Source organism: Suricata suricatta, chromosome 10 (genome assembly GCF_006229205.1).
Source record: "Suricata suricatta isolate VVHF042 chromosome 10, meerkat_22Aug2017_6uvM2_HiC, whole genome shotgun sequence".
In the NCBI taxonomy this organism is placed as follows: domain Eukaryota; kingdom Metazoa; phylum Chordata; class Mammalia; order Carnivora; family Herpestidae; genus Suricata; species Suricata suricatta.
This window is the reverse complement of record NC_043709.1, coordinates 16,036,113-16,108,201: the sequence shown is the minus strand read 5'-3', so window position 1 is coordinate 16,108,201 and position 72,089 is coordinate 16,036,113. Positions and strand designations below refer to the sequence as shown.

Here is a 72,089-nt window from a genome sequence, read left to right as displayed (position 1 = left end):
CTAATAATAACAACTTAGTGAGCTATTTTTATGTACCCAGACTTGGTACTAAGTGTTGACATGCATCTTTAAAAGAAATCTCAGGGCGCCTGTTTGGTTCAGTTGGGTAAGCATTCAACTTCGACTCAAGTCATTATTTCATGGTTCGTGGGTTCAAGCCCTGCATTGGGCTCTCTGCTGACAACTAAGAGCCTGGAGCCTGCTTCAGATTCTGTGTCTCCCTCTCTGCTCCTCCCCTGCTGGCACTCTGTGTCTCTCTCTCTCAAAAATAAACAAACATTTAAAAACTTAAAAAATATCTTCACAGTAGTGTCAGATAACACAAGGCGAAACTAAAGCCGCAAAATGAAATATGGGCATTTATTTGCATTTATTTGGGGTCTTAGGGATTGCAGTCAGGAGATAGGGATTTGATCAAAGTTGAACACATGCTCTGGAAAGACAAAGGAATTAGAGATTTTAGAGGAAAGAGAATATGTCCATAAATTGTTTTGAAGAAAAGGTGTTTGGGGCTGGTTTAAGTAGAGTTAAAGTAATCTGTGTGTGATTGGTTGCTAGTGTTAGAAAGTCCATTTGGTCCATTATAACAGAGTAGACGCCTTAGCGTTTAGGTGAATTCAGCAAAAGAACTCTGAGAATTTGGGACAGAATATGTGCCTGAACCGGGCCCGCCTCCTCAATATCCTCCCTGATCCATTTCTTAAAACTTTTATTCATTTATTTTGAGAGAGAGAGCGAATCCCAAGCAGGCTCTATGTTGTCAGCTCAGAGCCCATCGTGAGGCTCGATCTCACGAAAGTGAGGTCACGACCTGAGCCAAAATCAAGAGTCAGATGCTCACTCATCCGACTGAGCCACCTGGTACCCCCACCCCATTCCGTTTTAAATGACACTCTTCGATGTGGTCATTACACTTTATTCTCTGTTTTACATTAACTTTTGAGAAAGACACTGTATTACCCGTGTTAACGTTTTGACACAAGGGAAGAAAGGGAGGTCTTAAGAGGTTAGAAGACACTTAATGCCATGTACCTAGTAAAGTTGCAACCAAGTTCTGTGTCTCCAATGAGGACAGTGAGAGGAGGCAGTGTGTAGATGCGGCTGGCCGTGTTGGGGAGAGATTCTGTGCTGAATGACAGGAATGGGGTCCAGCAGATATGGGCTGTTTTTGGCATGTGGGCGGGAAGCCAAGATGGGACATGGGTCAGTAGCAAATAGGAGCAGAATTAGAAACGCACGCCAGGCTGGCATCCTGGAGACTTGTAATTAACTGAGGACACCCCTCCAATGTGTCTTGTGACTTTGCTTTACTTTGTGACTGCTTGCATGATGTGACTTAAAACAAGGCCATGTGGACACCAACTTAGAAGGTGTGTGACTTAGAAATGCAAATATTTCTCAAATCTGTCAGTTTACCTGGAAAATGAAGGGATTGGATTAGGTTATCTGTAAAGTCCCGTCTAGAATCTGACACCTTAGAGTTTATAGAAATCGTTAAAAACAGGCAAAAAAAATTCAAAATTTCAGATTTGCATTTAGTGATTTCCTTGCTCTCTTTTTCCTTTTTGACCTTTAAAAAAACATATTTTCAACTTGTCTCTTCTAGAACATCATTTTGGATGGGTATTGGGATCAATATTTTTGTAGCAATTCTGTCATAATAATGCAATCCTTTCTTTCCCCCCAGGCCCTGCAGGAGCAGCTAAAGATGCGTAAGTAGTTAATATTATGGTTTTCTAAACTCTTTTTGAGGAAGACCCTTCCCCCCCCATTATTATGACCTTTTGATGTATGTAGGTGTGCCTGAAAAGACATGGGAATATTGGCTGTATTGTGTTAGAATCAAGAATATCATCTGGCTTATAACTAAAGCGGTATTTGAAGAATGTTAGTGTGTTATTATTTATTCCGTTTTAGCCTTTCAGTTGCCCTCGCACTGTAACTCAGAGCTTCAGGGAAGGGAAACGTTTAATTGTGCTTCCTTCCCAACTTATGCCAAGATTTCTTCTAATTGAAAGCAAGTGGTTAGGGGAGAATTAATTAAGCACGTAGCTCCTATGACTATGCCCTCAAGGTAGCTGGGGCGAAGGGCTGGAGCGAGCAGTTATCAAATGCATACTGAATCGTTTGAAAATTGAAAATTAGATTTATTTTCTTACAGTTTATTCATTTTGAGAGGGAGAGAGAGAGCAGAGAGAGAGAGAGAGAGAGAGCATGAGCAGGAAGAGGGGCAGAGAGAGGAGAGAATCCCAAGCAGGCTCTGCACCATCAGCCTGGAGCCTGATGTGGGGCTTGAGCTCATGAACTGTGAGATCATGACCTGAGCTGAAATCAAGAGTTGGATGCTTAACACTGAGCCACCCAGGTGGCCCTGATAACTAGATATTGGAGTGAATGTATGTGACCATTCAACATAGTCGATATTGAGTTGATCCTTTACACCGCAGGGCATCTGATAAAGGGGCATCTGTCTCCCTCGGAGAGGTTTCTGTAGCTCAGGAACCTTCCCGTGTTTCCATCATGTCCCTTCTCTGCATCTCTACCTCTAATCTAGGACAGTAAGGACATGTCCGTAGGGAGTGTTTGTGGTTACCCCGGAGAGGGTGGGATGGACCCCACCCCCAGCCGGTTTGATGTTAATACTGATAGAACCACACACACGCACACACACACACACCCACACACACCCACCAAGGATGGTACAAAGATTGCTTACTCTACACACACAATGAGGTTTTCTAGGGGGGCAGAGTAGGCACCCAACTGGCCCATTCAGCTTGAGTGAAGGAAGGGGGTGGCAGTGAGTAACTTTGGTTTTTATCCGGGTTGGGAGTGGGGCTGGTTGAGGGCTCCCGTGCAGGGGAGAGGCCTGCATGGTTTTGTTGTCCTCACAGCACCGGGGAGGGAATGCCCGGCTTTCTTACCCACCTGCGCTGGTGTGAGGCGGAATGGGGAGCGGTCGGATTTGAAAGCTGTCAGTGGTCAAACTTCAAAAATAGAATCAGTTTTATCTGTTTATTTATGTTTATTACAGAGAAGATTCAGAGAAGATTAGACTGGGATTATGAAGTTTTCCAAGAGTTAAATATGTATCTCATGTGAGACTTTGGGTGCCCAAGCAGCATACGTTGCTTCAAGCCCCTGGCGGCAGCATTTGAGTTTGTTACCAGAACATTTAGCAACAACAGCTTCAGCATCCTGACCTTATTCCTGTCATTGCCGTATCTCAGCCTCCCCAGCCTCTCTGTTCCATTTCCATACCACGTTGCCAGATTCGTTTCCTCAAGCACTCCCTTGCCCTTGATTTCTGCTCAAAAACTTGCAGTTATTATTCTCCGTCAGCTCCTGGATTGAACCCAGAATCCTTTGCGAACAGGATGGCCATTTATGTTTTAGCCTTTATGTGACGGATTCTGCATGAGGTGGAAGGAAGCGCTGCAGTTGGGGTGAGCAAGGCCAAGAGTGAGAAGTGACCAAGTCCTGCTCTGTGAGGCCTCTCTTGGGGGTCTGTGCTCTGTCTCAGATCCTTGTGTTTCGCTGTTTCCGCTGCCTGGAATGGCATTTTTCTCAATTCTGTTGTAAACGATGCTATCTATTCTTCAGGGCTTGTAACTTGTTTGAGGGAAGAATTTCTTGGCTCTCTCAACTGGATAGAGTGTCTTTTTCTTCTGAAATTTTACAGCATTTTGAACCTTTCTAATGACATATCATATTGGGCTTATGTTGGAGCTATTTATCTTGTCCTCCTTGGGCAGTGAGGGAAGTGAAACGCCTTACCCGTCTGAACGTCTCCCAGAATTATTAGCATTGTGTTTTGGATGTGGTGTTCAGGGGCATCTAGGTGGCTCAGTCGGTTGAGCATCTGACTTTGGCTCAAGTCATGATCTCACAGTTCGTGGGTTTGAGCCCCACGTTGGATTCTGTGCTGACAGCTCAGAGCCTGGAACCTGCTTCGGATTCTGTGTCTCCCTCTCTCTCTGACCCTCCCCCGCTCACACTCTGTGTCTTTCTCTCTCAAAAATAAATAAACATTAAAAGAAATTTAAAAAAAGGAATGTGGTGTTCAACAAAGAGTTGCTGAATGAATCCTGTCACTTCTGTTTGAGGAGAGAGATTGACATCTTGACTTCTTTCTCTTAGAGGCATGGAACTTTCTAATAAAATTGAGCGATGCCTTTGTCAACAGAATGAACTATTCTAGGATATGAGATGAGTAATTTAATTACTTTTTGAATCCTGAATTCTCCACATTTAAATTTTCTTTGACTATATATATATATGTTTCATTGTATGTCCCAGGAAGATATAATTCTATTTAATAATCGACTGTTCTAGAAATTAATGTAGTAAACTGGAAAATATTAAAGAATATTATAGTTTTACTTTTCCTTGTACAAAAGGTATCTTTAAAAGTGTTCTTTTGCTTTTCCTTAAGTAGAAGGTATATATTTATAAATCTTGACTATGAATGAACAGGGAGCTATGAAATAAAGAGATTTTAAATGTTTTTTTTTTTTTTTTAAGCAGGCTTCATGCTTGGCATGGAATTTAGCATGGGGCATGAACTCATGACCCTGAGATCAAGACCTGAACTGAGATTAAGAGTCACACCCCTAACTGACTAAGCCACCCAACAATTTAAACTTTATAATATGAAGATTTAATTTTTTTAAGTTTCTTTATTCATTTTGAGATTGAGAGCTTGAGTGAGGGACGGGCAGAGAGAGAGAAAGAGAGAGAGAGAGAGAGAGAGAGAGAGAGAGAGAGAGAGAGAAAATATCCCAAGTAGGCTCCACGCTGTCAGTGCAGAGCCTGAAGTGGGGCTTGAACTCATGAACCATGAGGTCGTGACCTGAGCCAAAATCAAGAGCCGATGCTTAACTGACTGAGCCACCCAGGTGACCCATGAAGATTTAATTTTCTAATCTAGAGAGACTGGTCCCAAACCAAGAGAAGTGGCCAAAATTGTGTAATGGGTGCTAAGAATACAGAACTTCACACAGGCAGCCATCCTGTTAGTGTACAGAGAACACAGAAGTCTTTTGGGGGAATTATGGTTTATTTTTAGAAGTGAGAAATACTATGATTACTCCCAATACAACAAAACAACCCATTTTCTAGGGGAGATTGTGATTATTACTATATCTCTCCTCTTTCCTGCAGACAAGAAGCCAGGATATAATAAATAAAATGATACTTCTGCCCTTTAGTAGGTTATTGTCTTTTGGGGACCAAACTAGAATGTGATAAGTGCTAATTATTAAAATAGGCAGAATTTAATGTTGCTCTGGGTCTTGAGGGACGAGTAGGAGTTCGTGCAGAGAAGAGAAGAATGGCAGCCCAGGGCACAGGAGCCTGACGGGAGCACATGGGTGCGGGAGAGCCTCAGCCCTGCTGCGAGGAGCCCGTCAGTTTGCTCTGGAGCCCATGGGGCATGCCCGGCAGGGGTGCAGGATGAGGCCCGTGGCCTGGAGCTGGCTTGTGCAGGGCCTTTGGTGCCAGGCCAGTAGCTGCACTTGATATTTTATTCACTCAGGAGCCATCAGAATTTTAAGATGGGAATTCAAAGATGATGTTTGAGCTTTCAGGTGATAACTGCCCAGGCAGGGCAGTTTGTGAGCTGGGGACGGGGTGGACGCACAGGGAGTTAAGGGGGTGAGGCCACGAGAGGGGTGGACCGGGCAGCAGCCCTGGGAAAGAGAAGAGCTGCTCCGAGTCCAGAGTACTCTTGGAATAGGATTAAGGTTTGTTGAATGAGCATGGAGAAGTGAAGGGAAGGCAAACCTGAGGGTCATGCTGTGGTTTCAGACTTCAGCCAAGGGCAGGGATAGCTAACAATCCAAGTAGGTCAGACGGGTGAAAAGGGGAAGAGAAGACACTGGATGTGGCGTGGTGGCCACATGGGTCACTTGGGGACTGTAGTTTCCCTTGAGATGTGAGTAGTAATCAAGCCAAAGTGGAAATGGGTGAGGAGTGGGGAAGTGGTGCGGGGTCTTTCATTTTACGGTGTTGCCGATAAGGGAGGGAAGGCTGGTGTTAGGTCAGAGAGGGTGATGCGTGGAGGCGTTGAGTCACTGTACTGTACACCTGAAACTACTGCTGCACTGAGTGTTAGCTCACTGGAATTTAAATAAGAACTTTTAAAAAAGCAAAAAAAAAAAAATCAGAGGAAGCATATCCTTAAAAAGTGTATTTCCTTTTTTTATAATTGTTTTTTTAAACATTTATTTATTTATTTATTTTGAGATACAGAGAGAGACAGTGTGAGCAGACAAGGGCAGAGAGAGAGGCAGACACAGAATTGGAAGCAGGCTCCAGGCTCTGATCTAGCTGTCAGCACAGAGCCTGATGCGGGGCTCGAACCCACAAACTGTGAGATCATGACCTGAGCTGAACTGACTGAGCCACCCGAGCACTCCAAAAGTGTATTTCTATTATAAAAGGAACCCCTAGAAAGTTTGGAACATGCAGACAAATGTTTTTTTTTTTTTTTAAAGAAAAAAAAATCAGCTCTTATCCTACCCCCAAAGACGGCTAGCATGAACACTTGACATAATTTTCTTCGGTTTTTTCATTTCTTCTGTTTCTGCTTGGTTGTGTGTGTGTGGATGATTCTGTCTATGGAAGTTTGTTTTGCTTTTTCTGCTTAATTTCTACGTGCCCCTGGATGAAAGGGTAGAAACCAGTGGAGTGAGATTTGGGGGTGGGCATCGGTGGTAAGGGGGACCATCTGATGGAAGTAAATCCGAGAAGAGGCGGGAGGCTGAACAACTTAGAAAGTTAACCTTAGCAGCACGAGAGGAGCAGGGGAGCCTGGGTGAGGATATACAGACATAGCTTACTTTTATAGCGTGTTTGCTTTACTGTGCTTTGCAGATACTGCATTTTTACAAATTGAAGGTTGTGTCATCCCTGCATCAAGCAAGTCTTTTTTTTTTTTTTTTTTTTTGCAACAGCATTTGCAACGTGTGTGTGTCATGTTTGGTAATTCTCACAATATTTCAACCTTTTTCAGTGTCATATTTGTTATGGTGGTCTGTGATCCGTGATTATGACTTGCTGAAAGCCAAAATGACTGTTAACATTTTCTAGTAATAACGAATTTTTTAATTAAGATCTATACCTTGTTTTTGCAGACATAATGTTATTGTACACTTAATAAACTACAGTATAGTGCATACTTAACTTCTGTATGCACCCGGAAACCAAAGAATTCATTCGACCCGCTTTATTGTGATGTTTGTTTCATGGCCGTGGTCTGGAACCGAGCCTACGATATCTCTGAAGTATGCTTGTAGAGAAATGTAATCACCGTAACACAGACTCATGCGTACCAGGGAGTGAGCCTTTCGTTTTCTCTCTCCCTCTGTCTCTTCAAAATGAAACCACGGTGCTGTAACATGCAAACCAAAATAGACATGAATTCGATGTGATGACAGCTGGCTCCTTTCACAAACCTGCAAAACCCAGCCCTGCTTTTGTCTTATTTCAGTGAATTATCTTAGCGATTTGGCGCAAACAGGTCATGTTGGGATATTTTTGGTTGGAAATGGCAGAAGCCCAGCTTAAACTGGCCTAAACAAACAAACAAAAAGGAATTTATTGGCCCGGGTAATGGAAAAGCTCCAGGGGTCTGGCCCCAGGCACAGCTGGGTCCAGGTGATCAGATGACCGGAAGAAACCCGGCTCAGCTTTCCTGTTTGGGGCTCCATTCTTAGGAAGCTTTCCCAAGTGGTGATGGAGATGGCCAGCTTTGTATCTTATCAGCTTAGTGATTCCTGTGGAGGGACGCCTGGGTGCCTCAGTCAGTTGAGCGTCTGACTCTTGATCTCAGCTCAAGGCATGATCTCAAGGTCATGAGTTAAGCCCTGTGTTGGCTCTCCACTGAGCAGTGAGCATACTTAAAATTATACTAATAATGATAATGGCAATACTAATAATAATTCCTGTGGAAAAAGAGCTTTTCTTTCCTAGTAGTGTAATCAAAAATTCTAGGGCTAGGACTCTCCCTGCCAGCACATGGGGTCATGTTCCTCTCTCAGAATCACCAGTGAGCCAGGGGAATGTTGGCTTCTCATTGGCCAGGCCTGGGTCATGTGCCCACCACTGGAGCCAATCAGCATCATTAGCTCCCCTTGACCATATATGGTCAGAGTGGGAGAGTGGTGGGGCGCCTGGGTGGCTCAGTGGGTTAAGCATCGGACTTCAGCTCAGGTCATGATCTCATAGTTTGTGAGTTCAAGCCCTGTGTCTGGCTTTGTGCTGACAGCTCAGAGCCTGGAGCTTGCTTCAGAATCTGTGTCTCCCCCACTCTCTGCCCCTCCCCTGCTCATTCTGTGTTTCTCTGTTTCTCAATAATAAATAAATGTTTAAAAAAGTTTAAAAAAAAGTGGGAGAGTGGTGGTCCTCACACTGTAGACAAATTGGGATGCTGTTACCCAAATGGAACAAACATACACAAAGTACATTCTGCAGTAAGTCAGTTTCCATCTCTTTAAATTTTAAGCAATATTTATAAGAATATTACAAACATGTTTTAGTAAAAAACAGTATTAAAGAAGTTGACACTAATTTAATGTTTGCTACTGAAAAGAAAAGATCGCAGCCACTCAGTTTAAACAGGGTAATTCAAGTACTTCTTTCACTTAGAACTTGGATGGTGACCTTTCACGAGGATTCTGTTCTTGACAAAGCAATTTTATTGCTCTGGAAGGTAGCAGCCATAGAGAGGAATATCTCGGAATGAGTTAACAGAAGACACATTGAAGCGCTGCCTTTTAAATTAAAATGAGATTATGAATCTTTCATCTTGAGTGTCCTTGGAATCCTTTATGAATTCCTCACATCTAGTGCACCTGTGTCAGCTGAGCCCTCTCTTCTCCCAGTACAAACCCAAGGGTATCTGACGTGCCTACCCCTCTGTGAAGAAACAGGAGGTTGAGGAGGGTGGCCTGGAAGTGCCAATGAAAAAGCATGCGTTTTGGAAGCAGAGAGACCTGCATTTATTTATTTTTATTTTTTATTTTTAACTTTATTTATTTTGAGAGAGAGAGTGGGAAAGAGAGAATCCCAAGCAGGCAGCATGCTTTCAGCGCAGAGCCCAACGTGAGGCTTGATCCCACAAACCATGGGAGATCTTGACTTTAGCCAATGTCAAGAGGCAGACGCTTAACTGATGGAACTACCGGGGCGCCCTGCATGTAAACTTCCTACCACCATTTCTACTAGCGATGTGATACTGTGTCCTCCATAGTTGTAGCTCTAACGGTGGGATGATGGTGAGTGTGCGGGCAGCCATCTTCCTTGTTCTCATCGTCGTTCTCGGTTCCTAGAGCTCATCGTTACCGAGGACTGTATGCCATGGAGCGATTTCCAGCCTCTACATTATCCCGTTCAGTACCCATGACAGTCTGCTGGCGACAGGAATGCTGCTTCATTTTACAAATGAGGAGATGGGGCACGAGGAGGTTATGTAACTGCTCGAGGATTGTGATGGTTATTGGTACAGTAAATTTAGTATCCCAGGATGATACGTGGCATTATGCTTCGCTGCTGCCCATAAATGGGAGTTAGAATTATTTGATGTTTTAAGTGTCATTGAAAAGACTTGGCAGAGGCTCTGTCACAAATACCAGACAGTAGAAGACCCAGCACAGAGCTGCTGTTCGGACCGCGCAGTCCCGCTGCCTGCCCGTCACTGCACGGTTGGATTCTCCTTAGGTAGGGCAGTGCAGTTGGAACAGGAAGAGAGAAAACAGATGCTTCATCCTGGGACACAGGGAGCCTGCTGGTGACCAGTGAGGGTTGCTGAAATGCTTGGCTGCAAGGCACATGCTAGAGAGAGGGACCCTAAGGGGCTGATGAATTCGCGAAATGGACTGGTGGCTTCTTGGGAATGAGGGGGAGGGGAAGATTGGAATAACTATTGTTTCTCCCTCTAGGGAGTGAGATTGTCTACTGTAAAATGTCAGAGGTGAAGTAATTCCAGGAACTAAGCTCTTGAGAGCAGTCATGGGACTGAGTTATTAGAGTAGCAACAAAAGTTGTTGGAATAAAGGAAGCCAGCAAATTATGAAGCAAAGGTCGATTGGGTGATTTTCATGGAATTTAAAATACCAAGATAATGATGGTTCAGAGGAAAATCTTTGGTCAGAGCCAAAATCTTTAGTGTATTTGGGGCTTGCTGTAGCAGGGTACCCGTGCCTGGAGGAGAGTGTTTGAATGAAGGTGACATTGGTCCTGTCTGAAAGAGCTTGCGGGGCGGTTGGGAGCCTGCTGGCTTCATCTCCTACTTGGAGACACTAGGAGATTTTGGGAAAAGTGATCCCATCAGGCAAAAGCCAAGTTTTCTTAAAGTAAGGAGGTGGAGAGAACATTCCCGTCTTTAGCAAGTGATGCCTCTACAGCCAATGCCAGAATAAGCCCGAGCACCGTGCGCTTCTTAGAAGGAGAGCAGAAGGAGGGGAGGGAAATGGTAGTTAGGCTCTCAGTCCATTGCCCACATACAGAGGGTGAATGTTATGCATGTTTTCCGGTGATACATTCTGGAAGAAAGAAAAGGACCAATATTGGCCAAGGGGGTCATACAAGAGGAGAGGTTTAAAGATAACTCTCCAAAGAAGTTTAAAATTTTTTTTATGTCTTTATTTTGAGAGAGAGAGAGGCAGCAAGCAAGTGGGGGAGGGGCAGAGAGAGAGGGAGACACACAATCTGAAGCAGGCTCCAGCTCTGAGCTGTCAGCATACAGCCCGACATGGGGCTCGAACCCACGGACTGTGAGATCATGACCTGAGCTGAAGCTGGACACTCAATCGACTGAGCCATCCAGGCGCCCCTCCAAGGAAGTTTTGAAATGTTGAAGAGATGAATGAGATTACATATATTCCGAAATATGTAATTAAGTGTTCGGTAGAATTGATTGGAAGCACACTTAAAAAGCAGGAGCCATCATAACGTATTATAAGGAAAATTAAATGATGAGACTTTGTCCCGTGAGCTGTAGTGTCAGCAGAAGTCAGCACTGTCAATTAATAAATCTGTTCCAAAATATTATCATGAATGGCAACTAAAAATAGATAATTAGAGCTACGCACATGGTCTCCAGAGGTTTCCGTGTTAATCTTAACGTTTACAAATCAAAATAAGTTTGGCCTCTTTAGTGACACCACGAATAGGAAAAAGAAGAGACTGCAGGCTGTTTTTCTACCTGTTAGATTATTGCCAATAAACTCTATATTTCGAACATTTTTCTCCATAAATAAGTAAAAATTAAATCATTTTCTTGGCACACAACTGTGTTCGTTCTGGAAGGCTAGGGAAATGAGAACTTTGTGAATTTTAAGGCAAGCTGTGGCCAGGCTGAAACAGGAGATGCTAATTTGAGAGGCTGGCTCGCTGGCTAGTATTTATCATCTGTATTTGTTCTTGAAAGTGCACATAATGTATCCATGTCATGTTCCATTTATTTTATCTTCAGAGCCTTTTTTTTAGGTCACTCGGGATAGCTATTCTACACAACCCAGAAACCAAGCAAATAATAGTGACGAAAATATTTTGACTACCAGGTATTACTGAAGAAGAAAAAGTCGTGGTTTATATTCCATAGAGTGACTCTGAATGAGGTTTCTCTTAATTAAAGTGCTAGTTATTGACAAGATGGAGATCAGCAATAGAACAAACTAAAAGATTTAAGTGTTCTGTGCAGATACTCGGGTTTAAAGAGGCGTCCTCAAATATGTTCATGCAAAAAAGGACAGGCAGAAGGGAGCCAGCCTGCCCCAAACAGCGACCACAGACGTGGTGGTTTTGAGGCAGCTCAATTTCTGGAACCTTGACTTTAAAAAAAGTCAGAGCTTATTTATGTTTAGGGAGAAATCCAGTCTCTCTGGTTCATTTAGGAAAGGTCCTCAAAGCTCATATGAAGCAGACGGGGTCCCATTACCTAGAGAAAGTGGATTCATATAGACATTGCATCGGAGAAGGGTACGAAGGGCACTGTGTGGCTTCAGCAGGTCCACAGGAAGTAGGCTAGAAGTTTTCAATGGAAATGCTGAGACAGAAGAGAGCAGTTTTGAAACCCGAAGTTATCCGACTGTGAGCTCAGTTGTGGTGGTTGTCGTTGGTCGGTTGGGTGTTTTTTTTCCTTCTTCTTTTTCTGACATGCCTGTGGGAGGGTCCTGGGCTGGGTCAGTTTTGGTGAGCTAGAAATCAGTAACCAGTGTATGAGTCTGCAACGGTGTGTCATTTTTAAACTCTCAGTGGAGGAGTTGTCTTGTCAACAGTCCCCAAAGTGGGGGAAATGTGTTCCCTTGTGGGCCAGCCTCTGTAACAGGTTGCTGATGCTGTGACTGAGAATCTGAGTCAGAGCCCATGAGCCCGAGTCCCAAGGGGTGGCCTCACCCTCGACACATTCTTTGCCCATGGACATATGTCTAGTCTTTGATAAAGGAAGCTGAATCTTTGCTAACAGACAGGAGACCCAGTTTTAATTAAATGCCCAACGTATTTCTTAAACCTGGTCCAAAATTGTTATGTTCCACATGTTTGTAAGAAATGTTCTTGTGGTTTAAAAGGTTTTCCTCGTAAGATGGGTTATGAGGTTACGATGAAAAGCGATTTCACTATTACATTTTTTCAAATATGACATCACTTTGCGCACATTTTTGGAAATGTCTGTGATCAAAAACAAAGCGCTGTCCTGATCCTAGAGGAAGCTGGGTAGCAGCAGGCTCTGGGTCACACCCCCTCTGGAGAAAACGGCATGTCCCGCAGGTGCACTCTGTATAGTAGTGGCTCACACGTACCCAGAAAACAGAGTGCCTTCTTGTTAAAATTAGTGAAAGGGTGTTCGGACTACTTTGCTCCTTTGCTCTTCGCACGGCATAAATACGTCTTCCTTGTAAAGCCGGTCGTGGGCACGACTGCAAAATGGACCATGTCTGTACCCTACTCCCTTCCCTCGGGCCCGCGTTCTTCAATGTCTCCTGTGCCTCTTCCTTCACTGACACTGAGTGGGGCGCACCTGCCTGCTAACAGAGAAGTTGAAGTTGTAACTTTAGCCGTAAATTAAACTGCATTTAAATTTTGGCCGTTCCAGACCCTTAAATGTATTCAGATAGGTGTTTGCCTACACCGCTCAGTAAGAAAAAGCCAGCCCGTGTGCCTCTTCACACTTTTTCCTTCCCTCCCTTTATTCTTGACTGAGCTGGGAAAACCAGGAATCAAGAGGGCTCTGATTTTCTTGCCTTGTTGCGTTAGGGCATTCAAACTGTGTCAGATGGGGGGGTGCCTGGGTGGCTCAGTCGTTTGAGCATCTGACTCTTGATTTGAGCTCAGGTCACGATCTCATAGTCATCGGATTGAGGCCTATGTTGGGCTCCACACTGAGCATGGAGCCTGCTTGAGATTCTCCTTCTGTCTCTGCCCTTCTCTCCAACTTGAATTCTCTCTCTCTCTCTCGAAATAAATAAACAAACATTAAAAAAAAGTCTACCTGCCTCTTCACACTTTTCCTTCTCTTCTGCTCTTTATTGAGTTGAGGAAACAAGAAATGAAGAAAGCTATGACCTTCTTGCTTTGTGTTAGGCCATTGAAATGGTGTCGGATGGAAGGAAGGGCTTTTTCTGTTGGCTGTTCTGGATTCAGTTCCATACCGAAGGAGTACTTCGTAGCTTTGCAGTCTCCAGTTCTAGTAGAGACCGCGGTTTTGGCCTCTTCTGTTTCTTACTCCTTTGGTCAGTGCACTAGATTGGCCTAAATTAGAAATGATGTGAAACAAAGCTGACTTTTCTTTCCCCATTTTTGCCAGACAGAAGCTTCTGGTTTTCCTGGCAGTGCCTTTGGGAAAGGGGTAGGCTGGCTGGGTGGGGAGGTGTGGGGTAGGGTCTTCTCACCTGTGGAGGTGGTCTGATTAGGTGACGCTTGTCCTCAAGACCTACTCCGTCCACCCCTTCCTGCCTTCACACAGATAGATTCAGAGCTTCATGTGCTCCCAAGGGACAGACACAAAGTCTGACCCAAGAGGAAAGAGCTTATACTACAAAGTAATTGTAGGATTTTGTTCTTTATATTACCAGAAACTGAAGGAATGTGTGCGGCAGTGAATGTGAAGGGTGTGAGACCAAGGCGGAAAGAATATATATAGGGCTGGTATTGTATTTAACAGAGACTTTGTACTGAATAATGTAGGTGAATGATGGGGACTCAAACAGTTTATTAACCTGGTTGGCGAGACTCTGCATCAATGAGCTTATACTCTATCCAGGGGCAGAGTAGGTCACAACTTCCCTGGGATCCTGGAGAGGAAGGAATCCAAAGGCTTAAGGAAATAGGGATGTTGGTATGAATTTCTCAAGTATGACCTGCTCCCCACCACAGAGGACACCTCCACTAAGTCTTTGAGTAAACTGGGGAACGCATAGTGAGAGGGTATCCCCAGTAAGCTCTAAGGGGGTGGCCCTCTGCAAGGTGGCTGGGCTCCTGAGATGGGCTTTTTTTTTTTTAATCTTTAACTTTTATTTATATTTGAGAGGCAGAGAGAAACAAAGCATGAATGGAGAAGGAGCAGAGAGAGAGAGGGAGACACAGAATCTGAAGCAGGCTCCAGGCTGTGAACTGGCAGCACAGAGCCTGATGTGGGGCTCGAACCCACAGACTGGGAGATCATGACCTGAGCTGAAGTCGGATGTTTAAGCAACTGAGCCACCCAGGCACCCCAAGAGATGGACTTTTTATCTCACGTGGTATGACGGAATCCCAGAGGACAGGATCGCACGTCTACCAAGTGGTGGTGAAACTTAACCACTTGTGACAAGGTGGACACACACCATAAGAAATTGCATGGTTGGGATGATGGGGCATAGGGGCTCATCCTGAAGGGAACTCTGATGATAGTGGGTTGGTTACAGCTGCCTAGGGATAAGTTAGAAGGATCGCCTTCTAAAGTTCATGTTCTCTTTCTCCTTATTTCTATAAGAGGAAACTTCTGGTCTGGGAGCCAGAAACCTAATTTGAGTCTTTGCAGTGGAAAGGCATAGCCACTTAACCCAGTTTCCGAACCCAAGTCAGACTTCATAGTGATTGAGGCCATGTTTCCTTGAGGGAACTTTCAACACTGCCACGTATATAGACTGTAGATATTTTTCCACATCTTCCTTGAAGGGACTTGTGTCTGTTTACTAAGGTAGCTGTGTTCAGAGCAAAAGGAAATACCTGGACCTTTTAGAGCTTTCTAGATACCGATTCTGAATTGATGTTAATTCCCAAGAACCCAAAAATGCCACTGTTGCCCACAAGTCCATGTGTGGGTTTATGATAGGAAATTTGGCTAATGTTCAAATTATAGTGTGGCCAGTAGTCTGGAGACCCATGCTCTTGTTTTTCCCTTAGTTCTTGAATTCATAATCAGAGGAAACATATTTGGCAACTGAGAGAAGCCACCCATTGGCCCCTTGACCTGCGAAGTAATGACGGTCATGGTAGGAAAGGCCAAGTGGAAGCCCATGGAATTTCCCTTCTCTACTAGAATAATAAACAAAAAGGGATACAGCATTTCCAGGGGGAATTGCAGAAATTAGCACCAGCACCAAAGGCTTGAAAAAATGATGGCAAAGATACTTCTCACACCCCCCATTTAACTCGCCTGTTTGGTCTGTGTAGAAGGGAGGATTATTTTAGAGAGTGACTTTGATGATTATAAACTTTGCGAAGGGGTGATTTCAGCTGCTGTTCAAGGCACAGTGTCCTTGTGGAAAACGGCCAATGTAGCCTCAAGCTCCTGTTATGCGGCTCCTGGTCTGGCAAATCCTTTCTGTCTGAACCAGTTTGCAAGGATCACAGAAGCAGTTTGCTTTTCCCTGGCAAGGCCAGCAGTATACATCACGGTCTTGCTTCTGTTTCATAGATTCCCTTGCTTCCCCTCATCCTGTGTTCGCAACTTCTTGATCTTCCTGGTATCCTTCAGCACATCCCACTGGTCCCGTGCGTTAACCTTGATAAACAGCAAGTAACAAGTGCTTTCGATGCTTCAAGAAGACGTTTCAATTCAGGAGGAGCGAGATAAACCCCCTTTTTGTTTCCAAGTAATGTATGGGTTAGCGTCCACACAGAGAAAAGGTACCACATTAACTATTTTAACAAAGAGAATTCACTCTGAGGAGCTGGTTAAGCGGGTCTTGGAGGCTTGAGGATGTAGGGAAGGAAGACTGACTGATCAGAGTGGTAATAGCAGGAAGTCATTCCTCGGGCTGGAGTGGCAAAGGAAAGAGGTTGGGGCCATCACAATCTGGGAGTTGGAGGAGGAGGAGTCTGTGGGTTGGGACCCAGACTTCTGAGGCGGTCAGAGGGGTGGGGGGAAGGGCACACTGCCAGGTCGGTGCTGTCACATCTGAATGTTGTAATCCAGGGCCTGCTCTGGAGCCTGGGGCCAGCTGCTGGGCTCATGCAGGCAGGGCAGCAAGCGCAGCTGGAAAGAGCAGCCCTCTTTCCCTCCTTTGCATTTATGTCTCTTTATGATGTCCCTCTAGCATCCCCTTTGGTGGAACCTAATAGAGAGGCTGGTGGCAGAGGAGAGCATTTTCAGAGTCCCAGCCCCACAGCCCAGGGTGTGGGGAGGGACAGGATTTGGAGGCGAGAGGTCACAGCTAACAGGAGACACTGAGTCCTGCACAGGTCCCCTAGCAGGAGCAGAATTTGTCCTGAAATGCCACATAATTGTCTCCAGACCACTCTTGACCTCTTGGTAATTTGTGCTGGTTTTCCTTCCCCCTCCTTGACCCCAGCCTCTGGCTCCATGGTGGTGAAAGTGGGGCCAGGGCAGGGGAGGGAAAAGGAACCAGTAAAAATTACCTTTCACTCTCTGTTTGCAGGTGATTTGGTTATAATAGCTGGTCCCTTACCTCCTGGAACTCTGTGTCTGGGTCCCCAGGCAGATACCTCATCCTCAAGCTTTCTTCCCCATTTCGGGTACATTTTCCTGTTTTCAGTGCCTCTGCTTGTCGCTGTCTGGGCCTGGACTCCTGAACTGTGTTTCAGAACTATTCTTTGGGAATGGATTACTGTGATGGGGGCTTTAGCCTCTGTAATGTATGTGCACTTACTCCTTTTCTAAGGGGGCAAGATTATGGGTAGGCTGAGTTTGTAGAGATATTTGGACCAATTAGCACCTGAGGGGGGCGGGGTTTAAGTGCAGCAAAGCAGTTTGATCTCTTTTCCATTTTATCTGCCATGAATTGGCTTCAGTTTCACTCTGTTGATGTTTTCTAGCATGGAACAATTCAGTCTTCAGGCTCTTCTCTCTAAGGTTCGAGGGTGGAGCCATCTTTGCCCTTTACCTCTGCTTTAGTGCTGGCAGCTTGTAGGGCAGTGCTGAGGACCTTCCAGACCATCTGTCCGTGGCTGCTGTTCATACAACGCTGGGGGAGGTGTGGCTCCCTCCACTTCCTTCACTGCTTTGGGGACCAGATTTAGGACTTGGGCCACATTCACAGCTGCAGGCCTCACAATAGCCACTGCCTTCCCACTTAAGCTGTACTGACCAGAAAAGAAAAATAGGTCCTCAGTGGAAAATAGAAGTTTCTCCATGCTCCAGTTTCTGGCCTGAGCACGGTTCCCAGCCTGGGGTTCTGGACCAGCGGGGCTGATGGAGGACCACAGTCTATTTTCACGACTTCAGAAACCTAAGAGAAATCTGCACGTGCACGAAAGGAGGCATTACAGACTTACCACAATGTAAAGCTGATTTGCCTTTGATTCAAGGGACACAGGCTCCCCCTTGGTCATCTCATGCACATCAGAATCTCCCTTAGGCAAATGTACATCTAAGAAAATATCCACTCATGAATTATTAAGGTGGGTGGATAACAAAATGCTTCCAAATTTTGTTTTATAAGTAGATAAAAACAGTGATTCTTTAAAATGGCTTACGGGGTCGGGGGGGGGCAGCCTAGATATTCAGGCAGCAAGGGCATTCTTCAAAACTTAAGAATTTCCCCAAGGATTAGAATTCTGAAGGCTTGGTAAGTGCTTAGCAGTATGAAAAGTTCAAACCCCCATTTTGAACTGCCCCAAGATAATGTCCCCTTCTCTTATCAGTACGAAATGACCTTTATTGGTCAGGAATCTTTACTGCTTCTTAATGGATCATTTCTTCTACTAATGCAGTTGGGGCAGGACCACATTACGCCAGCTGGTAGGATGCTGTCCACTTGGCCACGGGCAGGGCTGCATTTGGCGTCTGATCCCACTGGCTTGGACCTGTCTGTTCACTCACTGTTTTCCGATGTAACCTCAGTCTCGACCTTGCTGTCCAGATGAATAGATTCTAACATAATCGTCCATCAGGACAGTTTTTGAACTTGGATAAAAATGAGTTGTATAGCAATTCAGTGAGTTCTGTGAAGATTGATTGTCCCTGGAGCAGTTAGAGGTTTCTCCTAATGCTAACAAAACGTTGACTAAGACTCTTTCACTGTCTTACTTTCCTCCTTCCTTGAGTGGGATCATAAAAATTGGAGAGATCCGGCTTGGTAGATGGGGGTGTTTCTCTGATATACCCGAGTATGGGCTCACAGTTTCCGAAGCAGGAGTCGGAATCACACAAATAGGGATTTGAATTCTGGCTCTATTACCCGGCTCTATAACCTTGGTCATGCTACTCAACCTTTCAGAGCCTCAGTTTCTCATGTTTAAAATGTGGCTAATACCCACCACGTGATGAGGAAGCCATGCAATAGCACTAGCAAAGTGCCCACACGGTTACACGGGAGGCAGTGAGAGCGAGGCGATGCTCAAAGCTTTTGCACGAGTGCTGTGAGGCAGGCCCGGGTCGGGAGTGGCCACCCCGCTGCTTTCTCACTGGCAGTGTTCTGACTTCTCCAACTTTCTGTGTGAGAGATGAGTGATATATTAGAACGTGGGGTGCAGTTTTTGGTGTCAGGTGGGGTCTAAATGTCAGCCTTACTTGTTGGCCTTGCATATTTATTAATGACATGGCTCCGTGAACCTACTTCCCCAGGTCCAGACTCTCAGAGCTGTTGTGAGGAAGAGCACCGATGCCTGTGAAGTGCTCTGCCCTGCATCTGACACATAGGAGAGACTCCGCGATGCCGCCATTTTTACCCATGTGGTCTTCGTATTGTAGAATAATTGTTTGTGGAAGGAACAGATGAAGCTGTGGCCTCATGCATGGGGGCATTTTTACAAAGGCAGGCATTGTAGCGTATTTGAAGGCTTAAAAGAGTGGGTATTCAGTGTGTCTTAAAAACAGATTTTTAATGACTTAGTAATTTGTCTGAAGCTTAATTTATCACCTAATACCTATGGCGACTGTATTATCATTTCCTGTAAGTTAGATGTACAAGGCTGTTGATTAATTTTATAATGGAGACCACAGAGTAGGTTTCAGGATATTGAATGCTTTATAAGAGATAATAGTTTAAAAATAATTTACTATTTTCTTATATTTGGAGGGAGTTAAAATATAGTTTAAAACTTTTAGTAATATCCTTAAGCAGAATCGGGCAAGGAGAGAAAGGATTAAAATAAACAGAAATGAAAAGAACAGCTGTGCTAGAAAGTGAGACATTGTATTTGTCCAGCCCTACCAGTAGCTTCAGAAACGTCATGATGGCGTTAGCCATTTGGGACCAAGATAAACATTTTTAATGATCTCCAACCAGTTAGTCACCATCATTTTTCTATTACCTATACTAACGGGTCATAAATCCATTTTAATTAAAAGTGGCGAACATCACCTTGTTTACCACTTCACTAAAGCTTAGCACCATTTCTAATACAGCATGACTTCGACACCTTTGAATTAAAAAACGATCCAGCTTTAGCAAGAAATGAAGGAAGTTGACAGTTATCTGGCAGAATTAGCTTACGTGCTCCATCCATCTGGATAAATTAGATCTCAAGGTGGACTCTGCACTCCGTCAGAGCAGTAGCTGTGGGCACGGCCCGTGTTCAGCAGATGATTTCCAAATCTGCACCTTCCTTCTGCAGAGGCTGGAGACTCACTGGCGGTTGCAATGAAGCAAAACTTCATATACATATTCATTTGAAGCATTCACAACTTTTAAATGGGTGAAACCATGATTAGACAATCCCTAAAATTAGAAGATTGAATGAAGCTGTTCAGATGTTTTCATTCTTCTTGAAATCCTAAACCCCTTTTAGGATTACATGTTGGATTCAGCCAGATACATTTGATTCTTGGGTTGTTTTCCTTTAAGAAAAGTAATTTATGTATGCTAACTAGTGCTTGAGGGAAAGCTTCCTGATCCTCTTAGAAATATGCCAAGGAATAGCAGTAGAATATGGATTCCTGTCATGCAAAGAAGGAGGCTGTGCATTTTAAAATCATGATCCCTTCTAAAAATTTCCTTTTAAACATCTCTTCCTTCTCTGTGCAGTAGATCATATATAAAATGGCCTGTTTATATAGAAGGAAGTCAAATTGACATGAACTCTTCTGCACTAAAGAAATCTTTTGTACCTAGAATTGTACCACTGAGTGGCATGAGAATCACAGAATCATAGGACGCTAGGACTGGAGGGCGGGCACCTTGGACATCATCTGCTTGACCACTTAACTTACAGATGAGATGCAGGCTGGCAACTCCCCCACAGCCTGTCTGCGCTGGTGTCACACCCGTGACAAGAAGCCAGGCTTCCTGAGGCCGGATTAATGTGCTCTTTCCAATCTTGGTTGCCGTCCATTTGTCCTTTTTGTTAGCAGTTGGGCTTTTTGGTGTTTGCCGGATTTGCACATTTTGTTAAGTAGAAAATGACTGATTTTTTTAGTGCATGAGTGATTGAGGTGGAAACAACAGCGTGTTATAGAAATAATTGATTGAAGAACTTGAATAAGCAAAATTAACTTTAAGTCGTTAGTCTTCTTTTTCTCATAACCAAAAAATGAAGTCTCTGACGATGTGACCAAATGGCTCATAGCAAATATTTTTGACCTTTCAGAACAGAAGAATCGATAACAGAAGATGACAAGAGGAGGTATGTTTAATATTGATGCTCGCTTTAATTAAGTGAATAATTGTGTCTCATGGATTAATGTAACTCATGGATGTAATTTAACACTATGGTACATTACCAATAGCACAGGTTATACCCAGGAGACTTCTGACACAGAGAATACAGGTGGGAGCATGTGATCTGAAAAAGAACTTGCCCAGGGTTCATAAGCCTTGCTTTCTTTTTTTTAAATTTCTTTTTTAATGTTTATTTGTTTTTGAGAGAGAGAGAGAGAGAGACAGAGCATGAGTGGGAAGGGTGGATGTAGAGGGAGACACAGAATCTGTAGCAGGCTCCAGGCTCTGAGCTGTCAGCACAGAGCGCAACATGGGGCTAGAACTCAGACAAGGTCATGACCTGAGCCAGTCGGATGCTTAACTGACTGAGCCACCCAGGTGCCCCATAAGCCTTGTTTTCAAGCTAGCTTGGTTTTTGTCTTGTGCACATGGTCTGTGCTGGCTTCCATCCCGTGGCCTTTAGGTGTGCTATTTCTCCTGAACAGATGACTTCCTTCATTGTCACAGCAATGAAGGAGGTGTCCACCTCCACCCCCCCTCTCCTCCTCTGGTTGACTGCACTCTACTCTCATTACTCCTTAGCTCTCTCTCCCCTCCTTTTATGTTTATATCTACCTATAGGGAAATGTTTCTGCGTGTCCATAGCAACGACTACCACGCTGACCACCAAATTCTTGATGACTGTTGACTCATTAACTAATGTGTCACCCTACAGATATGTATTACTGTACTAAATTATAAAAATCCCAACTTCTTTTTTTCTTTTCCATTCCAAGTTAAATATCAAAAAATTCTATGAACTCAGCATATCTTTCTTGTTTCATATAGAGCTTCTTTTTAACATAGAACAAAATTATACTTCCATCGGCAATAATATTCCAAATTCTACTTTTGAAAAGTCAGGAGTTATTTTAATAGTTCTATAATTGTTGGCAGTACCCCATGCTTCTATCACTTGCTGCAAAAATAGAGTACCATTGATATTGGTCTGATTTTTCTTTATCTGCTTCTTGTCACTAAGAAACTATGGAGGGGTCTATGTAGGTCTGCCCTCCGAAGCGGTCAATATGGTATCCAATCAAACAAAGACTGTACGAAAAAGTAAGTACAATTGTGATATTTACTCCCTCTATTTATCTGCTGATTTCGTGGGAAGATATGAAAAACAATGAAACTTATATTGCAGCCTGCCCGACTCGACCTACATATTACTTACCTGCAGTTAACCGTGTAGAAAACCCACTATCTGTTCATTGTAATCATTGAATCATTGTAATCATTGCCACCCACATGGTGAGAGTCATTCCAGGGCAAAATTTAGCTTCTATTTGTGGTTCTGCTCCATGGATTGAACAAATTTTTTCCACGGATAGTTTAAATTTATTGTTAATTTCAGTGACGATGGGTGTGACAATGAAAGCAAATGACTGAGTAAGTTTACGGAGTTTTTGTAGAACATAAAGGTAAATATTTGTAATACATTCCTCAAATATGTTGATAGCAGCCTGATGAGTAGAGGAAAAAACAACTGCCTATTGTATAAGTAAATGAAGTTAGGCCCTGTTTCCTGTTTCAATAAATAGTCATTGTGTGATGATGTCTTTTTGATGATAGCGTGCATCACGGCGCCTCAGCACACTTCTCACGTATGTGGCTCGCGGTGAAGGGTGCTCGTTTATCAGCCACCGAGCTGCTGTCTGGGACATAGTTTGAAAGGACTGTTAATATGTTTAATTTGCACACAGGCCATATTACCTCATTTGTAACATGCTACAGTTATTTGTTGCTCATTGCTATTTCTCTGCTTGATGATCTGAACTAGCACATCCATATATGTCACTAGTAGTCATCATTTTATAGGAAACTAGAGTATGACCTTTATAATCTGATCATTTAACTTTTCTTAATTTTCTTTTTAAGATTAGAAGAAAATATCATGACTCCATGATCAAGAGGTACTGTATGTTTTTTAAATAATTGCACATATTTAGCCTTGATGAGGAATGGTATTATGGCTATGTATATATACATGAATAGATATTCTTGCTATGCATTTCTAAGAAATCTTGAACTTCAAGAGGGGTCACATCTTATGGCTAACTGTATGAAATGGAGTGGGAGATATTGTAGAGGGGTCTTTGATAGATCAATTTTATTTGCAGTTAATTTTTCATTTCATTTTGTTTCAAATGCAACTTTATTTATTTAATGGGAACAAGCTAAGTGCTTACCTAAAACATGAAAGTTTTATTCTTCGTTGCCAAAAACTAAGGAGGAGCTAAGACTTTGGAAACGACAGGTAGGGAGTGACCAGAGAGGCTGGGACTGGGAATTAGATCAGGCTCAATATTAAGTGTTTGGCAGTAGCCAGGGATCCATTGATAGAGCGGAGATGAATCTGTACCGAAACGCCAGTAGAAATGGGCGGTCCTCGTGTGTACAGATGCCTTATGTAAGCAGGAATCATAAAACCATAGGCTGAGCTTACAGGTTAGGAATTATCACCCTCCACATGTACAGAAGCAACCAGGTGCACTGTGCACCTGCTATCCTGGTGAAGAGCTTGGAGTTAGAATCTCCGTAAGACAAGCAAGAACACGGACAGGAAAAAGCCAGCTGTCCTCTTTAACTGCCCTCCGCGTGCCGTTCTCTGAAAGGTCCCCAGCGGCGTCTCCACAGGGACAGAAAGTCTCAGTTCTCCTGTCCACCGACACATACGATGCTTGGACCCCCGCTGCCTCTCAGTCCTGCTGAATGACATCCAGCCTCCTGGACGTCCTGTGGCCAGGATCAATATTGTCCTGAGACAACCCATTCTCTTTTGGGAGTGAGACAACCTTGGATTCGAATTCAGGCTCTCACTTATTAGCCGGGCAAGTTACTTTCCCCGTGTAGCCTCCGTTGTATAATCTGTAAAATGGCACTAATGCTTAGCTTGAAGGGTGTTGTTAGGATTCAATATGAAGTAAACGGTAGTGTCTGCGATTGTCGTCATCATCATCATCATCATCATCATCATCATCCTATTCCTTTTCGTAACCAGAATCCAGCCTTCTGCAGACTCAGAGCAAAACTGATTTGATACTGACCCAACTTCTTGCTCAGGGGCAGTTCCTGGAGTTGGTGTTTGGGGTGGGGAGGGATGGCAGAATCACTGAATAAGCTTACAGATGCAGACAAATGAGCTTTCCCCCTGGGGGGTAGGGACACAGAAACCGCAGCCAGTTCCCCCCCAGCAAGAAATACAATTGTGGGTAGACACTTCTTCAAAGACTTTCTCCTCAAGGCAACAGCATTGCGGAGCTTTCTTCCCTAGTGCCTGTGACCACATTATAGAGCACTGAGTTTCTTTTTGGGAATTTGCTGGAGATTTCCTATTTTTAGTATTTTTTTTTTAGTATTTATTTTTGAAGGTGAGAGAGAAAGGGAGAGAATAAAAGGGGCAGGGGGAAGAGAGAGGGAGACACAGAATCCAAACAGGCTCTAAGGTCTGAGCTCCAAGCTGTCAGCCCAGAGTCCAATGTAGGCTTGAACTCATGAACTGCGAGATCATGACCTGAGCTGAAGTCCGATGCTTGACCAACTGAGCCCCCCAGGTACCCCTATTTGTAGTAATTCTAATAGAGTTCGAACATTCTAGATTCCCTGCCAGTTTCCCCCTGTGCAGAAATATTTTTGTTATTTGCATCAAATAGAAGAGACAATCTAGTTGAAAGCAAGCATATGTTACTCTCCTGAAAATGGGTTATGTTCAGAACGCATGGGATTAGAGTGAAAAGAGCGTCACGAGCTGGGTAGCAGGAGACTCGGGAGGTCTATCACTGACACAGGACCTTAGAGGAATCTCTTACCTTGTCTCAGGTTTTCTCAACATCTGTTTCCTCATGGGCCAACTGGACAAAACGGTGGTTCAACTTTGTGTGTGTATCTAAAATTCCGTGATAACAATTTAGCAAACCTGCTGGTAAACCAGCCCATGATTTTAGACTGCTAGCTAAAATACTCATTTCCTGCCCGTGACTATAAACACATATTATTTTATTGCCATCCCTTTCTCTTCAAGGTGCCTGAGTTTCCTAAGTTGAAAGGCTGTGCCTTTCCCACAGTTGCTAAGCATCACTTAACCTGTGATATGTTTGAGCTCATGGTTCTCTGGGCTTAAATGATTGCTCAGAAACCCCGAGAAGACTGTGCTTTACAGAGAAAGATACTTTATGGAAAGGCTCAGAGACTTTTTTCGACCTAGCATGTACAAAATCTCTCAATATTATGCCACTGAACTCCCTCAGTGACCAGAGTTCAAAGTTAACTTGGTTACTTTTTGAAACAAATTGGGGAATAATTTCAGAATCTCCTACAAGACTTCTATCTTGCTACAAAAGTGTAGTTTCTTCTACGGATGACTCTCGGGTGAAAGTTATGCACATCTAGATGTGTGGAGTATTCCCAGCCTAGATGAGCTTGCGTGATGCTCTCAGATGACCATGGAGGGCCTGGCCGGAGCAGATTCCCCGGGAAAGCTGGAGACAGTGTGGATGGGGACACCTCTCCCTGCAGGGTCCGGCCAAGTAGGAAAGGGAAGGTGTTGTGGCTGAGCAGTCTGTGTCTTTACTTTGGGTGATGTTGATGTGCAGCAGGTCTGGGCATTATCATGTCATATATATATATGTGTGTGTCACATATGTTGGTATCATGTCATATATATATATGTCATATATGATATATATTTATGTGTATATATACATTTATTTTTGAGAGAGACAGAATGTGCGTGGGGGAGGGTTAGAGAGAGGGAGACACAGAATCTGAAGCAGGCTCCAGGCTCCGAGCTGTCAGCACGGAGCCCACCGCGGGGCTCGAAGTAATAAACCGAACTGCAAGATCATGACCTGAGCTAAAGTTGGACACTTAACCGACCAAGCCACCCAGGCTCCCCATATCATGTCGTATTTTAATTCTAAGTTTAGGAGTCTCTTTCCCCACTGCTCTTTGTCTCTTTATATAAATGTCATTAGTGCTTTGCACTGTGCTGACCACATATGAAGTCTTAAATAAGTACCGAGTGAATCTTGAATGTGTGTTTTACCGACAAGAAAAATAAATAATTTAGCTGAAATTCTCAGCTAAAAAATCAGCTTAAAGCTGATACCCACCCCCAAGTTGTACTTTTTTTTAAGCTTGATAACTCTTTTCCCTTTTGCTGTTTGTTGTCTTCACAGCTTGCTCATTAAGATTTGGAAGGGATTGCACTCCATGGGACGTCATAACGTGCACAGAAATTTCCAAGGAAATTCTAAACAGTCACCTGCTTTGCCTCCCCTCCCCACCCAAATTTCTTAAGTCTGTAGTTGAAACCGTGGGTACAAGTCTAATGTTGTGGTGCTAGACAGGAAGTGGGCACACAGTACGCGGGCATGCAGGGCTTCCTGGGTCCACCTGCGGAAGACAAGTGACACAGGCTGGTGCCGGAGCCGGGCTGCCCATCCAGCAACGTCGTCACCCTGGCCACCCAGCACGGCTCATGAAGATCATGTCTTTTCACTGATCTTTTTTGATAGCTTTTATATAACAAAAATCCTTATTCTATTTATAACTTCAGATACTAAGGCACTATACATGAACTCCCTAAAGGAATATACTTGTGTGTTAGCTTTCCCCGTTTCTAGTCACATTAATTTTTAGCTATAAAAATAGTTAAATTGATTCCTGCTGTTCTCTTATCCCCTTTTTTTACTCTTTGGTTTTCAGCTTTATTTAAGTGTCAGAAAATTCCTTCTGTTAGGAACAATGTATTACGTTGCAACATTTAAAAATAAGCCACTGAAATTTGCATGCCCCATGTGCGTTTCTATTGACTTTCTATTTTCTGTAGCCAAAGGCGGATGTCACCCCGGACCCTTCGCAGCCATCGATTCTCCCATCTCCTTGTGTTAATTCTATACTGTCTTCAAGGATTTGTGACTGATGGTTCGTGGGGTGTTCGGAAAGTTCTTAATTTGAGGATGTGTGGCCACTTAGTACTGCAATGTAGATTACTCCATTTACCAATGTATTTCAACAATTAAAACATTTGTATCCCTCTTCACCTGGATTTCTTAATTGTTTCTTAAAAGATCACTTTCAAAGAACTCACACATGGCACTGTGATACATAGATACTGTATCAGTGTATAAAGATACTAATGTATAACTAGGTTGCCATGGAAAATCAAAATTTGTCATAAGAAGGAAAACATCTTCTTATGCACTTGGTCCATGTGATGGTCCATGTGACAGCCACAGAGGTGCTCTTCTGAGCAGGTGGCCAGAGCGGACTCTTGGATCTTGCTGGCTGCACGTGGAATGTCACGAGCCCTGGGACCTGGCTCTGAGGAGAGAGTAAATCAGACCTAGGAGATCTGCTTGGATCTAATAGCTGTTGTCAATGTAATGCCCAAGATTTCAATATCACCCCAAAACCAGAAACCGCCAGGGAGACCGAGGCACGCATGCAAAGGCAAAGGGCTTTATTACGGGCTCGGGCTCACAGATTTCACCAACGCAGTGGATCCATGCTGAGAGCCCCGAACAAGGGCTGAGTAGGGTTTTTATGGGGTTTGGGAAGGGGGAGTTACAAGAAACTGTGACATAGGTACAGTGACCCAATCATAATGGTACAACAGTATTGGCAGCAACTTTAACCATACACATTGTTCAGAGCGTTCGTTACTTTTGGCAGGACCCAATTACAACATTTAGAGTACCTTTAAAATCAACCAATCACAAAGCGAGCCTAGGGTCTTGTTCAGCGACTATCGGGTAAACTTTAACATTAGGTAACAGGGTCCTATCTACAATTTCCATCTGCAGGCCTTACCCTTAGGAATGTGGGGAGAGGTAGCTGGCCTTTCCTGATTGGATACTGCAAAGTGGTCTCTTCTGCCCTGGGTAATGTATAACTGCCTAATGGTTCCGGAGAGACTGACCCTTAGACCTTCTAGTTTAGAGGGGGACCTCTGTCATGGAGTCTGTTAGGTCAGACTTTGTCCTTACAGTCAACTTATCAAGACAGTTTATCGGGAGGAGGTTCAAGATGGCAACATAGAAGGATCCTAAGGTGCTCAACAAATCTACAGTTCCGTAGGAGAGACAGTTCCCTCTGAAAAGGACCTGAAAACTAGCACCTCCACAACAAAGGATAAAAGGGCCACCCTGGGATGGGGAGGAGGGGCAAAGACCTGGTCTTGCAAGAAAGCCCACCCTAGGCACAGAGCCCGGCAACGGGGAGGGGTCTCATTAACACCGAGCTCGTCCCTGAGGAGTGAGGGGGTTTTCCTCCACATCAGGTGCACCAGCCCTTCAGAACTGCATCACAGAGACGAGCCCTATAAGAGCCCGGCCTTGAAAACTAACAGGGACTTCCAGGAGAGCCAGAAGGCTTAAGGGAATGAAAGCCTCCCTCTTAAAGGGCTTACACACAGACCTACTCATCCCAGGACCCAGCACAGAAGTAAGTTTGAAAGATGCTTAGATTGTATGCTTAGGAGACTCACTTGTTAATCCTACAGCATCTGCCAGAGAGACATGAGCCTGTGGGGACTCTCTGGGGACAGAAGTGCTGGTAGACACCCATTTTTGCATTCTCCTTCTGCCTTGTTGTGACTCGTGCTGGCGGTCGCCATTTTTGTACACCCCCCTGCTAGCTCTGGTAGAAATGCCCTGCCCCCGCCTCCATGCACCACAGCCAGAAGCCACCATGCTCCAGCTGAATGCCCTGCCTGCAGGGTCCACCCTGAGGCCACAGGGCATGTGCAGGCCACACAAGGGTCACCCCTGGAGCACCTGGCTTCAGTGGGAAGGGGCGATTGTGTTTCTGGACTGTTGGACCTAAGGCAATCAGTCCTTGATGGGTCACCACCCACCGGGGCACTGCCCAATCAGAGGACTGAAACATACCTCCAGGATTCATGTGAAAAAGGCATATTTTCTTGTCTTGGAGCTTCAGCCCAAGGAGCAGCTTCCAGTGTGCCACGTATTTCTAGGTTACAGAGGTGCCCCCAGGGAAGGTGGGCAGGGAGACAACCACCTGTGGGCTCTCCCGGGGCCGGCATGGCCTGCTAACAGCCAGCTAAGCCACGGGTTTTGCCGTTGTCCCCCTGGAGACACTTCCAGATTTCCAGGGCTGGAAGTTCACAGGGTTTAGGATTGCAGACCCACAAGACTGTATATATTATCTACCATGAAAGCTGCTGTCTGTGGACCTGACTTACTCTTACCTAAAAGAACTAGGAGAAGAACAAATGAAGTCCAAAGTTAGTAGAAGAAAGGAAATAGTAAAGTGGAAATAAATGAAATAGAGACTAAAAGGATAGTAGGAAAGATCAGTGAAATGAAGAGTTTGTTCTTTGAAATTATAGATAAGCAACACTGATGAACTTTTAGGTTAGGCTCTCCTGTTAAAAAAGGGCTCAAATATATAAAATCAAAAATGAAAGAGAAGTTACAACTGATACCTTGGAAATACAAGGATCGTAACAGACGACTGCAAATAACTACATGCCTGCAAACTGGACAATCTGGAAGAAATGGATAAATTTCCAGAAATATACAATCTTCTAAGACTGAATCTTGATGAAATAGAAAAATCTGAATAAGCCAATTGCCAGTAAGGAGATTGGATCAGTAATTGAAAACCTCCCAACAAACAAAAGTCCAGGACCAAATCGCTTCACTGGTAAATTCTTCCAAACACTCAAAGATGTAATACCTGTTCTTCTCAGACAAGGGCCCCACAGAACAGAACATTACAGGCCAAGCACAATAACCCTGATGAACATAGACTCCAGAAATGTCCTTTTCCTCCTTAAAGATTTGCCCACCAATTTTAGCATTCACCCTCAGATGTTGCCTGTCGCATTTGTTACTAAGGTATTCCAGTCCTGATTTTCTACTTCCCTCATTCCTTCACGTGTATCGTTTGGAATTCTTCTCTAAGTAATATTTGTTTCCTCTCTTCTGTTTACTTATTTATGCAATCACTTATTTATATCAGTATTGACTCATGGATACTTATTTCATTCTTCAGGTTATAATCTGATACTGTCACTATTTTATTGCCCTGATTTTTTGAGCTTTGACCATTGGTAGTTTTTTTTCCAGGTAGGTTTTCTTGTTTTAATGTTTATTCTGAGGAGGGAGTGAGGGCAGAGAGAGGGAGAGGGTGGGAGATAATCCCAAGCAGGCTCTGCACTGTCAGGGCAGACCCCATCACAGGGCTTGATCTTGTGATCCCAGCACGGAGCTCAGTCTCACAACTTGTGAGATCACAGCCTGAACCGAAATCAAGGGTCAGTAGTTTGACTGAGCCACCCAGGCGCCCCCAGATTCGTTCTTGACATGGCTCATTTTTCTGCCAACCCCTGAGCCACCCAGCTGCCCCTAGATTGGTTCTTGCATGGCTTATTTTCCCCCCAACCCCCTGCCTTAGTAGCAAACTGGCCTACAAAATAAAAATCCAAGTCAAAAGTTAAAGGGTACTCCTAAAACTTTGTCAATTTTATTATAAATGATAGTGTCTTCCATATTATGACAGGTCTTAACATTTTCCTTCAACTAGACATTATTTAAATTTAGAACCTTTTGATTCTTACATGCTAATAATACTTTCCACCCACTTACCTCTGTCTTAAGGCTAATGATTATAATCTTTATTAAGTACTGCAAGAATCTTGAGTGAAAGACTTAAAAACAATCTATTAACATTAAGATCTTTCAAAAGAAAAGTGAGGGATTAGTGAAGGCTTAAAAATGCCTGAAATTTAAGAGGTAATAACATCTTTTCAAACAATATATCCTGGTTCTTTGCAAGATTATTATTAAAAAATATCAACAGAGATGCCAGGTTCAGAAATTTCTGATCAATAGATGAGAAAAGGCTTTCTTAAGAAACTTCCTGAGCTTGGACACATTTACTCCTAGACTTAGTTAAGAAAGACCACTAGAGTTTAGCGTTGGAAGGAACTGTTTGAATCTGGGATGTAGAAGTCTGGTTTGGGCAAGTACAACCAACTTGTGAGGTGTTACTGAAGAATGGCTGGCCTGATAAATTGAGCTCTCAAAAGTGATCTGGAGTAAAGCTTGGGGGAAGAGAGGCAGAATGATAGAAGATACTAAGTTTGTGCTGTCTCTGCATATTTGAATAGGTAGAAGCTTGAAGCGGAAGAGAAAACAGGTTCAGTTTTGCAAATGGGAGCTTCATGTAGTCATATGGTATCCATGTCCAGCGTTGTGAGGAATTTCAGGGGTGATAAGTTATGTAAGAGTCTCATTCCCAGGAAGATATTTGCTGATTTGCTTATTTTTACATACTGCATGTGAGATGTTCAAGCAGTACAAAGTGATGTGCTTTTCCATAGGTTGTGTTCTAGCACTCAGTTCTGATTTTTAGTTGCTCATCAACCATCACCAGTCAAGTTCTTGCTGTGCCCCGGGTGGGTATTAGTTACTAAGGGTTTGGCTGAAAGTCCCCCCATGCTAGGCTCTTTGGACTAGTGAGGATGTATATACCAGGTAACCTGCAATGTACATACAGAGTCATGCCCAAGATTGGCATGGATTATTTTGGGAGCACAGAACAGAGGCAGCCAAGTCAGACTGGCAGGTTAGAAAAGACCCCCAGAGGGCAGTCCGCTGGAGAACCACATGGGAGAGGGTGAGCTGGCCAGCCAGAGGTGGGAGAAGAAAGAGGCTTCAGAGGCAGGACCTCCGGTACAAAGAAGGCACTGAGAGCCCTCAGCATATCCTGGAAACTGGAGTTTATCTTGGCTGGGTGGGAGCTGATGGTAATGGGGTGAGAGGGGTGACAAGGGGAGTTTGTGAGGCGCTTCACGAGCCACACTAGAACTTCTAAAAGCTGTGGGAAGGCACTGCTTAGAGAAGCAGTGGTGGAGCCTGTGTTCTGCATCCTTCCATTTACCCATCGCGTGGGGGCTGGCGGAAGATTGGCTCCCGCTGCCCGTTCTAGCTCCTGGTCGTGGGTTTCTCTGTGGGAGGCATGAATGATACTATTGGTTCTAGATGGTGAAGATAGGACTTTCCTACTTAATCTATAATACAAAACACTTGGAGTTTTCAGACACAGTGCAATTTGTGGAAAGCTGTGAGGCAACCAAGAGTTTGATAAGGTTCATCCCTTACATTAGACCATGCCTTCAAGGCTGGGAGAGGTGACTGTTTAATGCATAGAAACCAACATAGAGAGTCAAGGAAAATGAAGAAACATAGGAATATGTTCAAATAAAAGGTTCCATCAAGAATATCAGAAACATTGCAGTAAGGTGGGGTCATGCCCTTCACAGCACCAAGTACGACCAGGCGCTTATAATTAAGTGAGAATGTTGAGGTTATCCTGTTGTTTCACTTATTTCTTCCATTTCTTTTTCCACAAAACCATTCCATTAAATGAAAACAAGCTTCTTTCTCCAGTGGAGACTTTACACTTAGATAACTTAGCACTGGATTACATATTTTGCTTATTCTCTAAATATTTAATATCAAAGTACTGCAGGCTCCTTAGAAGACAGGTATATTCTTGTCCATTTGTGTACAATTTGTATATTCTTTTTCATTCTTCTTAGAACTGGGTCCCATAGACCCGCTGTGAAGAAATGGCCTTATGTTGGTAAGGAAAGAAAGTAATTTGTGGCTTTCTCCCAGACAAGAGGCAACTATGATGTTTTCTCCAGAGTAGTCATACCTGTGAAACAATGCTAAGGTCCTTGGCAAGTCATTTGGTTTTTCTTGCACCTTGGCAAATTTCAAGGAATGGAACAAAATCTATTCTAATTCTCTTAAAGATTGTTTGCAGAATCCATTCATTGATTGATTCATTTATCCAACAATTATTTCCTGAGTGTCTAGTCTCATTATTTTGGGCACTAGAGATGCAGTGGTGAACAAATCCCATGACATCACTTATGTTTTACCAAGGAGAGATACACTAAAATTGTGTGTGTGTGTGTGTGTGTGTGTGGGTGTGTAGTTTGTGAGAGTAATAAGTTCAATGGGGGAGACTAAACCAGAGAAGCGGGAATAAAGAGTTCATTGGGAAGGTGGAAATTGTAACTTTAATGTTTACTTATTTTTGAGAGAAAGGGAGAGAGAATGAGTGGGGGAGGAGTAGAGAGAGAGAGGGACAGAGGCTCAGAAGCGGGCTCTGCTCTGACAGCACCAAGCTCGATGTGGGGCTCGAACTCATGAACCATGAGATCATGACCTGAGCCGACGTGAGACACTCAACTGACTGAGCCAACCAGGTGCCTCATGGGAATTGTAACTTTAATCTTAAATAGAATGATCATGGAATTTTTCACTGTAAATATGACGCTTGAAGACTGAAGAAGCAGCTACTACCCATGTGGGTATCCAGAGAATGGACATTCTAAAGAGAAGGAGGGACAAGTTAAGATACCTCATGCAGACACTTGTGTGGCATATTCGAAAAGAGCGAAGAATTCAGTGTGGCTGGGCAAAGATCACAAATGGGAGAGAAAGAGGAGAGGCTCGAGGGCTGCTAGGGAGGAGATTTTGGAGGAAGATTAAGTCTGCGGTTGACCAGTGGCTTTGTAAGTTATTCGTATATTTTAGAATAAAAGTTGTATATATTTAAGGTATACAACAAAATTTGATATGGATACAGGCCAGCTAATTAACGTATCATTTCCTCCTGTAGTTCCTCATATAGTTGTGTGTGATGAGATTACTTGAGGTCTCTCTTGGCCTGTTTCCAGTACTTAATATAACATTATTAATTCGTTATTATGCTGTACGTTAGATCTCTACACTTGTTCATTCCACATAACTAACTCTACACCCTTGACCGACATCTCCCCATCTCCTCACTCTCCCAGCCCCTGGCAGCCATCATTCCGCCTCTGCTTCTATGAGTTCAACGTTTTGTTTTAGATTACACACATAAGTGAGATCATATAGTCTATGCCTTTCTCTGTCTGTATTATTTTACTTAGTGAAATGCCTTCCAGGTTCATTTATGTAGGTATCAATGGCAGGATTTCCTTTTTCATGGTTGAATAATATTCTGTTTTATTTATATATAACATATATGATATAAAATATAAAATATGTAATGTTAGCATAATATATGGAATAATGGAATGTTATATAAACTATATATTATTTTATATCTCCTTTATGCTTTCATCTGTTGATGGACACTTGGATTGTTTCTGTGTCTTGGCTACTGTAAATAATGCTGCAATGAACATCTCATTGAGACACTGATGCCATTTCCTTTGGATATATAGCTGGAAGTGGGAATTACTGGTAGTTCTGTTTTTAGTTTTTTGAGGGATCCCCATATTTTCCCATAATGTCTATGCTAATTTACATTCCCATCCACAGTATAAAAAGGTTCCCTTTTCTCCACACCCTCACCAACACTTGTTATCTTTTGTCTTTCTGATAATAGCCATTCTAACAGGCGTGAGGTGATATTTCATTGTGGTTTTGATTTATAATTCTTTGATGATGTTGAGCATCTTTTCATGGATCTGTTCAGAGATCTGTTGGCTATTTGTATGTCTTCTTTTGAGCCATTTTTATTTGGGGTTTCTGCCCAGTTTTAAATTGGGTTATTTGCTAGTGAGTTGTTTGAGTTCCTTATGTATTTTAGATATTAACCCTCTATCAGATATATGGCTTGCAAATATTTTTCCCATTCTGTAGTTTCTTGCTTCACAATGTTGATCATCTGCTGTGCAGAATCTTTTTAGTTTGATGCATTCTGATTTGTCTATTTTTGCTTTTCTGTGTGTAGACTGGTGGCTTTCCTTCTGCAAGGTGGGAAGCCCCTGGATGGTTTGGGATAGAGGTGGTCCACGTTTTCACTGGATTGCATGTTGATATATTATGTGTGGTGAGGATGGAAGCAGGGACATCAGTTGGGAGGTGGTTGGAATAATCTAGGAGAGAGAAGAAGATAGTTTGGAAGAGGGTGATAGCATTGGAAGTAGTCAGATTCTAGATGTATTTTGAAGGTAGAGCAGATAGAATTTGCTGCTACATCAGATGGGGGATATAAGAGTAAAAGAAGAATTAAGGAGTGCTCCGAGGATATTGGCTGAACAACCAGGAAAATGGGGCTGCCATTTGCTGAGATGCGGAAGACCGTGCGAGGACCTGGTTGGAGGGATAATCAGGTGGTTGGGCACACTAGTTTTGGGATGCTCCTTCAGTTTCTTTTTTTAAATTTTTTAAATGTCCACTTATTTTTGAGAGAGAGAGAGAGAGAGAGTGCAAGAGGGGGAGGAACAGAGAGGGAGACAGAATCTGAAGCAGGCTCCAGGCTCCGAGCTGCCAGCACAGAGCCCAATGCAGGGCTCGAACCCACAAACCGCGAGATCATGACCTGAGCTGAAGCTGGACACTCAACCAACTGAGCCACCCAGGTGCCCCAGAGATGCTTCTTCAGTTTCAAAGTGGGGGCATAGGAAAGGAAGGTCAGACGGCACACACATACATACAAGGCACAGATGGAAGTTACAGGCACAGGGTGACGGGGTTGCCAGCAGGGTGAGTAGATGGAGAAGAGACTGAAAGGCTGGGTCCTGGCCACGCAGTGTTTGGTCTTGGAGGATGAGGAAGGACCAGCAAAGGAGAGTGAAAAGGAGGAGAGAGAGAGAGAGAGGGAGGGAGGAAGGAAATCTGGGAAAGTTTGGTGTCCTGGAGATCACACGCAGAGAGCACTGAATGGGGTGCCCTATTAGAAGGGCTGCACAGTGGTTAACAGTTAAGACTAACATACTCTCAAAAACACAGATTTCCATCAAAACAAAGCCAGTGGGAACAGAGAAGAGAGTCTGGAGATACTGGTTTTGTTTTAGGCAAATGGTCTGTTAAAAACCAGCCCTCTTCAGGTCTGTTATAATTGTTGGCTTAGGTATATTTTCCACGGATTTGGTTCTGTTTGGAGCTAATGAATGGAGTCTCTAGCCCAGAATTTCCTCATTCTCTACACAAAGGTGGCATATTGAGAGGGAATGATCGAAGGAAGTTGTGTCTTCTACGGGCGAGCTACTGTCTTTCTGTAATTGCTTGAAGCTTTCGAGCAGTTACAATCATAAAAACATGTAAACCAGGAAAGCGCTGAGTGGAAAGGGGACATCTCCTCCCAGATCTCGGAGCACTAATAAAGCCACAATAGGGCTGGTACAGGGATAGATAGACTGATGGAACAGAAGTGAAGATACAAATTTAAATAGATAAATATATGTTTTGCATATGATGATATCATTATAAATTAGAATGTAAAGGATGATTTATCTTTTAAAAATTATCTTTTTATTTTTTATTAAAAATTTTTTTGTCTTTATTTTTTTTGAGAGAGACAGAGAGTGAGTGGGGGAGGGGCAGAGAGAGAGGGAGATGCAGAATCAGAAGCAGGCTCCAGGCTCTGAGCTGTCAGCACAGAGCCCGATGTGGGGCTTGAACCCACGGACTGCGAGATCATACCCTGAGCTGAAGTCAGACACTTAACCAACTGAGACACCCAGGCGCCCCAAAATTTATCTTTTTAAAATGGTGCTGGAAATAATTTGCAAGGTGGGTAGACAAATGGCAAGAGTCACCAAACAGCTTATAAATGTATTTGAGTGGATGAGAGCATACTGTAAATGATAAAACCATAAAAAGGAAAATGCTGTTGACTATCTGACATGGACTGGAAAAGAGATTTATATGAATGACGCATAATGACTGAATCCGTAAAGAAAGGTATTGTTAGATCTATGTAAAAAACGAAAGCATATGTATGTTAGAAAAAAAGCCCGGAAACATTTAAAAAGCAAATAATGGAAGAAACAAGCAACATCTGTCACGGAAGGTTAAAATGCTCTGCATAGCGCTCTTAGATGAAGGGCCAAAGAGAATTACGGACAAAGGAACCAAAAAGGTAATTCATAAAAGGAATACAATTGGCCAGTGAATCATTGTGGGAAAAGTTCAGCCTCATTAAAGTCAAATGTTGCAAATAAAGTAACAATTTTCACCTGGCAGACAGTGCTCATCAGTGCCTGCGAACACCTGCTGCTCTAGCGGGCGGGCCCCTCTCGGTCACGTGACTCCAGCATGATTACTCTTTGCTTTCAACATCCATTTGTGGGAACCTTTCAATTCTGTGGCCTCAAAACTCCTTGACCTTATCTTCCCCAATTGACTTGTTCTCTACCTAGCCTCTGAACTCACTCTCACTGCACGCTGCAGCTCATGTTATTTATATATTTTTGAAATGTTTATTTATTTGAGAGAGAGAGAGAGAGAGAGAGAATCCCAGGTAGGCTCCGTGCTGTCAGCACGTGACCGTAAGTTCATGACCTGAGCTGAAGTCCGGTCGAATGCTTAACCCATCGAGCCACCCAGGCGCCCCAGCTCTGGTTATTTATGTAACTGCGACTTTTTATAGTGACACTTCCTAACAACCCACATGTTACAGGAGACAACTGTGACCCTGGCTGAAGCCATTCCTCTGCCTGTGCACGTGCAGCTGCATAGAGCTGCATGAACATAGACGATCAGCGAACAGAGACTTCCAGTGCGTCCACCGTGCTGCCCGGCGGTTACCTTCTGTTTCCCTAGTCCATACTTCCATTTGCTTGGATGGCTATTTCATACTTTCTCGCTCCTCAGACCTTTCTACATCCTCGCCCATCCTCACTCTAAGCTGACACGGTTGCCTCCTATGTCACCAAACAGACATAAAAACACGGAAACAATCAACCTCTGCCAACCTTGGGTATCCCATCTCTCGTTTCCATGACAACTTCAAATATCACAACTGGAGAGCATTGCATCCTGTCCTTTTTCATCCACCCAGGGCATTTGCTCCCCCAAGTCTCTCCAGTTCTCCAACAATTCCCATATCAGTTCTCTACTGTATTCTTTACAGGATAATTTCCATCATCATAAAAATGTGCTTTTATTTCTCCTGCTTTAAAAAAACCCTCTCTATTGACCTAATACTCCTTTCTTTCCTTCCCTTTGCAGCAAACCTCCTTGCAATATTTATTGGTCTATACTCACTGTTGCCAGTTTCTCTCTTCCTCTTCTTGAACCTACTCCATTCAGGTTTTCGCTCCTCTATTTCCACTACAATCATTGTTCTCAAGGTCACCAATGACCTCTTGTTGCTAAATCTCATGGTCTGTTCTTGGTCTTCATCTTGCTCTTGATGTCTCCAGCCTCTTTGAAACACTTCTGCACTTGGTCTCCAGGTCACCGCATTCTCCTGATTGTCTTTCCAGCCCTCTAGCTGCTCATTCTCAGTATCCTTTGCCGATTCCCTCTAATGATCCAAACCTCTAAACCTACGTGTGCCCACCAGCTTGGTCTTTGAGTTGTGCCTCTTTTCTATTTATTCTACATGCTGTCAATTCTTAAGTGTTTGTCCTCAGCCTTGACCTCTCTTGAAACTTGGGTTCTGGATGCAATTGCCTGGTCTATATTTCCATTTGGAGGTCTTAAACCATATCTCAGACTTAACAAGTCCAAATCTGTGTTCTTTATCTTTCTTCCCAGTTTTGCTCCTTTTGTGGAATTCTCCAGCTCGGTAAAAGGCCACTTCATTCTTCAAAAAGCTGGGCATCATCTTTGATGCTTCCTTTTTCTCCTCTATCTTCCACCTGCTGCATCAGCATATCTGGTAGGCACGGGTACCATCTTCATGATGTGCCGACGTTTCTATTTCTTCTCTCCATTGGCATGACTGCTTCCCCAGTCTGTGCCATCACCTCTCTCCTGGATTACTGCAACAGCCTCCTGGGTCCTGACACATCTCGCGCTTCCTGCCTCAGTCTACTCTAGCCTATTGTGAGCACAACATCCAGAAGGTTCTTGTTAAATGCCAAGTCAAAACCCTCCAGTGCTCCCCTTCAATTCCAGTGAAAGAGCCCAAGTTCATACAGTCCTGCACAACAGGCTTTTTATGCCTCTCCTAATTCCAGTCACCCTTCTGACCTCTCCCTTTTTGCTCTAGCTTCGCTGATTCTGCATTTGAACTTGACAACCAGGCTCTTGTCTTCCATTTTCTTTCTTTTCTTTCTTTTTTAAGTTTTTTACTGTTTTTTTTCAAGAGAGAGAGAGAGTGTGTGTGTGAGAGAGAGAGCAAGCAGGGGAGGGGAGAGAGGGAGACAGATTATGTGTCTGAAGCAGGTTCAGCTCAGGTTCTGAGCTGTCAGCACAGAGCTCGATAAGAGGCTTGAACCCATGAACTGTGAGATCATGTCCTGAGCTGAGGCCAGACGCTTAAACTACTGAGCCCCTCAGGTGCCCCGCTGTCTCCCATTTTCATACTCGCCGGCATACCCGTGCCTGCACCCCGCTTGCTCCCTCCTTCAGGGCTTGACTCAAAGGCCCCCCATTAAAGGCCTTCCTTGCCCGCCTCATCTAAAGCCCACCTCTTTCGAACCCATGCTTTGAGTCCTACTTCCGGGTTTATTTTTTCTATTTTTATTTTTAATTTTTCTCCTTAGCATTTATAATGAACACATTGTGCACTTTCTGTGTTTTCCTTATGTATCGGTGGCCTCCCTCCTGGGATGGAAGCTCCAGGAGGCAGGGACCCTCGTCCTCCATGCTCACTGCCTTATCACGGCACCTGGCACAGTGCCTGGCACATAGTAGATGCCTAATTAATCCTTGTTTGAGTGACAGAGATATTAAATGCAGGAGTGCTCAGCCTTGGCATGAGTGTGCTGAAGTGCATGCTCTCATCTTTGCTTCAATTAATAAAGCCTTTCTGAGGCCAGTTTGGCAGCTTGAATCAAGATCATTTAAAAATGCCCGTATCTGGGGCGCCTGGATGGCTCAGTTGGGTTAAGCGTCCGCTCTTGATTTTGGCTCAGGTTATAATCTCATGGTTTGTGAGTTCAAGCCCTGTGTCAGGCTCTGAGCTGACAGTGCAGAGCCTGTTTGGGGGTTTTTCTCTTTCTCTCTCTCTCTGCCCCTTCCCTGCTCACACGGTGCACACCCATGCTCTCTCTGTCTCTCAAAATAAATAAATAAACTTAAAAAAATTAAAAAATGCCTATATCCTGGACTCTGAGGTTTAACTTCAGGGATTTATTTTAAGGAAATAATAAGGGATGGAGAGACTTACATGAAAGGAATATACATCAGTTTTTATAGTAAAGAGAAATTGGAAGCAATATAATTTTCAACAATATGGGAATGCTTAAACATGCTATACAGGAATATTACATAGTTGTAAAATCCATTTGAAGAATATGTAATTTAACGGGAATATGTGCACACTATACTTCAGAAAGCAAAGATACAAAATTATATACAGAATTATCCCATATATATATTATATATATACACACACACCCACACACACACGTTTCCCTGCCTATCTAAAAGTAGAGCACGCTTATGAAAACTTTTGTAAACCAAAATGGCATAAAACAAAGAAGCAATTACCATTAATTAAATGGGAAGATCTTTGAGTGTTCCCAAACCCAAAAAGTAACCTCTCTTAGACTTTTCTGATACCTTCGGACACACCTTGCTGATGGATGCACAAAATAAATTGACATAGAGCACAGATGCTCACAGATACAGTTCACAGCTATGGCGGCTTGATGCTGGTCTAGATGCTAAGTGCTGACTGAGGTTCCCAGGAGATGGGTCCTGACGGGGCCCCTCTCCTGGCTCAGGGCGCATGCTGCCTCTTAATGGCTCAGCTCGCTGCATAACAAAGGCTGAATGCTGTTTTCTCTTTCTACCTCTTTTCTTTCTTTCTTCCTTTTTTTAAAAAACATTTTTTTATTTATTTTTGAGAGATAGAGTGTGAGCGGTGCAGGGGCAGAGAGAGAGAGAGAGAGAGAGAGAGAGAGATAATCCAAAGCAGGCTCAGAGCTGTTAGTGCAGACTCCGACCTGGGGCTAGAACTCATGAACTGTGAGATCATGACCTGAACTACAGTTTGACGCTCAACTGACAGAGCCACCCAGGTGCCCCTCTGCCTCTTTTCATAAAAGGAAACATCCTCTTTGGATTTCTTTCAGTTAGCAAAAACAAGAACTACTGTAGATCTTCTGTAAAAGTGAAGTGGCATAAGGTAAGCTTTCAAAAAGCAGGGGATACCTGTATAGATATAATAATGTTATATATTATAACGTTATACATTATAATAATATAAATGAGAATAAAGATATATTGCTTTTCTGTGAGTGATTAAATATATATTCTTTATTCATTTCCCAAAAGTATTTGTGAGACTTTTGTAATCAGAAATACATTGACTTTATTTATTTAGTAAATAAATTTTATTTTTAAAGGTAGAATATTATTCTTCCACGTGTCTTGGGTGTGTAATATTCTGAGTTGGGGGCGGGGTGATGGATATCTCTCCTTCCCTCCAGCTTGTCCCGCAGGCCTTGCTGAGGATCCTCTAATGACACAAGGACCTTCCGTGCTCTGTAGCCTTTATTCAGAGTATTTCTTCTTCTTGGAATACTTCTCCATTGCCCTCCATCTGACTTGTAAGCCCTTTTTTTTTTGTTTTTGTTTTATTTTTGTTTTTGTGTTTTTATTTATTTTTGAGAGACAGAGAGAGACAGCACGAGCAAGGAAGAGTCAGAGAGAGAGGGAGACACAGAATGCAAAGCAGGCTCCAGGCTCTGAGCTAGCGGTCAGCATAGAGCCTGATGTGGGGCTCGAACCCATGAATCGTGAGATCATGACCTGAGCCGAAGCCGGAGGCTCAACCGACTGAGCCACCCAGGCGCCCCTGTAAGCCCTTTTTTGATCTTAATACTGAGTTCTAGCGTCATCTCCAAGCAGAACTGGTCACTCCCTGTCTTGCATTCCTGGATCCCTTGGCATTTGGGCTCTAAGACAGCATCTTCCACAGTCATTTCCAAATTCAGTTTTGTCCATTTGCTCCAAATATGTACCGAGGCCGTGGACTCCCTTCTCTGGCACCCCCGCTGCGGACCAAACCACCACTGTCATGTGCCTGCACCACTGCTATGCTCTTTTCACCCAGGACAAGGGAGGGTGGGGAGTGGGACAGTGGTGTGGCCGGTCCTTGTCTCCCCTTGATCAATGACCGTCACGCCTGGGACACCCTGACCCCCAGCAGCAGGGCAGTGCCAGGCTCATCCTAGAAAATAACAATGGTTTATTGAATGTTGATGGAAGGAGTTCTTTCATTTGCTTGACAGTTTACCAGACACATTGTTTTTAATCCTTACAGAAGTATTCTACACTTTAAGATAATAGGGAAATAATTTGGATCAATTCCTTCCTTAAAATCTGTGATAACATTTTCAATGTTTAAGGTCTTAAAAACACCCACAAAATCCTTCCGGCAAGCATCATGTCTGTGTAATGCGTGTGTCTACTGCCCCCTAGTGGACCTAGCTTATAATAGCCTCTTTATTCTCTATCACCAGCGGAAGTAATCAGTATCTTAATATTTTCATGGATTCCGGAACACAGCAGTTTCTTCATATCAGCAGGGAGTTTATATCCTGACTTTGCCAACTATTAGCTGTGTATCTTGGGCAATTTACTTAACTTCTCTGTGTCTCAATTTCCTAATTTATAAGATGGAGCCAGTGACAATGATGTCATTAAACACTAATATGTACTGAGGTGCTGGACACAACTCACTGAATTCCTGCAACAATCATATTAAAGAAGAGCAATAATTTATTTCAAGTTTTTAAGAAAATTCTACTTAGTTAACATATTTGGTAAAATTGGTTTCAGGAGTGGAATTTAGTGATTCATCACTTACATATAAACACCCAGTGCTAATCATAACAACTGCCTTCCTTCATACCCATCACCCCTCCAAACCAGCTCCCTGCCCGCTTCCCCTTCCAGCAACCCTCACTTTGTTCTCTATAGGTAAGAATCTCTTGTGGTTTGCCTCTTTCCCTGCCTTCCCACCCCCCACCCCCTTCCTGTGTTCATCTGTTTTGTTTTGTTAATTCCACATATGAGTGAAATCATCTGGTATTTGTCTTTCTCTGATTTATTTCCCTTAGCATAATCCACTCTAGCTCCAGCCACAGGAACACATATTATTTCCACTTTACAGACAGGGAAAGCAAGGGCCCAGAGAGAAATAGTTCCTACCTCTCAGACAGAGGTGAGAATTAAAGTGGTTAATACGTGTAAAGTGATTACAAGAGGGCTGGGTGCAGAGTAAGAGCTCAGTCACGTCATCGTTAGTCTCACAAGATTGTATCTGTGACAAGGACACTGCTGGGGGCCACATGGCCCCTTATTTGCACGTGGGGTGCTCTCGTAATACCTGGCAGTTACTTGCATAATGAGACATGCACTCACTGTACCACACGGCAAGCTATGGTCTTTATACATATTTTTCTAGACATTTTTCTTAAGCAAAGACATAATTCCTTTTCATTTCTGATATAAGGTCAGCCTATTTCATTCTCGACTGCACAGAAGAAATAGTGGGAGAAGGGAAGGAAGAAGGAAAGGGCGGATTTAGTATCTGTTAGTTTGCAGTTGTCTGGAGGTAAGCGGGATCCACACATATTTCCGCAGGGGCGTGGGGATGAGAGGGAAAAGATGGCGCCCAAGGCGTTCACGTAGCCCCTTGGGTCACCCACTTCTTCATCGACTCAAAACACAGGTGCCCAGCTTCTGTGTGTTCTACCGAATTCTACACCGTGCTAAGCACCAGCCCTCTCTCACTTCTGCCTTTTGACATCATGCTTGTGGCTCCAACAGAAATGAAAGAACCAGAAACACAGATTAAGATTAAGTTGGGAATACAGACCATATATGGATTTTCTCGTAGATTTTTTTACATTGCATTTCAGAAAGAAAAAAAACAGGTATTGTGTGAAGTGATTCAATAGTATAAACAGTTTGAATCCTCAAGGGCTGATAATAAATTTGATTCTTGATCAGGGGGCTCATCATGCAAAACTAAATATTGAACTTCTAATGAATTAAATTTGAATAATTAAGTCCAATATGGATGGAAGCAGAGTATTGGGCGTGGGAGGGAGTCCATGTTGGAAGTTGGTCTAAAAAAATAGAGCACTAGATCTTAAAAAATAAAAAAGATCTAAAAAAAACCAAAAGAGGGCATGGGAAGCTGAGGGAGTACTAGATAATGCTGTAGGGGATGTCCAGGACACAGGGTGTTCCATGGAAATATGGGCGTGGTGCCACTTTCAATGCCAAGATTAGTGGCGTGCTGAGAACACTGGCCGCTGCCCCATGACGCCCTTGACCGGAGAGCGCCTGTCTTCACCGCTGGTGCCGTGAACAAGCACGTGGAGTGCAGTGGGGGCAGGTGGTCCCATCCAGCATCCTCCCCGGCACAGGGTATAATTTCATCTTAACTCATTTACCTGCGTGTTTCAGAACCTAGGTCTCAGATACGATTCGTGTTTTCTAAGGTATCTTGAGAGCAATGTGCAAACAGGATCGTCAGCTTGTTTGAGGGGCTGCAACGTGAAATGTCAACAGGAAAATATGGGAAATTGCTGCTCAGTTTCTCCTCCACGACATGAGAAAGAACAGTGGGTCCTTTCATGCAAGAGTGTGATGAAAGTCCAGCCAAGCTTTACTGAGCACTTACTATGGGGGTCAGGCCTTTGTTAGATACTTCCATGTACTATCTCATTTAACCCTTAAAGCCGCAGACTTCTCAAAGTTGTAGGGGTTGTGAGAAGGCAGCGCAGTAAGGGGTGAGGAAGAGCAAGATGTCACCCCTGGTATTGAGCTGATTTTAGAGATTGTGGTGTTTATCTGGGGGCTAGTAGTTTTCTTAATTCTGACCCCCACCTGGGATTAGAGATGCCTGTTTGCCCAGCCACAGGCAGTGCCGGACCACTAGGGCCCCCCTCACGCAGGCCCCCCAGAGCCTCCAGTGTGGAGAGGGGACCAGAAGGTGGATTTCCTGTGGGCAGTCACATCCCAGCAAGAACGGGCCGCAGGGTCGGTGTTCCTGCTCTCACGGTGTGCTGGAGGTGGCCGGCTCTGGCCTGTGTACATCTCTTCCTGAATTCATGCTGGTGGCTCGGAACCGGCCACCGTGAGATGGGAATCATCAACTGTGACCAGGGCTTCGGCCCCACAGAGCCATTTGTTAAATAGTCACCACACCACTGCCTGCTTCCCAGTTTCTTCTTCAGCGACGGGACAAGTGAGGAGGCTAGAGACAGGCGGGGGTGTCACACTGGGGGGTGCCTCCACATGGAAGGAACATCAGGAGATTCAGTGGAGTTTGGTTGACCTCAGGGGTTCCGAACTGCAGTGGACTTGACAATGACAACTCCAGCTGGTGCTGCTTTGCCACTCCCCTTCATGGCAAAACTCTTCAGAGGTGCCTACACTCTGTGTCTTCTGGAACTTTCCTTCAGGCCAACCTGTCAATGAGGTGCAAGTGATTAGGTTGCTTACCCTAGGGGAAGGCACTAGGCACTATGAACTTACAAATGGTGGATGTGTAATCCTTTTTCTGTTTAAATTGCTGTGAGAATGCTTAATCCTTTTAAGGGGGAATGAAGAAGTGGAGACCAGGATCCATTCTCTCACTCACAGGGCTTGAATTCATGGTCCGTCATGCTGTTCAACATGGTGGCCATGTGTCTATCCTCCCCCCAGCTTTATTTCCAAGGACATTTTGTTTTGTGAGATAACAGGTAGTAATTTAATTTTTGGTTTTACCCACAAAATGCCCTGTTCTGCCAGAATCCCATCCTCCAATTTCAGCTATATTCTCTGGACTTCAGACTGAAGCAAGCCAGAGAGCCCATTTTTGAGTCCCATGTCCTTGAGTGTCTGTTGCCTGGGACCATCCTGACATTGTAATAGGTATGGCTCCTGTAGAAACAGTAGACTTGGCTTTAACTAATTCTAGCAGAAAGTGCATTTCCTAGAGGATGTTAGGAGTGTAAGAATCTAGGGGGAAAAGGAAGGCAGAGTGTCGGGCTCTGAGGCCATTTTGGCCAGAGGCAATGCCCACATCGCCCCACAGGGGCTGCACCAGTGAAGATGCCACCAGGCTGCTGCTGCTCAGCACAGACACTGGGGCTGATGGGTGCCAGACAACCGGGGCCCTGCCTCTGCTGCCCCTCACGTGTTTTCTTGTCACCGAGTTTTCAAACCAGCTTTGCCCATTGCCTGAGATGCTCGGCTCCGGCTCCTTCATCTCTGCTCCTTCATCTGAGTTACCCTGAGGTGGCCTTCAGTGTCCATTGTCACCTCTTCTGGGAAGGCTTCCCTGGCCTCACAAAAGCCTAGACACATATTGTCGCCCCCCCCCCCCCCGAAGCTGTGTTTATGTCCCTGTGGCGTTTATCGTCATGATGGCATCTCCACAGACACGGTGCTCCTCCTGAGGAGGCTCCCCCACGTTCTGCCTCATACTTTTGCTTTGCTCTTCTCTCGGGCTCTGGTGTTGCAATTACATCCATTTTCTTCTTGCTTTTGCTTTAATAGAGAAGGGTCACTTTAAAAAATAATCCAGAGCTTCATTTGGGAGCAACACATATCAACCAATTCCTATGTCGGTGGCTTTGGTGAAGAGTCCAATTGTTTTTTAAGAGTGCTCCAAGTGCTTGGGACAGTAGCGCCTAGAAACTTCATGGCCAGAAAACTAGGAGGCTAGGGCCTGTGTGTGGGAGTGCAGAGGGTGCCTTCATCCTGCAGGCAATGGATAAGAAGGAAAGGGAGAGAGAGAGGAGAGGGAGAGGGCAAGCGAGAATACGAGCCTGCTACAGGACCAGCTCCGCTGTTGGACCCGGCCTGGAAGGTCTTCAGGGCTGCCCTGTTCATTATGGTAAAGCTACTGTGAGTTCTTTTTATACCTAGAACCATTCACCAAATGACATTCCTGCTTCCTTGGTCTTACTCTTACAGAACTGTTATTCATGATGACTTGTGTCTTTCATCAAGCACAGAGGTGCCCCACTTGCGATGTTTATTATTACTTCCACCATCTGGTAAGGAGACTGAGGGACAGGAGAGCAATGCACCCGTCTCAAGCCTTCCCATCCAACAGCAGGTTCAGTCCACATATTTACTGAACACCCATGAAGGGTCAGGTCCTAAGGGCTGGTGGGTGGCAGGGTGGGATTTGAATCCAGGTTTGTACAACCCTGACGTCTTCCCACTACAGCATGGCAACATCTGGTTAGAGACCTAACCAATACAAGAATGATTAAGGAGCACGAAGATAGAGAAATGTTAAGAGAAAATGGCAGGAAAGAAGAGAAAAAAGGAGGGAGGAGAGAAATACACCTAATTATGATGCAGATTAAAGACTGTTCACAGATGGGGCACCTGGGTGGCTCAGGTGGTTGAGTGTCCGACTTCAGTTCAAGTCATGATCTCGTGGTTTGCGAGTTTGAACCCCATGTCAGGCCCCTTGCTATCAGTGGAGATTCTGTTTTGGATCCTCTGTCTCTCTCTCTTTGCCCCTCCTTCTGCTGCATATGCATGGTCTCTCTGTGTCTCTCTCCCCCCCCCCAAAAAAAGAAAAAAAATTGCATAGTGCTAATATCAGTGAATATTGAATATGGCTGTTGGAGTTTGAAATAAAGAAATAATATTTGATTTGCAGGAGAGGTTGTTGGGTGGGGGTGGGCTAAGTGGGTCATGGGTATTAAGGAGGACACTTGTTGGGATGAGCATTGGGTGTTGTATGTACGTGATGAATCACTGGGTTCCACTCCTGAAACCAATACTATGTTATATGTTAATTAACTTGGATTAAAAAAAAAACCAACCAGTCTCTGGGCATGGAAAGAAACAATAGCCCTTGTTTTCTCTTCCAAATGGAACCATTTTAGAGACAGATGCAGCAATCAGGTGGAGATTCGCATGTAACTCTTTTAAAAAAGAACTTCTTCTGTTGAGATGAATAGAGTTTCCTCCCTGCCCTTGCCTCAAATTCATGTCCATTCAGAATGTGACCTTATTTGGAAAAAGCATCTTTGCCAATGTAATTAGTTAGGATGACGCCACACTGGATGAAGTGGGCCTTCCCCCAATATGACTGGGGTTCTTATAAAAAGAGAAAACAGAGACACACAAGGAGAAGGGCAAGTGAAGACAGAAGGGGACGTTGGAGTGACGGGTTGCAAGTGGGCGGACCGCCAAGGATGGTGGGGCGGCACCAGAAGCTGTTAGAGCTAAGGAAAGATTCTTCCCAAAAACCTTTGGTGCAATGTGGTCCTGCTGACCCCTTGATTTTGGATTTCTGGCTTCCGAAACCGTGAGAGGATAAATCTATCGTTTTAAACTACCCATTCGGTGGCACTTGGTTACTGCGGTCACAGGAAGCTCATGCTCTAATAAAGCAGTTTGGAGAACTTGGTTTTCTGTTCTCAAGGAAGTGGGTTTGCGGGTGGCCCATCCCTGAATAGCTGGGCTTTCCCATCCAGCCTGAGGGTCACAGACCGTGCACTCCCGGAAGCCATGCTGGCTCCCAGGCCGGAAGTTCCTGCACGTGCCCAGTTCCTGCGCAGGAGCTCACCAATCCAAGGACACTGACCGGACGTTGGGGGTGGTCTGGCTAAAGTTCCTCCCCCAGAAAACACAGTAGTGTGGAATCAGAGTTCCGGTCTAATGGTGGACTGCAGGTGCCAGTTTTTCAGCCAGCACAATTTTTTTTTTTTTTTTTTAATATTTGAATCAATACCCAACATTTGAAGGTTGGGACATTTAGTATAAAGTCCCAGATTTCAAGTTTCTCTTTGAAACTGGAAACAGTGGCCACACTGGACTACATTCCTTGGAGGCTATGACTGACTGTTGTTGCAAGTGGGTGCCCTCTCCCGATGGGGTGCAGGCTTTCTACTTCACCATTCTGCTCCCCATACCCCACGTCTTACCCCTGGGCTGCACTACTCTTTTCTATGCCTGCCTGGTGCCTCTTGACATTTGGGTTTAGGCTTCCCAGAGTGGTGGTTAAGAGCAGAGACTCTGAAGTCAGACAAGCCCCAGGTTCACATTCTAGCTCAGTCACTTCGTAAATGTGTGGCCTTGGGCAATTTGTTTACTCCCTGAGCCTCAGTTTCCCCATTTGTAAAATGGAAATAATAATAAAACCTACCGTATCAGGTTTTTGTAGAATTCTATAATGTAATCATGGGAGTCTTCTCATACACATGCAGGGTGAATAAGTGCCCAATAGATAGGGATTATTGTTAATATTTGAAAAGCACTGTAGGAGGAATCCTGGAAGAAAAAGAGCCTCCGGGCCGAAGTGTGCTTGGTCTGGGTATTTAGCGCTGCCCTCCATCTCACCAAGTTTCAGTAAACATATTTTAATGAGCCAGCTTCCAAGCCCCCTCCCCCCTTTCTGTAGTACTAGTCCAATAGTTTTGGGAATTAACGGTCCAATTAAGGTGATTTCCATCCTCCCCACAGTTTGAGTCTCCTCTGGAAGGAAACTCAGTGAAGCAGGAAACTCTGGATCCTATTCAAATAGTTAGATGTCTGGGTTTTAAAATAGCTACTATCTTAGCTGCCTTTGCAGACTTCCTAGTGGCCCTCAAAGGACAGCTTTTGCTTTGACTGATCACTTCTTCTTGGTGGCCCAGAATGATGGAAGATGCAGAAAAAACCAACTGACTTCAAATAGTCTACTTTTGGGTGGAAGCAAGAAACCAGATGGAATAGGGAAGGAGACAGGATGACAGATAAGAATTAAAAGATTTTTTTTAAATGAAGAACATACAAACTTCTTCTTGTGTAAAGGGGTGTCCAGATAGGTGGCCATCAACCTCTGAAGTGATTGCATGCTACAGAAACCAACCCAAACTAGTCCTTGTAAAAAGGTGAATTTCTTTGGAAGGCTACCGAAGTATTCCCTAGAACTGAAGGACAGCAGGACCTCCCTGCGGACTAGCACCAGGAACTGGGAATCGATCAGGTGCCAGGTGATACAACTTAGCTGTTGATAAAATAGAGGATTACCAGGTTGTTCAAACGTCAAGGATGGAGTAATCTATATTTTATCAACTAGTTTGAATTGCCACATTTATCACATTAGAATGTGATAAATTTTTCATTGTGTGTTTGTGTCAATTTCTGGTGAAATTCTACTCTATCTGCTATTTGTGATTGTTAAAGGTTGAATTGTGTCCCCCAAAAGAGACACATTAAGGACCTAACCACCAGGGGCACCTGGATGGCTCAGTCAGTTAAACGTCTGACTTCGGGTCAGGTCATGATCTTACAGTTCATGGGTTCGAGCCCTGTGTTGGGTTCTGTGCTGACAGCTCAGAGCCTGGAGCCTGCTTCTGATCCTATGTCTCCCTCTCTCTCTGACCTTCCCCTGCTCACGCTGTCTCTCTCTCTCTCTCTCAAAAATAAATAAAACATTAAAAAAATATATTAAAAAAAAGACCTAACCACCAGTACCTCAGAATGTGACTTTATTTGAAAATAGGGTCTTGGGCTCTTGGGTGGCTCAGTTGGTTAAGCATTCAATTCTTGATTTTGGCTCAGGTCATGATCTCATAGTTTGTGAGTTTGATCCCTGAGCAGGGCTCTGTGCTGACAGTGTGGAGCCTGCTTGGGATTCTCTCTCTCTCCCTCTCTCTTTCTTTCTCTCTCTTAAAAATAAATAAATAAACTTAAAAAAAAGAAAATCAGGTCTTTACAAAGGAAATCAAGTTAAAATTTGGTCATGAGGGGCCCTTAATCCAATATAACTGGTGGCCATAGAAAAAGGAGAAATTTGGACACAGGACAGATGTGCATGAAGGGAAGATAGCTGTATGAGAAAAGAGGACTAGAATGATGCATTTCTAAGCCAAGATGATAAAGATTGCCCGCAAACCACTAGAAGTCAGGAAAAGGCAAGGAATGATCCTTTCCCCAACGTGTTCAAGGGAAGCGTGGCCCTGCCCACATCTTGATTTTAGACTAAAAGCCCCCAGGACTGGGAGACCATACACTTCCCCCAGTTTGCGGTATGTTGTTATGGCGGCCCTAGCAGACTAGCATCTCAGCTAATATTCCAGTGCCAGACTGTTTTAATTATTATAGCTTTATAATATTTTAAAAGTACCTGGTCATGTTAATCCCTGGGAAGATATATATTTTTTAAGTTAAAAAATACTATTTTATTTATCCTCATGTATGAAAAAAAGGGCTGTACTTCCACGTTTATATACATACCAATATTGGAAGCAGAATTCAATAATGAATCACCTTTAAATTTTATAAAGAACATACAGTCAAACACACTGATTGGTTATAGAAAGCTGAGTGATGGAAAAAGCCGTGTTATCATTTTCATTTTCATTAAAGAGCAGGACCCTCTGAGAAGATCAAGTCAATTAGTGATATTCATCTATATTGCAAAATAATATATACATGGAAGAATCAGTGATTGTACTGATTTTTATTACTTTTACTAAGCCGTTGTATCCTCCTCACACTCAGTGCAAAGAAATAAAACAATATAAAGAAAAATTATGTCCTCACTATTATTCACAATATAAAGGGTTTGCTTCATCTTGCAGGCCTGGGCATACTATATAATAGGGAGCATTTAATGGCTCAAGTGGGTCAAAGCACCATCTTGATTCTGACCCACTGAGTAGAATCTCATGTATTTCTGGTGACTGAACTAGCTCCATGGGAACTGTGATGTACTGAACCGTTTCTGTGGTATCCCCAGATCTCACTAAATTAAGAAAAGACCCAACAGAAGTAAAGATAACAATCAATCTGTCCATCAATTATATCTACAGGCTCTTTCTTTAGTAGAAGGTGGGAAAGGGGCTCTTTCTTGAGTATATGGCTACAAGTATTATTGTGTCTAAAGATTGCTGGGTTGGTATTGTGTCTGTTACAATGAAAATAAGGTGGACATCAAAACCACAGCCAGATTAAGACACTTCAACCACTTGTCTCAATTCTTCAAATAACAGAGCAAGTTCCTGCTCTAGGCTGACAGTGAGTCCCGTATTGGCGTTGCTGCTGGTGAGGAAACTCACCACCAAAGGTAAACAATTGGATTGAACTACCTGGGAGGTGTTATCATAACAGATGATACTTTTATTTTTTTGAAAGTCCAAGTTTGCTCCCTTGGTCTGTTGCCAGGGCAAAAGTAGATAAGAAACCAGGTCTCAGAGCGTATTCTGGAGCATTATCATTGACCGCTTTAATAACAGGCACTCCATCTCTATCTGACAACGATAGCATGCAGCCCTTCACCTCTTGGTAATTTTTTAAAAATATTTTATTTATTTTTGAGACAGAGAGAGACAGTGCGAGCAGGGAAGGGTCAGAGAGAGAGGGAGACACAGAATCTGAAGCAGGCTCCAGACTCTGAGCTGTCAGCACAGAACATGACGCAAGGCTCGAATCCACCAACTATTAGATCATAACCTGAGCCGAAGCCGGACGCTCAACTGACTCAGCCACCCAGGTGCCCCGGTAATTTTTTGTACAGGTATCGCTTCAGGTCATTGACCGTGATGAACCCCTCTCTCCCACAGGATCAGTCTCCACTCCTGGTTTTCTGGGTTGCTGTGTTCTCTCAACTGTAAATTCAGGGACAGCTTCAAAAACAGTCTCCCTGGGAGGATTTTTTAAAGATGGGAATGATTAGATCCGATGTAAATGCTGAAGATTATAATTTAGAATATCATTTTATTTTATTTTTTAAAGTTTATTTTGAGGGAGAGAGAGCGCACGAGTGAGCAGGGCAGGGGCAGAGAGAGAGAGAGAGGGAGAGAGAGATTCCCAGGCAGGCTTCACGCTGTCAGTGCAGAACCCGATGCAGGGCTCAATTCCATAACTGTGAGATCATGACCTGAGCTGAGATCAAGAGTCAGATGCCTAACCAACTGAGCCACCCAGGTGTCCCTAGAATATAATTTTAAGAATTGATTTTAATTGTTTAGAAAACTCATTGAAATATACTCTTGAAATGGGTTCATTTTATTGCATGCCAATTATTCGTCAATAAAGTTGATTAGAAAGGACTGTGGACAACATACACCAGGATGTATTATATATCACAATGTAGCAAATGAAAACTACCACCATTGTGCTTTTTAATGTATATTGTATGGTTTATGCAGACTGTGGACCAGAACTCTGCATATGTTTAAAATTCTTGTGGAGGTCTCACTGATTTGTGGGGCTGGGATGTTACACTAATATTTAGAAACAATTTAGGCCAGCACTTATCTACTTGTCTAAAATCGTGCAAGTGAATAAATTCATATAACACATATAACACATGTCCATTCTCAAGTACAGATTGGGTGAGGCGTAGTCTTAGCTTAATAGATCAGCTGGGTAGAACAGCAGAACATAAAGCATGCCAAGTGTGACAATATCATGTCATAGATCATTTCCACATTACAGTTTTTGTTACAGTTCTGACTTTAGTAAGCAGAATGGCTTCAGTATGGGGCTCACCATATGGCCGTTCCTCCAGGAACAGCTAAAGCTTCATTAAAGAAACGGAAAGGTTACATTTGTCTCAACATTTAGTACAAAATAGTTTTGAAGTATCTTGTGAAGAGTCTCCAGAATAGGAACTGAGATTTCTAATTATTAAAATTGTTGCTGAAAGTTTCAAGATATATTTGACAAGTGTTCTGGTTTTGCCAAACATGAAAGATTTAAGTTGGCTGAAGAGAGTGTTCATCAAATCCCTCCTAAGGCAACACTTAATAATTAAGGAATATGAATAACTGTCAGCGATTCATTGTCAGACCAAAAATTCCTGCTATCCTTCGAGCTCTGAGTCTGTTCCATTACACTGAGACCGGAAGGTGAGCTGTCACAACTCTGAGGTATGCAGCTGTTTGTGCATGTTAAGTGAGCTCTGGGAGCTATGGGCTTTGTCTTCCTAGCCCACTTCCCTTTCACTTCCTGTTCTCCTAACAGACACCCTCTTCCCTGTGGGAAACCCATTCTTCATGCATGGGAGGGGCTGACCTCATATCCTAACTCACCACCAACATGGCAACATGACCCTAACCTGGCCAACAAGAGTTCCCCATTTCTCTTACCCGTAGTTGTCCCTTCTCCAAGGGTCATGTCACCCAACACTGCCTGATCAGGGTGTGTCCTCGAATTTTCTCCAGAACTTTAGGGGGAAAGAAACATTCTATTGTCCCTTAGGATCATGAACTTTAACTATAGTGTAAGCCCAGAGCCACTGGGATCACATTTCTCTCTAGTGCAGAGAGGTTCTCTGATAATAAAGCCTACCAGGGGCAGAGCGGGGCTGAGAGGTGGTGAGATTGCCGCCTCCGAGTCTCCTAAAGCCCTTGGCTCTTCCTTAGGTGAGCTGCATGAAATGTTCCCCTCCACTTTTATCCCCTTTGATCTAAACTGAATAGAGGTTCACTCATTTACCACATAAAGATCACTGACAAATTGTAATTGCCGGATTGTGGAAATCAGGATCTGGCACCTGTGTAGACTAACAACAGTAACACCACCACCACCACCACCAATACGAAGAAAAAATTAGATGCCGAAGCTAATATGGGACAGAACGATCTGCATTATGCAGAATTCCCCAGTATAACTTGCTGGGTCCATCATAGAACCTCAATCAAAATCACTGACAAATAACTTGAAATTAAAATGATATATTTATATGAAAAATATTGCCACATCTCCTCATTTTCTGCATTAGGGTTTTAGATAAAAATTTCATCTGACAGAAGTGTTCTGCGCTAACACTTTTTTGAAAATGACTGTGCAGGACAATCTCTCACAGCTCACTAGCCTTGACATTTTGAGAGTCAAGTATCCTTCTCTAGATTGAATGGAAAAAAGAAAAATGAAGAAAAATATCATGGAGAAGGAAAAGTTAGCCTCCTTTATTATTTTTTTAAATTTATTATTTTTTTTCTCGATTAACCAGATTGTGTTGGCCGTCTGCTGGGCTGTGAAGCCAGGAAGGGGTGCCATTCAGGAGAAGACATGGAATCACTGGAACCCAAGGCGGGGATGGATCCCTTGGGGAAAATGACCAGAATAACTCTTGGAAGGCTAGATGGAGATTATTGAGATCCTCCTATTTATATTACTTCTTACCAACTTGGTTAATGAGCCCTTCTCACCAAGAGTCCTTTGGTTAAGGACAGTTATACTCACTCATTCAGTACTAGTTTTCTTTTCTTTTTATAAATGATAGAGGGGCACCTGGGTGGCTCAGTCAGTTAAGCGTCTGGCTTTGGCTCAGGTCATGATCTCACGGTTCATGGGTTCAAGCCCCGCATCAGGCTTTGTGCTGACCACTCAGAGACTGGAGTCTGTCTTCTGATTCTGTGTCTCCCTCTCTCTCTGACCCTCCCCTGCTCACGCTGTCTTTCTCTGTCTCTCAAAAATAAATAAAAAGCATAAAAAAATTTAAACAATAAAGAGAAAGGAACTGGTTTCCTCTCATTAGCAATGGCAGTATATTTCTGAAACCTTCCTTTTTTGGCTCCATTTAAATGTTAGGAGACCTTTTGCTGTCCCTTCCATTTGCTCTTTCTCCGAGAAGAGTTTCCCACTGCCGGTTAGCGCTGAGGTAGAACGAGCCGTGGAAATGCAGGCAGGAATGTCATGTTGAGCAGGAAATGTGGCAGCCCCCCAAAGCTGACATCTGACTGCGCTGAATAACAGAAGTAATGACCATTTACAGAGCCCTGGCCATGTGCCAGGCACTACTCAGGCTCCCGATCTCATTTATTCCTCACCAGAATCTATGAGGTAAAGATGATTATTATCCATGACCTCTCCAGGCTAAATTAGTCTCTCCCATCCCCCTGTATAATGTTCTATAATTTTCCCTCGGAGCATGTACCTCAGTTTGGAATTCTATATGTCTATATTCCCCCATGGGAATGTCAACTGAACAATGTCAGGAACTCTGTCTGTTAATTATGGATGCCCACACCTAACATAATGCCTGACATGTAGCAGGCACTTCAAAAACATTTGCAGAATAAATGAATCCTCATTCAATATGGAGAAATTAAAGCTCAGAGAGGTTAGGTATATTGCTGCAGATCACACATCTAGCAAGCCTGCAGCCCGTGTAGGGACCTGTGTTCTTAACACTTTGCCTCTTGGAAGGAAGCCTGCTTTCCAGGCTTCCTGGGTAATGCCTGCTCTAGGGAAGGAAGCAACTTGCCTACTGTAGCTTAGCAGCAATGTCGTGTTAGTTGAGTAACCAGGGTGAGGACCTTGAACCAGGTGATGAGAACCTGTAGAACTGGAGGGGAAAGACTGGACTGGCATCCTTGGGAAGGAGACGAAGTTGGCTTTCAGTACTCATGCATGGTAGATCCTGATGTTTGACTTAAGTTGTTTCTGGTAGACGGTCACCTAATATATCATCCCCCCCACCTCCCCCGCTCCTCCAAAGTCCTTGAATCATTGGAGATAAGTATTTGAATTGTAGGGGTGGCTGTCTTGAGTTGAGTTATCTAACTCACTAGCTGATTACCAAGTCATATCTTGGTAGAAGTAGAATGTAGACCCTCTCCTACCTGATGTCCGTTTAACGGTTTTGCTAGAAGGACTGGATAAGGTGACTATATCTGCACTCTTTTCTTTCTCTCTATATTTAGCACTGCAGGTGCACTCAATAGTCATGGCTATTGGCCTCCTTTATAGAATGAGATTCTTTTTCTCTTGTCATTGTATTTTTACCAAGAGGGAATCATGTTTGTTTCCAAACCGATCCAGCCAATTATACTTAATGCACTTGATTACCAATAAATGTTTTTACAAATGTTAAAAACTGATGAAACAGGACTGCGGGTGAGGTGTTGTTTTTATGAAAATGAGGTTGAATATTCCAAAAAGTATTAATGAGATGCTTACAAAAACTGCTGTTAAAATAGTTGTAGTGTAGAAAAATTTCAAAATTCTGCAATCGGTGATGGTCATAGAGGAGGGTGCTTATGGGGAAGAGCATTCGGTGTTATATGGAAACCACCTTGACAATAAAGTATAAAAAAATTCTACAATCAGATTTCTTACAAGCATCTTTGAGTTCTCATTTCATTTTAAAGAAACAGAAATAGAATAATTTAGATAATGCTAAATGGCTATGATTTATTACAGAAAGAAAAAACGGAACTTTGACCAGCAGATCAATATTCAAGGAAAAACCCTTGGCTCAAACATGGCAACATTGGGTTAGTTTTCTTTCCTTCTTTTTTTTTTTTTTAACGATAAAAAGAAATGAACTGTTTTCCTTTCATTAGCAGTAGCAGATTGTCTCGGAATTTTCCTGTGGTTTTTTTGTTTGTTTGTTTTTAAGTTAAAACACTCAAGGTATGTATGCATCATTTAAAAAAAATATTCCCTACATTAACCATCTTTTTTGATTGACAGTCCTTGGAATCATTCAGGTAATAGGGTCTCTATTGTATATGTAACGTTTTATAAGAGATCTCCAGATTCTTCCAAGATACTGCATTAGCACAGGCTTTAGTTTCTTCTTGTGAAAACCAAGCTCCAATCAATTCTGGAAAAATTATAGAGGAAAGCATGGAATACAGGAAATACAAAATGAATCCCGAAACAAATCAATAGCAAATAGCCAACCATAGAGGCAACAAAGCACTGCTCTTGGGAGATGGACCTCTGCTTTGCACTATTGTTGGAAATGGGGTGGTTGGGAGAGGATGTGGCTGTAGCCTGGGACAGGTAACTTAGAATTATCTAGCTAGGGTGCTCCAGAGTTCCGGACCCACAGAAACTGGGTGAGATAATAAATATTTGTTACTGTTTTAAGCTGCTAAATTTTAGGAGTAATCTACAGTGGCTATGAATATACGATCCTGTTTCCTTGTTTGAATTCCTGAGTTCTTTCCCCTTTCTCCTTCACATGGCTCTCAAGTGTGCATCGTGTAACCGAGTTCTTTCCATGGCTCACAAGCTGTGCCTTTATTGAGCGTTTGTCTTGTTTTTGCTATTCCCTGTTTCAGAGAAAGATTCAGTATGGAAAGATTCTTCTTTAATACTGGTTCATTCTTCCAAGATGCAGTATTGGGACTTTAGTTTGCAGTATTAAATGTAGTCTTGGAGCCCATCCCTGGGGAGAGAACACCCGGAGGGAACTCAGGTGTTGGTTTTGCTCAATCATTGGTGAAAGTCACATGAAGGGAAGCAGTTGATTTTGGTTTTTGGGACCAAGGTTGTATTTACACTAATTGGTGAAAGGAGTAGTAGGAGACTTTGGCTGCAGAGGGGAGATTCTTCTTTGTTGATCCATGGAAAGTGACTTTCCTTTCCTGGCTAGGGCCTTCTCAGATGGCTTTTTAAATGGGGTTCTTTCAACTGAAAATCTGTGGTTGAGAGTCAAGCTGTTGGAAAAGGCATTTGGCAGACTAGCGGACAGTCTGGTGAACTTGTGTCCTTCCTCCTGGAATTTCAGCATTACCATGTTGAGTTCTAATGAACACCCAGAAATGTTTGCCTGCATTGTTCACTTTTGATGATTGGGAATATTATGTTCTTTACTATTGGCATTTCGGTCCACCCTAGCCTCAGCATCTGGTTCTTTGTTATGTGAGGAGAGTTTCAGGTTCTGATCTCCAACTGATCTTGAAATCTCTGCTTTTGATGTTCTTGTTCTTTGGGCTGTAATGGGCTTAATAGTTTTCTGTGCTAGAATGCTCTTGTGTCTTCCAATGAAAATAAGATCCACCCTTTACATGGTGGTCATTCTGGGCCAGGCTCTATGCCAAGTGGTGTATTATCTCATCGAATTCTCCACAAATCGATGTGGTGAGGATCCCTACTGCCGTGATGTAGATGGAGCAGCTGAGGCTCTGAAACGTGAAGAGATTTGTCTAAGGCTGTTCATCTAGCCAGTGCCTTAGAGAGAATTGACCCCAGGCTGGTGGAATTCCACTGCTGGTTTGTTTAACCACAACACTAGGAGGCCACTCCTGCTATGCCAGGGGCCCTTCTGGAAAGTTGAGGATAATATAACGGAGGCTACCTGTTGGCTCAACCTTCCACCAACGGTTCCCAGAGCTCCTGTTTTAGCTGGTCACCCAACACCAAGCATTGATTTTCCACCTTGAAGAATGCAAACACCTATCACTGCAAGTGTGGCTACATTGACAACAACAACACAGGTCATGCCACAAATTCTTCCTTTCTCCAGAGAAGTCTGTATAAAGGAGGCCTGATGCACTCCAGCCTCTTGAGGTGTGTTAACTGTGCTTCCATTTCGTTTTGAAGGTTTCCATAGGACCCACAGTCACATTTGCTGCTTTAGCTCTGGGTACTTTGGTTTTCCTTACTTTTACAATCGTGTCATAATAATCACAAAATAATTAGATAATTACATGTTTAAAATGATAGTGAATATCTATGGAGTATGTCCAATTTGCCACTGTGCATGAATCTTCACAGCAATCCTCTGAGGTAGGGCTATTTTTATCACCCTCATTATATAGATGAAGAAACTAAAGCCTAGAAAAACGAAGTAACTTGCTCAAGGTCATTAGCTGCTGCCTGGCAAGTCCCAGATGTGGTCCCAGAGCTTCCTGGTTTTGGAGTTATGGTGCTTCTGTCTGTGAACTCAAATGGAATGCCTTTGCTACACTTAGCTGTTGCCTTAAAGAGGATCACCCTTTTTATCTTTTTAAATCTGTGTTGGCTTTTCAAGTTTTGTGTGCCATTATACAGTTTCCCAGTTATTGATTCTTGGGTATGGGTGTAGAGCTGGGGATCTCTCTGGATAAAACGAGATGGCTAAGGTCTACCAGTTAGCTTCAAAGATTTGACAATTGGTATCCTTTGCTCCATTTTCTCTTTCCATTTAACAACTTTTGTCTCAGATGGAAAAATTTATAGTTTTTTTTAACGGCTTTTGAAAAAAAAATTTGAGGGCTGGAGGTGATGGGTGGAAAAACAGGCAAGGGGAAGGAGAAGGTCTTTATTTTTTAGTCTGGTCTCATTTAAAAAGCTCTTTTTGCTCTGTCCTTAACATTTTGGCTTTCCAATTTTTCTCTTGTTAGTGGTTTTGCCCTGTCTCTGTTTATTTTGTGACTTGTGCCTGAAGGGATGTTTTCTCAAAAGAGAATTATCCACACTACATCTTTTTTCTGGTCACGTGGTGACCACTCTCTCAGACAAGGCCTTCTTTGTGCAGGGAAGTGGAGGCTTTATTCTGGTTAAGGGGGATTTGCCATATAGAAGCAGCAGTTAGATGGAGACATGGATGGGATGAGCTTCCACTGGAATAAACAGGCATTTGAGTTGTAATACCCATGTCATGATGTTTTTCCTGGCACCAGAACCCCTTAGGCAGAGGTTTGGTGCACAGGATCTAATGTGGGTGACTGAAGCTCATCAGAATTCCCATTGTTTTAGTCAGAACTCAAAACAGAAGACTTCACTCAGATGAAAGGGGATCACTCAAGGACTTCACCAGGTTATTTCACTTGGGTCTCCTGGGATTTGGGTTTGGACGCCAGGGTCACAAGTCAGATTCTCTGGTTTATGGACCTCTACAAGTCCCCCTACCCAATTTCTTGGGGCTGCAGGATCTTTCTTGAGCCTCAGTTTGCTTACTCGTCTAATGAAGTGGTCACAGAGTGGTGAAGGATGTAGGCTCAGAAGCAAAATGCCGATCTTCATTCCTACCATTACCACTTCCTAAACCTTTGGCAAATCAGTTTATGCCTCAGTTTCCTCATTGGCAAAGTGAACACTGCCAGACTATAGGGTTGTTGTGAGGTTTTAGTGGGTTGCTACTTGTCAAGCAAAGTGCACAGTGCCTGGTGCTGGGAAGTTTCAACCCACGCTAGAATCGTCTTTTGTGACTGGCTTCCTTAGCTCTCATGTGGCCAAACATGGTCACAGCCAAGGGTAGTTTTAACCCTGCTAGTAATATTCATGATAGCTCATAGTTATTGAACTTTTACTATAGAAGTATTTCATAAATATTTCCGGTTTATCCTCATGAAACGCACATTGAAATCATTACCTTTATTACTCCCATTTTATAGATAGGAGAACTGGTGTTCAAGGACACCAAAGTCACACAGGTAAACTGGAGCCAAACCCACGTATGTACCGTGGGAATACACAACTGTCTGAGTCCATTCAGGCCGCTTTAATAGAGTACCACAGACAGAGAGGCTTATAAACAACAGAAGTTTCTGGAGGCTGGAAGTCCAAGGTCATGGTGCTAGCACAGTGGAGTTCTGGTGAGGACTCCCTTCCAGGCTGCAGACTGTCAATTCCTCTTTGTGCCCCCATATGGCAGGAAGAGGTGAGGGAACTCTCTGGGGTCTCTTTTAAAGGCTTAAATCCCATTCTGAGGGCACCTAATTACATCCTAAAGGCTGACCTTTAAACACTGTCATGTTGGGGATTTGGTTTCAACAGAAGTTTTCAGGGGACAGAAAAATTCAGTCCATTGCAATGACCTTATAAGTTTGATGCCTCTGTTGTGTGATGGTGTGGTTCACAGTTATTAATCTTGGTTTCTTAGTTTACTTGTTCCAATACATGAGGAGGAATGTGGTGGACTAAGCTCAGTCTATGAATTTTTTCCCTTGGGTTAGGTGTGCATTCTTGGAACAGTCAGCTGTGGCCAGAGGGGTGGGGACATGTGGTTCCAACATGGCGGTCTCAATCACATAGAGGCTGAGAACTTCTCCCAGAAAGAGAAGGTAGGTAATCCAATCTTTCTGATATGTACTTCCCCATTCAATCCTAAAATTGTCTCAGTGGGTTGAGGCACAGCAGGTACTACCGTCTGCCTTTATCTTGCCAAGCTCAACTGTAGGCATGGGGGATCTTTGCTGGCAAGCTCAGTCCAGCCCAGTTCTGGAATCAATCTACACAGTGTTGGCAGTACATTGAGTGCCCTGTGTCTGCCAGTGGGTGGGGTCTGGAAATTAGTCTGGCAGCCAGAAGCAGCAAGTGTCTATGTGTCTACCATGCTGATCTCCCCCCATCTCTCTCTAGGTCTTTCTGTTGATGTTCTTACCTGGTGCTTGGGACTGTACTCCAGTTTTAATGCTGTTGTTAGAGCCCCTCAGGGAACCTGACCATTTCCCTAGTGCTCCCTTCCCACTTCCTGGAGCTCCAACCACTAGCTTAAGTCCTGCCCCAATCCAAACATAAGGCTGTGAAGCATAAACTCTTCTTGCCACAGCTTACCCACCCACCAAATCAGTTCCCTTTGAATATTTTTCTTTAACTTTTATTGTGGAAAATTTCAAACATATGCAAAAATACTCAGATTTATATAATAAATCTTCATGTACCATCACTGGCTTCAACAATGATCAAGTTATGGTCAAGCTGGTTTTGTCTATACTTCTACCCAATCTCCCCCAATATTATTTCAAAGAAAATTCCAGATCATATCATTGCATCTGTAAATATTTCAGTGTCCATCTCTAAAATATTAGAACTGTTTGTTTTTTTAAAAAACATTAACAGTTAAGACAATCACAATTCTATTATCACACCTAAATATGTTGACAATGATTCCTTAATATAATCAAATAATACAGTCAATGTTTATATTTCAAGTTGTCTCATAAATGTTTTACAAGTTTCTTTCATTAACAGTTTGTTTGTGCCAGCATCCAAATAAGGTTCACATATTGTGATTCGTTGATGAAATCTCTAGAGTTTTGTCTCTATCTTTATTTCTTCTTCCCTCTGCAATGTATTTCTTAAAGATATTCGGTTGTTTGTATCTTAAAGATATTGAGTTTCCCAGTTGGGACTCACTAATGGGATATTCCTGTGTGAATTACTTTTTGAATAAAATGTCTTGATCTTGTTAGATTTGATTTCTCTTGTCAAGATCACTTCATAGATGGTGCTGTTTTCTTCTACCAGAGGTATATGTCTGGTTGTCTTTTTTTGTGTATGTAGCAGCTGTTGATGCTCAATGAAGAAGTTTATTAACGTTAGGACTTGCAAAATGATTAGGTTTTGAATTCTATAATCCCTTCTTCACTTATTAGGTGGAATACTTTTTTAACAAAGAGGCTTTGCTTCACCTACTATTTAGTCCTTATAGAAAAATTAGAATAAATGCTTGATACTTTTTCTTCATTTACCAGCTTTATGAACACAGAGTTAGTTCGTTGGCATCCTCTAAAAGTGAGCAATCAGGGTTTTCTGAGAAGTATCATTGAGACTCACAGATTAAATATAGGTTTCAATCCATTTTAGTTATTGTTTTTATTCATGCTTAGAAAGTTCCATCTTTGGACAGTGAAAGCCTCTTTGAATTGGCCCCTGGGTCCATTTAACATTCCCTCTCCCCCTTGGCATGTTGACAGGAGCCCAGATTGAGTTCAGTTTTTCAGCCTATTTGTTTGTTCAGCACAATGTCTGGCACACAGTGAGTGGCCAACAAATGGTAGATATGAATGTTATCCTAATTTCCCCATCCAAGACCAGGACTATGACTGGGTTTCCTTAATACCTGCTTCACCCATCCCTAACTTCTGGCAGAGAAGGAAGCTCTGTTTCTCTCTCTTTTGATACACCTATCTCCCGGATCTCCACTTTTATTTTTTTTTATTAATCTCCCCCCAGGGGGAGAAGGTACATATCTCATTGGTGAGACTGAGATCAGGAAAAGTGAACATATACAATATAGTCCTTCCTGAACTCTCTTTCTCAGAGATGGGCTTTGTCCACAATGTGTGGGTATTCTGTTTGCACCTGTCTTCTCCTTGAGTGAGCAGCTCAGGGCAGGTCTGGCATCTGGGAGGGGTCGCCTGCATCTGGTGGTGTCGGGGTGGTGGTGGTACAAGGAAATTTACAGTTATACCTGAGGACTAGGTGTGGAAACTGAATTCAGGAAGGAAGGAGTAAAGTATTGCTTTTGGCTTCATACCTCTGTTATTCTCTAATCCAGCTACAGCAGCCAGAAAGCTGATAACATTGATCCTTATTGGACTCTCCTTTCTACTTCTCAAATGGCTTGTCATCCAAAAGAAAAAAAAAAAGGAAGTGTGCTAAATCAACACCTTGGAAATGCTTCCCACTACCTTCCTTTCTCCATTAGCCAATGGCCGCTGGGGTCCTGTGCCTCCTCCTGGCAAACTTTGCCCAAGGTAATACATAAGGCTTTTGTAAAAGTGTAGAAGTCACTTGGAAGATTGGCTTTATGTAGTAAGCTGAACAAACACATTACCTGACACATTTTTTAAATAGGTGTGGCTAAGGCAAGTACTCTAGTAAGGAGCAGAAAGAGACTTCCCATTTGTAAACCTTTTAGACATTTGGGGCACAGAGGACTTTGTGCAGCTTCTATAGAGCTTTCTAGCCAGCCCTGCCTGTAGGGACACTGTGTGCGTCTCTCGGCACTAGCGTGTGCACATGGAGGCTGAAGCTGTTGGTGCCACATCCCTGCTATACTGGAAGCCCGTTCTGTTCCTTTCCGGCTGATCTAAAATGAGCTCTGTTGTGATGGTTAGGGTATGATTAGTCTGTTTGGGCAGCTCTAACAAAATACCATAAACTGGGTGGCTTGTCAACAACCAAACTTTATTTTTGACAGTTCTGGAACCTGGCCAACCAAGATCAAGGTCATGGTCAAGCTCTAGGGAGGGCCCTCTTCCAGGTTCCAGACTGCCACCTTCCCTCCATGTCCCTCCATGGTGGAAAGAGTGGGGTTCTATCCTAAGTAGTTAAGCATCTCTCCAAAGTCCCATCTTCTAACCATGAAAGAGGGGATTCAGATTTAATACATGAATTTGGGGAAACATAGACATTCAGTCTAAGCAGGATATGACATGGACTAGATATGAAATGGAACCCAAATAATGATATATTAAACTAAGCAGACATTTATTTCATTTCTCATGGAAAAATCTAAGCTGGCACTGTGGCGCTGCTTCACAGAGGCATTAGGAGTCCAAACTCCTTCCAGTTTTGGGTTCCAATCTTTGGCTGCAGTAGAAGAAGTCTTTCTTTATATGGCACTACAGAGGCCCTTGTGTTTTTTGCTTAGATTTTAGTTGACTTTTAGTTACTCTCAGACATTCGTTATCTTCTTTCAAAGCATACTTTGTTCTCCAGCAATAGCCATTTACTTCCATTAACTTTATAATGAATATTTCCTCCATATTTTTCAAAAGCCTGATATGTGGCACCCATTAATGCCTCTTCTTCCACCCAGATCCCATTCCATTTCAAACCGGTGGCAATTTTACCAGTTCCACCGCCATCTTGTGTCAGGGGGTAAACACACTGCACATGTCAACAGAAAGATGGTTCTATTGCCTGTCAGCCAACAGGTGACATAACCCCAGATTTCCCCCTTTGCAGTTGCTGGGACAGAGATTAGATGGCAATAGGTCTACTGGGGAGTGTGCTCAGGATGGACACCTGTGGTGGAAGGGAAGGGAAGCAGGATTGGGCAGAAAGTGGAGTTAGATTGCACTTTGGGTTCAACAAAAGCCTCAGCTAACTGTTGGGGAGCTCTGAGTCTGACCTCATTCCTCAGACTTGTCTCTGTTTGGGCAAGGAACTATGCTATTATGTCTCTGTATTGACCATTACCACTGCAGGCTGCCTCTGGGAAGAAAGGGGAATATCCTTGAGAGAGGTGGCTTTCTTTGGGGAAAAAGGAACAATTTCTGGAGAAGGCTGACAGTTGAGGGTCCTCAGCCTGCAAAAACTCCCAGCAGCCAAGGGAATAAGAAAAAAAAAATGGTGGTACTAGTTTGTAGATCTGCCCATTAAGAAGTAGAGTTTATTTTTGCACCCTTTGAATTTGGCCTGGCTTTGGGCAATGGGACAGTAGTAGCACATGTGAAAGAAGAGTCTTGAAAAGTGCTTGTCCTTTGGGACTGGCCCTCACTTGCTCTTGAGAACCATCCACTTGTATATAATGAAGCCCAGGCTGTGTGCTGAGAGGAGACGGTTCCCACTCAGCTCAGGTGAGTCCCACACATGTGCATGTGGGTGGCATCCTAGACAAGGCAGGTCTGGCCATAGAGGCCCAGATAACCGTCGGCAGACACAGGATCAGGATCATGGGAAGTGATGTATTTATTATTTTCAGCCACTATGTTTTTTAGGGTCATTTGTTAAACTGCAGAAGTTTATTGATGCATATGCCAGCATGAACCTGGCCCTTAGTCTGACCAAATGGGGAAAATGTTTTAGAATTTGGCAAACTTATGTGGTTTTATTCTCTTCCTTGCCTCCCCACTGCCCCTGCCCAGATTTCTGGAGTTCTAATAAAACTCAAGTCCAACCCATGCTTTTTCAGAGCCTTTACAAAGCACCCTTTCACTTACCCTCCTCAGCTCAGAAAAGGGACTCTAAGAGGCCTTCACTATTCATATTTGCTAAAGAAAATACATGCTTCCAGAGCTGCCAGGTTACTGAACAGAAAACACAATTACAACTGGAAAAAGCCAAGGACTGTTATTTGATCATAAATGGTCTAAAGATAGCTGTATGCTGATTATTAGTTGAGCTGAGGTTTTGAAAGAGCATTTGAGGACCTGATTCAGTGAATTAAGTAGAAATGCACTACAATGAAAAAGAAAGATCAAATCAAAAGGAAACGCAAATCGAGCACCTTCTAGTTGCTTATTGGAAAAATATTTCCATAGTACATAGTTCTTGGCCCTTGAAAAATGTTTGTTGAATGAACAAATGAGTACACAAATGGTAGAAATATATGCTACTCTGCTGGAAAAATGTGCTACCTTGCTGCCCCGGCCTCAAGATTGGAAGTGCTGGGAGTCGCACCAGCCTTGCTGGATGACATGGTCACAGTAAGGAAATGACAGACGTGCACGAGTCCTGCCATGAGAGGCGGAAACTGGCATCTCCTTCTGCTACTACTGCTCATGTGAAATTAAGCCTGTTGCTATTGATTAGGCCTCACAATGTTCCAAGTCAGACCGATATTCCCCACACAGATACCTCATGGGAAGAAGCATATTTCCACCTCTATAAAGAGGAGTTTAAACAAAGCACAGCAGATATTTTATCGAAAGGCTCTTCTAATGAGCCTCACAAACTTAAGACTTAGATAATAATATTAACTCTGGCCTGGAAACAAAGAGCCTAATTTAGGAATAAGAAACAAACAAGAGCCAGGCATAAGTTACTGCACATACCTATGCTAATTGGTGCCCATTATGAAGATGGGTAAGGGTCGTTACAACTTAAACTCATATGCAAAGGCTGGCACTTCTAGGGCGCCTATCGCGCTTACACCTTCAACATCAAAGAACAAGGTTGACAAAAGATTTATTTAATAACCAATGCGAATACATTCTTCCTCTTGTGAGCCAAATAGAATGCCCCCTAGCCTTGTTTATGCCTGAATCTTAGCATTATCATTATAAACAAATGTGTTTGCTCTCTGCTTCTCACTGAAAACATCCTGCTATCTTCTTAGTTGTAAGATTTACTACCAGTTCAAATGTGTAGGTTATCTGCTTTTCACTGAGAATATCCTGTTATCCTATGATGTGTAAGTTACCTCATTGTAATTAGAGTAGTTCTGCAAAAATGCCTCTGTAAAACCCGTTTCTGCGCCCTTTTCAACGCATCTTATCGCTGACAGTTATTTGTAAAAATTCCACCTTTTGATGTCATGTTAACACTTAAATCTGTAAATAAAAACACAAAACTGGACAGGATAGAGATGCTGGAAACACATGGCTCTCTCCCTCCATTTTTCACTGACGCTGTCACTCCTTCAGGGGACCCTGGGCTGCTGGAGCTGGACTCCGGCATGGAAGGATCCACTGACATTAAAATGGAGGGTCTGGATAGAGTCATCTTCAAGATTTCTCTTCTCAGGGCCCATAGACTTCCAGGCAAATCCCATCACTTCCAATGTACATTGAGCCTTTGCTCCACTTTCCCTTCTGAAAACAGGATTGGACCATCTAGAAAGCCTAGGTTTGAGATTCTCCATGGGGTGGTGGGATTTGCCTGGAGAAAGAGTGGTTTGGGTTTAGTCCCTTACTTGGCCTCTTGCCAGCTGTGTATGTGACCTCGGATAAGTTATGCAAACTCTCTGCCTCAGTTTCCCAGCCTGTAAAATGGGACAATAATAGAAATAGTACTTGCAGGGTTGTTGGGAGCATCTGGGGTAATATATGTGAAGTTTCTGGAGCATGGGTGTTAAATGGCTGGAGTTTACTTATAATGGGTGTAGATGGGTAGGGAGCAGGGAGAGTGCGATTTGTACATTCTAATGGGCCTTGTGAAATCTGGTATTTCTGATTTTGTTCCTAACTGTCAAACATGGGGGAAAGCCCTTCTGTGCCCATTCAGCTCCACATCTTCATTTAGAATTCTGAGCTTGTTCTTTCTGACTATTCCTTCCTCCAAACCCCCCTGGGGACAAGTCACATTTCTCAAGCTGCTAAATCAAATGACAGCTGCCTTTTACTTCATATGTTTCTCATTCCAAAATGTTGTTTTAAATACTTTCAGCTACTAAGCATAAACTCTGGTTGCCTATGTTTTGCCTTATAATTTCCTTCTTTCTTTCTTCCTTCCTTCCTTCCTTTCTTTCTTTCTTGCTTGCACATTTCAGATGCCTGCTTTTGGGTTTTGTATGATTCTGTGGTTTCCTACTCATTTGCTCCGCCCTTTAATTGCTCCACCAGCACTTAGTCTCCCCTGCCTGCCAAGGCTGTCTCCCCTTGTCCTAATACCCCTGGCTCTCCCTGAGGGCCGTCCTTAATCCAGCGGGTTCTCGAATGCTTTGCTAAATTGAAAGTCCTCTGTTTATCCTGCCCCCTCCCCTCCATGTTCATGGCAGTTATCTCCCGTGGGCTCCGGTTTCCTGCTCTTATTCTTGGCGCCCTGCCAGGCATCACACACTCACATGAAATCCTGCCTCTCCTCACAGAAGGGAAAGGCTGGCAGTTTCCATTCATGGAATGCTCCTTTGCCACAAAGATGCTACACCCTGGCCACAGGCAGGGTGTCCTGGGTTTCCTGATGTGCCCAGAACAAGGTTGGAGCTCAGGTCCCAATAGTTATCTCCAGTAATGGCGAGTCAGGCTGGAGAACAGTGTGGTCTTTGTGGCAAAGAGGAGAGAACATGGACTGTTGATTCTAACTGATCTGTGTGTTGGTCCAGGTACCACACTGAGCCTCAGTTTGTCGGTCTGTGAAATGGGAATCAGAATTATCCTCATCTCACCACATTATTGTGAGGATCATGAATGCAGAGGGCTTTGCACAGTGGAAAATGATATTTGCTCCTAAGTCTTTTATTTTATCTCCTTTGTATTGGTTGCTTAGCCCTTTAGTCAGTGAAGTCTCAGCAAGAAAGAGAAGGACACCTTGAAGGGATTAATTGAAGAGAGTATAATGAAGGGGTTATGCATAGACTTACAGAGGTGTTGGTGGGGGGCGCTAGAGCAAGAAGCCACAGCACACACCGAAGGGCAAGGCAAGGGTGTGTGGCTGCCCCTGCCTGGTGAGAGCAGAAGCCATGGCACAGGGTCAGGGCAGACTGGCACTTGTAAAGTGTTCTGGGGTCTTGCAAACTTAGATCATTTCCACCCCTATTTCCCAGGATTTTAGATTTCTAGTGAAATCTAGACAAACCAAGTGTTCTTCCCTCCCTCCCTCCCTCCCTCCCTTCCTTCCTTCCTTCCTTCCTTCCTTCCTTCCTTCCTTCCTTCCTTCCTTCGTTTGCTTAGATAGGGGCGGTGGCTTAGGTGGAGGAATGCAGCCACTGCTAACAGTAGATCCATCAGAGAGAGTAGGGGCCTAATACCTCTTTTCTCTCTTCCTTCCCATGCCCTCCATTGACTGACTGCAACCGAAGCCACAGGGTGAAGGGTCTGGGTGATGAAGTCCAGTAGTGGGTGGCTTCTGGGCACAGAGACAGCCAGAGAAACATGGAGAATGGACCTGGAGGAGCAAAGAATCATCTTGTCACTTGTCACTTATTTGCCAATCACTTTGTGCCGGGCCCTGAGCCCCAGTTTCCTATTAAGTGAGTATCAAATGAACCTGTTTATCCACCTCACAGGACTGTCGTGACGGTGAAATGGAAGCTCTCTGGTCATTTACTTTGTAGTGTGCTCCCCTTCTTCATCTACATTATCTCCCCTAAATGCCCAACCTTCCAAAGACAGAGGGAAACCGGGTTCAGGGGTGGGTTTTCAAAGGCAGCTTGACTGAGCTTTCTAACTGTGAGATAACAGGCAAGTAACTGAACTCCTGAGTCTCAGCTGCTGTTTTACTTTGGGTTCACCCTCCAAAGCGGATCCTGAGACACGTGTTTGAGTTCAAGTACTTTATTTGGGAGTTGATTCCAGGAAGCAATAGAGGGGGAGTGGGGGCTGAGGCAGGGAAGGGAAGAAAGCCCATAGGGGGTCTTGGTCCCACAGGGGGTCCTGGGAGCCTGTGTACGATACACATCCTTGCATTGTTGTACTGGGGAGGATGGGTGTTGGGGTGTTTATCCACCGACTCACGCCCTTCTGTGCCTGAGAGTCACTTCTTGGGCTCTACCTCCCTTCCAGGCACCTGTTTGTAGCAGAGAAGACTCAAGCAGCCAGAGACACATAATAAGTGGCATAGATGCCCTCGAACGAGCCAAAAGATGGCTTGGGGACCCATGGCATATGCTTTGGCATTCTAATTTGTATGCCAGAGATGTTGCCTATCTCACAGGGCAGCTAGGAAGAGGAAATGATTAATGATAAAGCCATTGATTGTTTGCCAAATGCCTGGCTCATCGTAGGTATCCGGCAAATAGGAGGCACTTAATAAGGTGGGGAGCTATTATCTGTGTAGTATAGGCTGGGGAAAATAGCATGCAAAGAAGTTAAGACACTTACCCTGAATCTCACAGACAGTTTCTTTAGGGGCCAAGTCCGATCTGACTCCCAATTTGTTCCCCTTCCACTCTGCGTAACGGACTATGCGTGCAGAGTGCTTTTGCATCATAAAGTGTGAGAAGCTCCATAAATATAAAATGTTTGTAGTCCCAGACGTGCTAGCTCAAATCCAAGTTAACTTGACCCTGGGTAGCTCTTCCCTCAGTCCTGATTCCCACAAACTCAAATTTATATTTTCTTAGTCCCTCAGGGTCTTCCATTCTGTGCTCCCAGTATCCCCGGCCCTTCATTAGTGATGCTTAGGTGTCTCCACATATTTCAAAGGGTGCCAGAAAGTCTCCAGACAAAATAAAATGTGCAGTAAAACACTAAGAGCATAAAACTCTAGGCACCTTGTTTTCCATGTAATGTTTCCTTTTAAAAACAAATATTTGGAAATGCCCTCTTTACTGTCCTGCTGATACACACATAAAAACCAATAAAATACGTAACTCTTTTTTAAAAAAATTGCAATAAAATATACAAACATAAAAGTTAGTGTTTTAACCATTTTTAAATACAGTTCAGTGGCATTAAATGCACTGTGGTGCAATGACTACCACTGTCCATTTCTAGAACTTTTCCATGTCCCCAGACTGAAACTCTGCACTCATTAATGACACGAACTCCCGACTCCTTTCCTGCCCAGCCCCTGGCAGCCACCATCCTACTTTGTACCTTTGTCCCTGCTTTGTGACATTGATTGCTCTACGTCTCATACACAAGTGAATCATACGGTATTTGTCCTTTTGGGGCTGGCTTATTTTCCTTAGCATAAGTCATCAAGGTTCATCCATAATGTAGCAGGTGTCAAGATTTCCATTCTTTTTAAGGTTAAATAATATTACAGTGAATGTATATGCCATGTTTTATTTATCCGCTCATTTGTTGATGGGTACTTGGGTTGTTCCACTTCTTAACTATTGTGAATAATGCTGCTATGAATATAGATGTACAAACATCTGTTCGGGTCCCCACTTGCAACTCTTTGGGATACATTCCCAGAGGGGAGCTGCTAGATCACTGGTAATTCTATGTTTGATTTTCTGCAAAACCTCCATACTGTTTTCTTTCTTTCTTTTTTTTTTTTGGTAAGTTTATTTATTTTTGAGAGAGAGCGAGCGAGCGAGTGAACGAGCAAGGGAGGGGCAGAGAGAGGGAGAGACAGAATCTCAAGC

General features: G+C 43.5%; 1 protein-coding gene and 1 pseudogene across 1 annotated transcript; one reads left to right on the top strand and one right to left on the bottom strand.

Annotated features, from left to right (window-relative positions):
• Positions 1-9,360: 9,360 nt before the first annotated feature.
• C10H12orf75 (chromosome 10 C12orf75 homolog) lies at positions 9,361-27,132 on the top strand. The gene is made up of 5 exons (XM_029955425.1): positions 9,361-9,467; positions 20,977-21,012; positions 22,069-22,148; positions 22,968-23,002; positions 26,267-27,132. The coding sequence occupies exons 1-4, from the start codon at positions 9,361-9,363 to the stop codon at positions 22,970-22,972; spliced, it is 228 nt and encodes a 75-aa protein (XP_029811285.1). The 3' UTR covers positions 22,973-23,002; positions 26,267-27,132.
• A 24,810-nt stretch (positions 27,133-51,942) lies between these two features.
• Positions 51,943-56,671, bottom strand: LOC115305079 (annotated as a pseudogene).
• Between the last annotated feature and the right edge of the window lie 15,418 nt (positions 56,672-72,089).

Bases quoted from the DNA above. Each gene is read 5' to 3' on its own strand.
- C10H12orf75 (XM_029955425.1), top strand. From the start codon at position 9,361: ATGGAGCGATTTCCAGCCTCTACATTATCCCGTTCAGTACCCATGACA. The intron at 9,468-20,976 runs GTTATGTAACTG...TTGACCTTTCAG, and splicing joins AGGAGATGGGGCACGAGGAG to AACAGAAGAATCGATAACAG. The intron at 21,013-22,068 runs GTATGTTTAATA...CTTGTCACTAAG, and splicing joins ACAGAAGATGACAAGAGGAG to AAACTATGGAGGGGTCTATG.